The sequence below is a fragment of the Lactuca sativa genome, chromosome 6 (assembly GCF_002870075.4).
Source record: "Lactuca sativa cultivar Salinas chromosome 6, Lsat_Salinas_v11, whole genome shotgun sequence".
Classification (NCBI taxonomy): Eukaryota; Viridiplantae; Streptophyta; class Magnoliopsida; order Asterales; family Asteraceae; genus Lactuca; species Lactuca sativa.
The window spans coordinates 141,452,020-141,524,108 of NC_056628.2; the positions used below are offsets into that span (position 1 = coordinate 141,452,020).

A 72,089-nucleotide genomic window follows, 5' to 3' on the forward strand; every position below is an offset into this window, starting at 1 on the left:
TTCAAGAGTGAGAAGTTGTTGGAAGAGTTGTTGTTGTTGGAGGAGGAACCAGAAGCATCGTCAGGAGTTGACATCTGAAATAGAAGAAGGAAAAGTTTTAGTTAGATAAGAGTATTCCTCAATATAAAACCCAAATGAAATATTAAGGCTAGGATCCAACTAGATATTTCATAACTTAGAAAAGGGATGTTGTAATCTAATTGTGAAATAAATAAAGGTAGTAAATGACGATTTACCAATTTCACCACGAAAAATGGAATTTAAACGAATTAGGTTTTTAATCCAATTCCTAGATCTTTTAAGATTCATTGAACTATTTAATGGCATGTTTAATCTTGATTATGCTCTTCCATTTGTGACTGGGATACCGAGGATCACAAACAAGATATGAATAACCATGAAAATTAGCTTGGTACTCTTGATTTCATTTATCATCTAATCAATATGTAGGTTAGACAAACGCGCTCCATTAATCAATGATAATTTACAAGACACCCATTGTCGCCCTTTATTAGTCCTATTAGTGTGTCGGTTAACCGCACACACTCCACTAACAACTTATATAAAGTGCAATGTGCAATTTCATGGATTAGCATCAAATTCACATTTTTCCTAAAGTAACTAAGATTGAGAATTTTATAAAAACATTTAGTTACTTTATTAATTTCATTATACTTATTAATGACAATTATTTGTCCTATCAAACTCGTTCGACTAACGATCCTCCACCAATCAAGGAAACAGTGGGTGAGAGTGGACATACATTCAACTACCATTTTATAGGTAGTTTCCTTATACCCCTTTATAGATCGGCTTCGTGAATGAGGCGTACTAGCGGTTCGACTAACTTCTCTTATACATATAGTAAATATTAAACATTTAATTTTACATATAGTATAAGGTGTATTTTAAACTTTTCAAAATACTAGGGTTTTAAAATCTGGAAGTAGCTAATTTCTCGATCGGTCCCTCGTACAATCTTCTCCCATATGTAGCATTGGTAGCTCAGTAGAGTTCTCGGTTAATTTTTGCTCCACGACGATTGTATACCCCATACTTATTTGTGTGTCATGTTTCATGACTTCTTTTCATAATACTCCACCCCATTCTTGCATTTTTGCCCATCATCAATTTCTTAGCTGAAAATTTCTTGCAACAAAAATAAGAATCATCAAAAGCACTTTTTTTTCAAAATAAAACTAAAACCAAAAATTAAAAATAAAAACTAAAATGAAAAGAAAATGCAAACTAATTTAAAATTCGGTTTGACTCCTGATAAGCGCTTCTTTTTGTGCGAGTCTTGAGTTGGACTCCCAACTTAATAAATTATTAATCTGCTCCTTGTCAATCCATCCATCGCTTTCAATATTCTTTTGGACCGATTCGTAAGATTTGACTATTTGCGTGAATCCTTAAAATCTAAGTATTTTTTTACAAAGGTCGGAACCGGTTGGACACTCATCAGAAATGGATCGCACATCATAATTTCCAAAGTTGGCATCGTCACCCCATGCTTCTAAACACAAACCGGAAAAACTGGAGGCCACATCATGGAAATGGTCAAGCCACGGCGTGGTTCCTGCATTTCAGCTTGTTTTTGTTCTTCGTCCCGGTGTTCCGCTAACAACCTCTCCAAGTCCTCCAAATCTTTTTCTGGATCGAATAGATCATCAAGTGCCTACAACTCACGCTCAAGAATAGCATCAAGAGTATCCATTTAAACATAAAAATAAAATTTAAAAAAGAAAAACTAAATAATAAACAAAATTTAATCAACAAATAAAAAATCCAAACTAAACGCAAACCTTTCTTTGGCAACGGCACAAACAACTTGATCTATTTTTTTATATGCACTAGTTATTTATTTACAAAGTTCTATCTAATATCAACTAGTCTTAGCCACAAATATACAGTGTACCTAGTCGTGAAGTAATATAGTTTAAGGTAAGAAAGAGTGTCGAACTCAAGGAATGGGAGTGGTTTAGATCAAATAATTCAAATGTTAATTAAATTAATAACAGAAAAGTAAAGATGAGGTTTGTGTAATCTAAATTAAACTAGTTTTAACGCTCTATTAATCAAACGAAGTAAATAATTAAATTAAAACAAAAGATAAGAAGTACTTCCACTAGAATATGAATCCCCCAAGTTTCTATGTTTGATTTATTAGAAGTGCAATGGATTAATGAGTTGATTACCAAATTGTAATATTACTATTTATCATGTTTCGAATCCTAGTGTTTACCAATTTATGAACTACTATGTAATGGTCAAGCACAGGTTGAACACTAAATTGATTTTAGGGATTATTTGGACTATGAATGATAAGATCTTATGATTACCTCTCTATGATCAAGACAAGCAGTATAAGCACATAATATGGATAACTAATGCTCTCTAATATAGTCAGAGTTACTAATTAATATAACATAACCTTGGGATTTGTTTGATCACTAGATCTAACTATTCAATGATCATAAATAGCTAAATATCAAGTTCATGCACTTGGAATGATCATCTAACTACACATAACTTGCAAATAAGAGATAAAATCAGAACTTTAACACATTAGGTTGATGATCTATCAAACACAAGTAAAAACAAAACTCAATTTATTCATAAATAACAAAATCAAAGCATATCAACAAGGGTTCATCAATATCTAGTGAAAGTAAGTTTTTACAACATATTCAGTAAACTAAAGCAGAAAAAACATCACCAAAATATTGCAAAACACTATCATCAAGAAAACCCAAAGTGAAATCTCGATGTATTAGTGCTTGAAATTTCAAATCCTTGCTCAAATCAACTCTCTAGCTTCAAAATCAACCCTTAGAGGTTTCTAAACTTCCAAATGAAGTAAAAGTCGCACAAATAGCCCCCCAAAGGTTGCACTCCAATTAGGGTTGAAAATCCCGTGTTTTTAAAAAAATTTCAGCTCCAAAGAGTGGCCAACAACTTGCCACGCCATGGGAGATTGAAATTTTGCGACCATGGAAGTTTTTGATTTACCACGTCATGGAAACGCTTTGCCACAGTGTAGGTAATGGGAATAAGACTTTTCTAAAAACACAAAAGTCATCCAAAATATTGTCTAGTTTTCAGATCATTTTGAATTTCGTCAATCGAAGTTACGAGTCATGAGATATGGTAAAAAACACTGACAAGGGGTCAAATTGCCAACAACATTCTTTTTGTATCTTTTGTGTCTTTTCCGGCTTCGTTCTTTTCCTTTTGCATCCCAACTCCCATTTTAACTATAATTAAACTTTTTCAAGCATATAAAGTATCATATATCTAAAATGTAACACTCCATTTAAAATAAAATAAAATAAGTAAATAAATAGTAAGCCCTAAAAGCCCGAGATGAAATTTATATTTATATTTTATTTTAGCCCTAAATCCATAATAATTTATCAATGTTAGCCACAAGGAGTTCAATGTTATAATTTATGGAAATTGGGGATTACTTTATAATATTTGGACTTGTAATGTAAAGATTTTTAGAGAGGAGGGGGTTGTTTTGTAACTTTGGACCTAAGCTGAAATAAATCTAGGAGGGAGGGACTAAAGCGTTTAAATGGAAATATTGTTTGAAAAGTCACGAAACTTAAGAGTGTTCGGTATGGGACCAACGAGAAGCAACGTGGCTGACGTGGCATTCCGCAACGGCTGCGTAACGGGGGGAACACCGCCCCCCCTGCTCGTTGCAACTCGTTGAAGGCGCATCTCGTTGGCGTGGCGACGGGAAGAAACGGATCTTTTGAACGTTTGAGTGCAACGGTTTAAAAAAAAATTAATTATTAAAAAAAAACAATTTATTATCCTATAAATACCTCCTATTTTATTTTAAAATTTTCACACTTTCTCTTCTCCTCTCTACATACTTTCAATTATCTTCAAAAAAAATATGGATCCTTTCGACTCGTCCGATGATTCAGATGACGATATTTTCTTTAGGATGATGTATCATTATTACACTACCGACCTGCTACAACCAGACCCAGCCCCGCTACTAACAAGACGTGCGATGTTAAACAGAAATCGCGAGGAAGGACACGAACATCTATATCGCGATTACTTTGCGGATAATTGTGTATACGGGGCGAAGGACTTCAAAAGAAGATTTCGTTTGAGTAGGGATGTGTTCTTACGAATCGCCAACGCCTTGGAAAGCCGGTATCATTTCTTCACTATATTTTTATACAAAATAAATAAAAATGTACTACATGTTTCTTTAATTTTACAACATATGCAATATATTTTTAAACTGTAGTTAATTTATGTTTAGGTACGACTTTTTTCAATTAAGATATGATGCTAGAGGTAGACGCGGGTTTACAACGTTGCAGAAATGTGATGTGGCCATTCGTTTGATGGCTATGGGGGAGTCACCCGACACCATGGATGACTATATGAGAATGTTCGAAAGAACCGCAAGAGATAGTTTGTATACATTGTCAAGGTGTGTTGTTGAAACTTTTGGTGACGTGTATTTGCGGAAACCTTCGTTGCATGATTTGCAAGAATTGTATGCGGCGCATGAAGAACGCCACGGGTTTCCCGGAATGATCAGAAGCATTGATTGCACACACTGGAAATGGAAAAATTGTCCGGTAGCATGGAAAGGGCAATACGCAAGTGGTCATCACGGATCACCTTCTTTGGTGTTAGAGGCTGTCGCTTCTCAAGATTTATGGATTTGGCATGCATTTTTTGGGGTTGCGGGTTCCAACAACGACGTCAACGTTCTTGATCAGTCGCCAATATTCGACGATCTTTTGAATGGAAAAGCCATGGATGCTCCTTTCACGGTGAATGGAAACGAATACAAATATGGGTATTACCTTACAGATGGAATATATCCTCAGTATTCCACATTCGTGAAGGTATTCCGCCACCCGGTTGAAGAACGAGACAAATTTTTTAAGAGAAGACAAGAAGGAGCACGTAAGGATGTGGAACGTGCTTTTGGAGTGCTGAAGGCGAAGTGGCATATAGTCGAACATGCAGCACGACCATTGGATTTAGAAACTTTACGATATATCATGTATGCATGTATCATAATGCATAACATGGTAGTAGAAGATAAAGGGCGAAATATTGCACACTATATCCCAACGGAGCCCAGACACGTTCAGTTTCAACCAGGAACAGCAGATTATTTGCATCGCGTTGTTGACATTCAGGACGCAAATAAACACATACAACTTCGAGAGGACTTGGCAGATCATATCTTCTATGGTAACAATAACGATAACGAATAGCGTTGTATTTTTTTTTTTTGAATTTGGATGTTATTTCTTTTTTTGTTTGTTTTTGGATATTATGTGTAATTTAGTCTTTATGTTAATTTTAATTTTTAGAAATTTTTGGATATTATGTGTAATTTAGTCTTTATGTTAATTTAGTCATTTAGCTGCCACCCCTACCGTCGTTCTACCACAACCAGCCGCCACCTTGGGTGGCTGTATGCATATGTGTGTGTTGGATGGATGTTTTTTGTTTACCGGATTGCTTTGATAATGTTTTGGATTTAAAATTATTAACCACCATCATTAAAAATGGTGGTCGCCGCCATGGACCGCCACCGACCACCATTGCTCAAGGTGGCAGTGGGTGGTGCCCGACCTATTTAGCACTAAATTATCTAAACAGTTAACTTTAATCCGAGTGGCACGAGTTTGGGGTTATAAAACCTAATTAGGGTTAAGAAAACCCTAATGTCATGAAACCCTAATTTTGGAATTGATTTGGACCCGTATTAAAACAATTAATTAAACTTAAAATAATACTTAATAATTCTCTACTATTAACTTAATGCAATATTATTCTTAATGGATTAAGTCCTTAAGGGGTTAAGTGTGGAACACTAACCCTAGTTATCATTTTATGTGAAAAACCCTAGAATCTGGGAGCATTATTTGGACAATGATCGGGCGTGTATTCGGGCTGTTGATTAGATTGTTATTCGCCCGAGAATGACTAAGTCAAACCTTAATCAGTCATATCCTTAAGTGATTAAGTCCTTTATGGGTTAAGTATTATTACTTAACCCTAATCGTCATTTCATGTGAGGTGGTCACTACTGCAAGTGACTATGACCTGTGATTAGGTATTGAGTCAAGTATCTTCTCGTAGGTGACTGGAAGTGAGTTGAAACCGGTAGAGTTCTTCATTGCTACAATGGTTATCTTTGTGCTTATTGAGGTGAGTCTCGCCTCACAATACCTGTCGGTCGAATGCACCAATGTCGGCCCACTAGCTTTGGTTATATGCTAATAGAGGGATGCCCTTGGGACTGTATATAGTCATGTAGGATAGAGTGTGGACTCTTGATCTAAGTTCTTTTACCTGTTCCTTGTTTGGTTGTGGTTCTAGAGTAGGATCACCTGTCCGGGTACCTATCTCACCTATGAATATATTCGGCCATGCATTCCTTGGGTTGATGATATTTAGTATGTTGTTATGCTATAGTGATATGTTAGATCTGTGTTATGTTGTCGAGTATGCTGTAATGCTATAGTAATCTGGTAGATCTGTGTTCTGGTATCAAGTACGCTGCTATGCTATAGTAATCTGGTATATTTGTGTTCTGGTATCGAGTATGATGTTATGTTGTAGTGATATGTTAGATCTGTGTTCTGGTTTCTAGTATGTTGTTTTGCTTTAGTAATCTAGTAGATCTGTGTTCTGGTATCGAGTATGTTGCTATGATGTAGTGATTTGTTAGATCTGTGTGTGTTTTTATGATTACCCGGTACGACCCGATGCCGAGCGGGGCCCGAAGACTAGTCTCTATGCTATTTAACTCTGTGTTTATGGCATATGTTTACATGTTATATAATTATCTGCTATGTGTTTACGTTATTCGAGTGCGGGTGGGGCTCGTATCTCATTATTATTTGAGTGTGGACAAAGCCCGTATCTCATTGGTCGGGTCCCGTTATTCAAGTGTGGGTGGCGCCCGTATCTCATTATTATTTTAGTGTAGGTGGGGCCCATATCTCATTGGGCGCATCCCGTATCTCATTGGATGAGGCACGTTATTCGAGTGTAGGCGGGGCCCATATCTCATTGTTATTCGATTGTGGGCGGGGCTCGTTATGCGAATGTGGTCGGGGCCCGTATTTCATTTTAAGCGGGGCCCATTATATGTTATGTTTGGTATGCGGTATTTTGGGGGAAACTCACTAAGCTTTATGTTTATCCCGTTGTTTATTGTTCCAGGTATCATTGGAGTATATGGGAAGCTGAAGGCGGGCGGTACACACGCATCAACAGTATTGAGGATTCCACATTTTCTATAAAACTTTGATTTTGAACAAATGTAATTTGGAATAAACGGTTTTCTTAATAATGGATTTATAAATTGGAAAGTTTTCACCTTAATAAAATGAAAAAAATTTGGTTGAGAAAATGGGACGTTACATAAAAATATAACATTTTAATCGAATATATTAAGATAATGGCCTAAATTATATAGTTGAATAAGGTCATATCAAATACCACTTTCTTTATGGTCCTGTACTAATATTTCATTTCTCTTATGGTCGCTCGCTATTATCTCATTTCTCTTATGGTCTCTCTCATTTCTCTTATGGTCTCTCGCCATTATCTCTTTTCTCTTATGGTCTCTCACCATTATCTCTTATCTTACAGTCTCTAACTGTTATCTCATTTCTCTTATCTCTTTCTACCCATTCTACCTAATGTATTATGAGTACGGAAAAATACATATACAATATTTTAGGAAAAATCATTATCTCATGCAGCACAGATATCAGGAACTTATATAATAATCACATATAGTATTCAAGCAAATTAATACTTGATATCTATGTGTAAGCTGAAGGTAACTATGCACTCACGAGGCAGAGGTAGGTGATTCGAGGTTAGGGTAGCGCTTCACCTTAACACTTTTCCAAATAACCTAGATATACATAATGTTAAGTCTTAGTCTAGTTTCATCATCATGGTGACTATATAAATAATAGTCTAGATTCATCGATAATCTCAATGTCTACATCAAGATCTATCAAGTAAAGAATAACCACGTAGGATCATATCGTAGGTAGGGTCCGTTTGGTATACAAAATATACTGTTTGGAAATCTCACTTTAAACACCTCGCTAAGTCCAGCCTAGGCATCACTCCTGTAAGTAGATCATTCAGTATAATGACTTGGAATTACTTATAAATCTTATTTATATGTTTATAATAATGACTTATGACTATAAATATAAGTTACACTGAAAGCGATAGAGTGTAGCTTAACTTATAGAGATTGTAAGCGAAAACCGGGAGATTTTGCGGACAGAATTCCGAAACCAAAAGCTTCTACTTAGTGGGGCTCTCTGATGCTCCAAAGCTCAACTATAGACCCTCAAAAACTTCTAAAGTCAATCTTAGAGAAGTTGGGAGGTTTAGTGAGAAAATATGTGACAAATGAGCAAGAAAAAAAGGGCATATATAGCCTGCCAGCCAGGTGCGCCATGCACACGCGTCTAGGTGGCTCCTTTGGTCACTTTCCATGTGTTAGAATATTGGTGTTCCACCTCACTCCCTTCTAGAATGAGCCACATGTCCGCTTCTTATGGTGCTACGTGTTGCAACCTCGTGGTGTCACGTCGTCGTATCTCTCAGAGAACTCGGCCTCCAAACAATGCCATATGGCGCCCTCTCGTTCTGCCACGTCATCAGAGAGCGTCGTGCAAGAATTTCTAGATTTTTGAAAAACATAACATCTTCATACGAGCTCCGTTTTCAACGTTTTTTTATCCCCAGAATCCCCTCAGCGAGACCTACAACTTTCCTTTAGACCTCAACATCTAAGTCTTGATCTAACTAAAATTCATATTTTAGACCGGTTTAGAGTGTTACAGTTCGTGCGAAATTCATATTTCCTTCATACGAACTCCGCTCTTGACTATCTTTATACCGACACTCTCATATGGGCGTGATCTTCGATTCTCATGTAGATTGTTTAGGCTAACAATCATTCGATCTAAAATTCGATTTCTGTGTCGCACACTGCTATACCAAGTCGTACAAAATCTTCAAAAAATCATAACTTCTTCATACAAAGTCAGATTTAGACGTTCTACCTATGCACGAGTTCGCTTTCTTGTTTTCTACGACTTTTGTTCAGATTAGTTACGCTAATAAGCAACCTATCTCCAATTCACTATTTACGACATAATGTTTGAACGTGAAACTCCGGAAGGTCGTAACGTCTTCACTCGAAGTCGAATATGAGCATCCTTTATGTGTATGAAATATTCGTCACATATACTATAACTTTGGTTAAGATTATTTATCCTAAATAATCTTCTACCGAAAAGTCATTTTTATTACTTATAATACCTTAATTGACTAGACCGGATCTACGGGCATTACATGATGGGCTGAAAAGATTTTTTTGCCCATATCATATGACTAATTCTCAACTGTGAGCAACAATTTTTCAGTGTAAGAAGTTGAGATGAGGCATATATGTAAAGATTATAAATATGAATCATGAACAATATGAACACGTAGGACAAAGAGATATGAATCAATAAATATATAACAACAATCGAATTCATCAACATCTATTGAAGAACACAGATAATGCATTTTCTTCAACTTTACACTAAAAAAGACATACATAAACCTTCGGAACCTCAACGAACATCTACCTGACATCAATCTATGAATAAATTGATTTTTAGGGCAAAAGAAGCTAATTAGAAGACGAATTGTATTCATTAATTGAAAATTTGGAGAAGCCATGTTCAAACACGTTATCTGAAATGGATTTCAAGACTGTCCACACACAAATTTTGAGTCTACAGTTAGCTTTTCTTAATGACTGCTTACATAGAACCCTAAGTTTCGTTTGAGCCATAATATTTCGGGCTTAGAGTAATATGAACGTTGGGAAGGATTTAGGGGTAGCTAAGAGGATTTTGCTAATTGACTTCAGATATACCAAGTAAGAACCCTAATTTCAGATGACGAAGAAGGCAACATAATAAAATTGAATGAACGGAAATAAACCACGTGATAAACGAAAAAAAAAAATCAAACGAACGGAAAGAAGAACATGATAGAATCACAAGCATTAGGTTACTGTAGGTTACTGTCGCTGGCAGAATTCGAGAAGATGGTGCAGACGGCGGTAGTTGGCAGTCGTTGGTGTGGAGGTACTCCTCTGGTAGTGGCCGAGGTTCGTAATGATTGTAGGTTTTGTGTGTTCTTCTGCAAGCGGTGGGTTTTGGAAGAATCGACGGTAACTGTGAAGAAGTCAATAGGACCAACTGCAAATTAGTCGAAACCAAAGAGATGGAGTCGACTAAACAAAAGTCACCTGCTTCAAACCAACCAACTAAAGGGAAGATGGTTTGGCTCGGCTAAAATCTTGTAACTATTCATAAAAAACCTTACAATTAATTGTATGATAAATGAAATTATAAAAAAAAAAAATGAATATGACATAATATCGATTTTTTGTGGTAAAAAACATGCGCCCCTAAAAATAGACAAATGATTTTTATGTTGGAAAGTATATAATGGCATAAGAAAATGTCACTAAAAACTTAAAAGTGATGTAATGTCGTAAAAATGAAGTGACACTAAAATCTGAAAATGTTTCACGGCCACAACCAAAAATGTCAATAAAGATTTCTAATGTAAACTTTTTTTTTTGTCGTTATTACCAAAAAAAAGCTATTGGTGGTATTTAGTGCCATTTTTCTGTATTAAATATCATTTTTATTTGTAATGCTAATATTGATTTTTAACTCGATTACAAATCAATTTGATACGATTTTCTTATGTATAACAAAGCCTAATCTAATGTCTAGATGTCTCTTTTATCCAATTACAGTAAGATTTAGCCTTACTATAATACTTATAACTAATAACCCAAAAATTAAATCAATATTGGTACGATTTTTAGTTCCGTGTGTATATCGGTATTACTGAGTTTGGATTCGATCTAATTTCAACCAAATGAATATCCTTGATTGCAAGCCTTTAAAATAATTGCCTAACTTAACTTCAAACAGAACTTTCGGAAGTAAAAAATATATTGCACCATTAATCTGAATATTAATTTGAATTAATTTGAGAAATGAGCATAATACAACCCAACATTGAATTATATCAATAATCTTTTAGGATAATTAGAAACCATGTAAATATGACAGAACTGGGCTTTCATGGAAGATAGCCACCATGACCACCACCAGCCCCATTTCCACCACCACCACCGTATCCACCTCCATGTTCACCACCACCTCCTCCTCCTCCTCCACCACCTCCTCCCCCACCACCTCCACCACTACCATATGCACCACCGTATGCTCCTCCTGCACCGCCACCTTCTCCACCGCCACTTCCATATCCACCTGCGCCACCACCTCCTGGTCCTCCACCACCTCCTGATCCTCCACCACCACCACCTCCCTGTCCACCTCCACCACCGTACCCATGACCATTCTCCCCACCGGCTCCATACCCACCACCGCTACCACTCCCCGCACCTCCACCGTAACCTCCTGCATGCTCCCCACCAGCCCCATAGTACCCACCACTACCACCGCCACTCCCTCCACCACCTCCACCTCCATACCCGCTACCATGTTCTCCATACCCACCATACCCTGAACCACTTCCCGTACCACCACCACCTCCATAACTAGGAACATGATCATACCCACCACCACCAGCATATCCACCTCCACCACCTTGGCCCCCACCGCCACCGCCACCATATCCTCCACCATGTTCACCTCCTCCTCCATACCCACTACCACTACCACTCCCGGAACCCTGACCACCACCTCCATACGAGCCATATCCTGGCCCTACATGTCCACCTCCACCACCACCACTACCACTACCTCCTCCTCCACCACCACCGATACTCTCATAACTGAAAAGTGATCTGGTGGCTGAGCAAATGCCAATGCAAAAGAAGACAAAGAAAACATTAAGAACAACTTTCTGAGAAGCCATTTTAGGAAAGTTTGAGTAACTACAAAGATCTTGAAATGCTATTTATAGGAATTCCGAGGAAGCTAGACGTCAAAAACTATGAATGAGTATGCACATGGTGACTTGAAAGTGGGTGTATCGATCCCATATTGGGTCCAGCCTCCACCTACCTACGGCGCACTTCACCGAGAGAGCTAGCGCACCACGGATCGACATTTATATATGGACCAATTTTGCTGTCACCCACATCTTATCATCATTTTAAACCATTTTAAAATAAAACGTTACACTATTTTTAGCTAATTTACTTAATTAAAAAAAGATTATTTGATTAAAAACTTATATCTAGGGGGTTAAATAGGTGGCATTTTTTATTTTTAGTTAAAACTAAAACAACTATTCAGTAAGTTGTTTTCAAATGCTTAAAATCTCTTTGAGCTTTTTTTTATGACGAAATGATCAAAATGGAAGATTTCATATGTAACACGTATGAATTGAGGTTAGCTTTTCGACGCATAAATACCTTTCCTTCAATTATTTTAGTTTATTGACATGAGTATGTTAGGTTTATATGTTTGTATAAGGACTTTGGCAAATTGAGAAAGAGAAAGTCTCATGTGTACAATAGGTTAAAAATCTTTAAGTACATTGAAATTTAGGTTTTGTCCTTAATTGTAAACTTTGGTATATATAGATAGGGTATTTTTTGTTGGTGGTTCAAGTGGAAGGACCTAAATGTAACTAATGAGAGTTATTTCATTTTTAATTATGATAAACGAAACAATGTGCATGAGTTCATGAGGTTAATACGTATAAAGAGGGACAAAGCCGACTTTGTAATGAAGGGTTTGCATGGAGAAGAAGAAGAAGGTGATTTGGTTGTAGTACCCATTATTGGTGTTTTCGGTTTAATGTTATATTTGTGAGAATTGAGATTTCCTTGGATTGATCTTGAGGGACACTTTGGAGTTTGGAGGATATTATAGATTGAGTTTTCGTTTGTCTTAATACATGTTATTTTACATATTTGATAAATTTAATTGACAATCTTTAATAAAATAGTTTTAAATGTTTGTTTATAAAACCTTCTTTCACACTTTTCTTAATATATACTACACAATTCTCTTTTAGATGAAAAATGCATTTATGTTATGTTACCCAATAACCTAAAAGAATTGCTATAATCATAGTTGTATAATTCAATTCAATTACAATTTTTTTTGTCCAACTTCGAAGATTGATATTTAAACATAAGATCATATTAGGTAACACACCCTGTAATTTACTCGTGAATCTACAATTTATCCCAAGCACCCTGAAGCGGGACTTGAGCCTCTATTGGCTAAAGGGAAAATGACTTATTAAGGTAACTAACTATTTCAATTGTCCATATATAGGTAATGTTCTTTTTTTTGTACACATTAAGGTAACTAACTTGTTTTGTTTGTTCACATTTAGGTAATATGACCGGCTATCACCTGTTTTTGCTTATGTGGCATCCACCTGGCGTTACGTTGCACCTACGTGGCATGATGCATATATGGGAAAATGACTTATTAAGGTAACTAACTATTTCAATTGTCCATATATAGGTAATGTTCTTTTTTTTATACACATTAAGGTAACTAACTTGTTTTGTTTGTTCACATTTAGGTAATATGACCGATTATCACATGTTTTTGCTTATGTGGTATCCACCTGGCATATGACTTGAATACGTTACACCTACGTGGCATCCACCTGACATATGACTTGTTTTGTTTCTTCTTCCTCATCTTATTCTTCAAAACAACAAGATGAATTTCAAGCTGATCATCCATGTGATTGCGGCTTACCATCTCGTGTGAAGATTTCAAGAACTCCTGACAACCATGGAAGAAAATTTAGAGTTTGTCAAAACTCGATGGTAAATCAATATTGTTGAATATGTTGCAGGAGTTCTTGAAATCTTCACACGAGATGGTAAACCGCAATCGATGATCAGCTTGAAATTCATCTTGTCATTTTGAAGAATAAGATGAGGAAGAAGAAGCCATCATCGACCGATCTAGGGTTTAGAATTAGGGGTGGAATCGTATGACACAGTTATAGTGTAATCGAATGAAGACAATATATGCACCATGCCACGTAGGTGCAACGTATTCAAGTCATATGCCAGGTGGATGCCACATAAGCAAAAACATGTGATAGCCAGTCATATTACCTAAATGTGAACAAACAAAACAAGTTAGTTACCTTAATGTGTACAAAAAAAAGAACATTACCTATATATGGACAACTGAAATAGTTAGTTACCTTAATAAGTTATTTTCCCATATATGCACCATGCCACGTAGGTGCAACGTATTCAAGTCATATGCCAGGTGGATGCCACATAAGCAAAAACAGGTGATAGCCGGTCATATTACCTAAATGTGAACAAACAAAACAAGTTAGTTACCTTAATGTGTACAAAAAAAAGAACATTACCTATATATGGACAATTGAAATAGTTAGTTACCTTAATAAGTCATTTTCCCATTGGCTAAAAGACAGCTTTTCAACAATTATTTAATATCACTAGACCACATACCTTTTGATTAATTAACTTAAATAAATACATTCATACATTCACTTAATTAAAATTGTTTAAGTCTCCCATTGATCACATTAGTGGGTTATCCATGTGATAAGGACCACCACTATTACATTTTTTTGTTACATGAAACATATATTCATTCTTGATCTCTAGTATGTATGAAAGAGGTAAATTCACTCTTTACTTTACATTTACTTATTCTTGATTCCTCTTTATATGCACCCCATCATGCTTGTCTCCAACAACAAATGGGTTAAAGATAAAAAAAAAAAAAACAAATATGACAATGGTAACTTGACACATGATTTTAACTTTTTGATATTTTAGTGGATGATATTATATTTATAGGAAGACAGCTAAATACCCATTTCATTTTCATTGTGGGCACTATGCTTCCTCCCCATGTGATATACTCAAATCATTAGTTTCATCCAAAAGGATGCCAAGTCAACCCTTGTATATCACTCTTAAATGGAACCAAAACTTTTGTTAAAAGCTAACTATTATGGACACCAAGCAATAGCATATAGCTTATGTCACATACTCTCATTAGAGCTTGCACTTGGGCCAATCTGCAAACCCTAAGCCCAACCTCAATCTTCAGGTTCAGGCCCATACACAAGCCCATCTTAATCTCTACCCATAGACATCAAAGCCCAATTCTCGGTCCAAGTTCTAGGTTAGGTAATGAAAGCCACATGATACAAAAAGACAAGTGTGGCACAAATCATTTAACGTAAGTGGACAAAAATATAGTGGGAGATAAAGATGAGATTTTCCCACCACTTTACCATTGATTACACGTTAGGTATTGACAACCACATAATAAAGAAAAAGATAATTATGAACACAAAATTATTAGAAGTGGACAAAAGTTCTTAACTTAAAGCTAAGTGATAATATTATAGAGAAACTTCAAGAAAAGAAAGGTTCAAGATTGTTTGGCCTAAGTATGGAGTCTAAGAGTGTGAGCCAACCTTCTCCCAGGTTTTGCTTCTTCATTTAACCTTTCCAAACTAATTCTATAACCTTTTTAGAATGTGTTTTGGTTAGCTTTTTTATCACAAAAGTGTATTAGGAAAATGTTTATTAGCTTATGATTTTTTGAAAAAACTGTTTTTAAAAAGTGTTTGGTTAGAAAATCAATTTTTTCAAAAAAAAAAATGAAAAGCTATGATTCTAGCTTGTAGGAACCCTTCTATTTTGTCTAATCAAAAAGATTGAAAAGCTACTTTTAAATTTCCAAACACATTTTTAGTTTATTAGTTTTTTTAAAAGCTAATAAGCTATTTTGAGAAGTTAACCCAAACACCCACTTAATCAAAAGATTAATTATAAAATTAATGAATTCATGTTTTTCTAAATACTGACTAGATTAAGTGATTTACTCCCTTTCTTGTAAAGCAATGAAAACAAGCCGAATTTCAAGTGCCCAGAAGGATGGACATGCACAATCACCAAAACTGAGCCTTCTAAGATCGGTAAACCATTCGCAATATGTGGTGGCAATGGTTGCTCATGTGTCACGTATGTTCTCTTATGCTCACGCTTTACTTTCTAGGGCTAGTTTTGATGATCAAGATGAAAAGGGCATTCTTGTCTTTTTGCCCAAACAAGAAATCAAGAACAAATCCCCGTCTCCCCTTTTGGGGTAGAACAAAATATTACAACTTTTGTCTTCGGTCTGAGTTTCAATACAATGCATGTCAAACCTAATACAATCAGTATCCTGTAACTTGTCCTGTCATGTCATGTCATGTCACGTGACGTGACCTGTCTTGTCTTGTCCTGAAGCGCGATATGATGTTGCAGTGAGAAAAGTGTTAAAGAGACGGTGGAGAGTACAGAAGGAGCTAAAGTATTTTGCGAGTGTGGTGAAGGTTGGTCTTGTGTTGTAACCAAAACTGAGGGGTCTGAAGCTGGAAAGACATATTTCGAGTGTGGTGAGGGTTGCATATGTGTGATAGATGAAACAAACACTGTCAAGGTTGTATGTGCTTGAGTTGCACTATTATCTTAATAGTAGCAACATGAAGGATCAAGATCACATAAATGGTGTAATTCGCTATTAAGTTTCTTCCAAAATATCGTGTTTGTGTTCAAGTTTGTATTTAAGCTAGTATGTGTTTGTTATGTAACAAGTATGTGAAGTTTGTGTTTTTCTGTTATTTGTACACCTTATAGTGTTAAGTATATACTATATAGTAACATATATCGTGTGTAGTAAAACAGATATCAATGGAGAACTAAAATAATGTCATTGTTGTCCCTTAATTATGGAGTTGCAAATGCATAATTAGTTAATTACATCGGTAATTGGGTATATTACCACTAATCAATGAGCTTAGTTTCAAACTTTTCTGAATCTGAAATATCTTACACTGCAATCTGGATGAAGATTTATTCAGACCACATAGCAACTTCAGTTGCTTCTTCAAGAAATTGTTGAAAAGGGAGTAGAAATATAGCAGGAATAAGCACTCTCTTCTGCAAATAACACATTTTTCAAGCATCAATAGGCTAAATTACCAGAAAGAGATCAAATTCAGATTCGTTTATAAGATATGGAGAATTTATGATTGCACTGATTTCATAAAGTTATATCAAAAACAGTGAATCAGTTGGGAAGAAGTAATATGCTTACGATAAACAATGATAATTCGAGTACCAATTACAGTAATCTCGAAGCTAATACAATCGCAGTTCCTTAATGAAATTGTAAGGCCATGAATTCAGGAATTAAAATCAAACCTTCAGAGTTTTCATCTAAATTGATGAACAAAACAATGTAATCTGCTCACGGAAAGTCCGATCCTTCGGCCTCAAATCCCTCCGAACGTAACCCTTAGCCACTTCCTGACTAAACGACTCAAATCCCTCCTGTCCGCTCCTCCGCCACATATCCTCCGCAAAACTCCGGTGCGCATAATACGCCTCAGCACGTACCGCCACACGACGGCCACCGCTACCAGCATCACGAATTTCCGGAGAAACAGTAATCGGAAGCCTCTCGTAATGTCCAAGGGTAATGCCTTCAAGCACATCGAGGCGTTGAAGTCCAGCGTCCGAAACAGAGTAAAGCTCACCGCGGACACGGTGGCGACCCGTCCCAGGGAGGTTGAGGAGGAACGGTACGCCATGGGGACCACGGACGAGAGGTAGGTGGAGGTCGGTTACGTAATTGCCTATGAAAACGGCGTCGTTGCTGGAGATTAAATCCTGCATCAAGGTGTGGTTAGCGAATCCTCGTTTGAGAGTGCCGTATGAAAAGATTAGGGTTTGTTTGGGTGGATCGACGGCGTTGCCGGAGATCGTCATCTCTTTCCGGCGACTACAAAGCTGCTCAGATGGGGTGCCGGCGAATAACAATAAATGAGTGGACAAAAATTGTTTGGAGTTGCCGGATGTTGTTGTGTAGCCCAATATTTGTGAGCTTTCTAATCCAGGGTAACGTACAAGTTTTTATGCGTTGCGTACAAGTAAATGAATAAGAATTATTTAATCGAGAAACACAAATTTCAGCTTTTCAGAATGTGAAAAAGTAGATTTTCTATTTTGTTATCGTTTTCCCATACATCCAATAGTCACCCGAGTAAAATATTCGGAAACCTATAATCACGTCATCGTATGGTGTTCGCTGGTGAACATTTCATTCACATAAATAAGGGATATCACATAAATAAGGGATAATGATCTGAGAGTGTAAAGAATTTTTGATTTTTTTTATATTTAGTCACTAAGCTTTTTTTTTTGTTATCTATTTGTCATTGAAGTATTGAAACTGTTCACATTTTACCCTTATGACCGGTAACAGCCGGTCATAACGATAAAATGTGAACAGTTTCAATAGCTTAGTGACAAATAGATAACGAAAAAAAGTTTAGTGACTAAATATGAACAAAATCGAAAGTTCGTTTCCCTCTAAAAAGTTCAATGTCTAAATGTGAACAAACTTTCTCTTGTATTATATTTTAGCAAATTATTTATTTTTGTTAAATTGTAGCAACATTTGTTAATGAAGAAATCTATGAAATAAAAAAAACAAAACCCTGAAAATATATTTTAAAAAAAACAAAAAACTGAAACCGAAATAAAAAATCAATGGTTTGACATTTTCCAAAATAAAAATCAAAATTTCCAATCTGACTTTGGTTTTACAAAAAAATGAACCATTCTCACTGATGTGAATTATGACCATTGGTTTGGCATGCGGAATTTGTGACATCCCATGAATACGTAGTTACAACATTGTCTGAACTCGTAATTCATAGTAAGGGGTTAGAGTATCATCGCATGAATACGTAGTTACTGTTGGATTAGTGTCTAAGTCCATAACTATTTTGGTGTGTACTTGACCCGATTGTTCATAGTCCTTTTGGGTTGCCTTCGCCAAAAGCAACTTGATAGGATGAATTATGGAGAGAGAGAGAGAGAGAGAGAGAGGAGTAATTATGATTCATTAATATATTATAAGAATAATATATTAAAGGAGAAATCATATTGTTTAATTAATATTAGTCAATAGTTAATAAGAATTGATTTTGTGGCTAAAAGACATTAATTAAATAAAGGGGACTAGAACTGTCAATTGTGTGATAGTTGAATATTGGGCTAATGGACTCCATAGAGGATGGAGTGGACGAATTCTATGGGGAAACCCATTAGAAATCGTCCAAGGCCTCTAAGGAGGGAGTCAATGGGTTGTTTAGGGCCTAAGCAATCAAATTAGGGTTTCCTTGTTAGATAACCCTAATAGCCTCACTATTTAAGGACCCCTAGGGCACCAAAAACGTGGCCAACTAATTCCTTAGGGTTTCTACACGTTTTTGGGTGCCTACTCTCTTACCATTCTTCATCCTCTTGCTCTTGGTGTTTGTGAGCCATTAGAGGAGTGACACTTGTGACTCTGAGCTTTCTAAAGCCATTACAAAGGAGGATTTGAGATTGTTATTGCTACATAACAATCAAGGTAAGATCTAAACCCCAATCTTATGTTAATATGATTAATTGTATGCTAGATCTAGGGTTTATAGCTTTGGATATTCAATTGCATGCTCATTAGACAAACTAGATCCAAATGCTATTAGGGTTTGCATGTGCACCATAAGAATGATGTTTTGCTCTAAACCCATCAGTTACAACATCGTCTGAACTCTTAATTCATCACCTACAGGTTATGGGTCTGCTGGTGTTTCCATTAGGTTGTCTAGAATAGTCCGTGGTCGCCATCTATACTCTGGTAGATGACTACATCGCCACACTGCCGGTTAAGGTTATGGTATCTCCTTTCATCCTACATCACCTATTCATCATCATCTATTTACCTAATTATCATCACCTTTCTATCATCACCTATCTCTCATCATTTTATTTCATCACACACCAACTATTTCATCTACCCATGTTTCATCTGCAACATATTTGTAGATATAAAATAAATATACCGTTTAAATCTTTTAAAACATGTATAAAATCGTTCATCCAGCATAGACAGCAAGTATTCAAATAATATGCACACATAGCACGTAATTTATATAAAATACTTCATATCTATGTGGAAGATAAAAGTAACTATATATACCATAAAAATCCCATAAATGCTTCCTAACTTCAAACCCCAAGGTTTACTCTACTAAAGCTTCATATTCTCGGCTCTCTGGACCTAGAAGGGTCTAGATTCCTAACTTCAAACCCCAAGGTTTACTCTACTAAAGCTTCATATTCTCGGCTCTCTGGACCTAGAAGCATCCAGATCTATAACACAAACTTGCAAGAGGGGTTTGAGGCATTCAAAACCCCAAAGATGAAGTGATTCAAGCCCTAACCCCAAAATGGAATCTACACAATAGGGAAGGAAAGGGGTTCATTTTTATACCTCAGAATGAAGCTCCTTGCTTGAATAACTCAGAAGAATAACCTTCCTTGGTCCCTCTTGTTGGAACTCTTCTCCTTTCTTGCAAAATCACACCAAAAAGCTCAAGATAGTTCTTCCTCTCACTCTACACACTCAAGCTCGCTAGGGTTCTCACTTATGGGAAAGGTAGTCGCAATTGAAGGCCATAAGTGCCTTTAAATATGGCTCGGGCCCAAAGATTTAGGGTTTCTGCCAACAGCGCGGACTCGTCGAGTCGCCTCACCGACTCGTCGAGTCCATTCATTAATCTGAGTCATCAGTCGCGACCTTCCTCGCCGAGTTGAGGCGTCAACTCGTCGAGTCTCTCTTCTTAACTCAAAAGAAAAATACTTAAATTATGATACCTGGAAATCCGGATGTTACATTTTGTTTTTTTATTTCATAGATTTATTCATCAACAAATGTTGCTACAATTAAACAAAAATAAATAATTTGCTAAAACATAATACAATAGGAAGTTTGTTCACATTTAGCCATTGAACTTTTTAGAGGGAAACAAACTTTCGATTTTGTTCACATTTAGTCACTAAACTTTTTTTCGTTATCTATTTGCCACTAAACTATTGAAACTGTTCACATTTTACCCATATGACCAGTAACAGCCGGTCATAAGGGTAAAATGTGAACAGTTTCAATAGTTCAATGTCAAATAGATAACGAAAAAAAGTTTAGTGACTAAATGTGAACAAAGTCGAAAGTTCGTTACCCTTTCAAGTCATTATCCCCATAAATAATGTATGAAGAGAGTAGTTTACAATTATATTAAAAAAAAACAATTTATAAATGGTTCTATGTGGTTTTTAAAAACTTGCATTATTAGAGTATCTTTCAAAAGCATTACATCTGTGGTTTTTGTGGTTTTAAAATCAAGAACGATTAGTTTTTTTTTTCTTTTGTTAACTCTGTTAAAAATATTAGTTAAATACTTGTGAAATGATATATATGACATTCTTTATCTTTTTTCGTTTATTTAAGAAAACTGTAGGGACCATTTATGTAAATAAGAAAAAACTCAAATAAACCTCCTAAATATATGTAGGCTTTCTCCACATCCTGTCTCTCAAACATCTCGTTCCCTTTCTTCTCACCATCTACAATGGCCGTCGGAACAATACATTTTGGCCTCCTTTCCACCCTCTCATCGGTGTTATATGTCTCCACCAACTCTTTCCTTTACCAAACCCTCACCCCCTCAACCCACAAAATCTCCTTCTCATTGATTCATCAAATTCCCAAACCATAACATCACCCACCATCGAAAATTAAAATTAAAACACAATATGTATAGATTACACCATAAAAAGGTAATTGGTATCCTTTATGTGAGGGGCGGTAGTCGATGAAGACACATGGAAGTGATCTAAAGTCGATTTTTTGATGCGTGTAAGGGCGAAAAAAGGGTAACAAAAACAACCAATTTTTTTAGGAAGCCATAATTTGGTGTTCGGTTGTATAGGAGTTGGTAAGGTGATTTATAATTTTGGTTCGGAATGATGGTTTGATTGTGAAGATAGGTGGTGGTGTGAAAAGCATGTTCCCCAAAAAATTGTGGAATTGATGAGTGAGCAATAAAAGTAAGTCCCTTTTCAACAATGATATGATTTTGACATTCAACGGCTCCGTTGTGCTCGAGTGTGTGGGGACATGAAAGTCTATGGGCAATATCATAGGTGCGTAAGAAGGTAAATACATTACGGAATTCACCACCCTAATTGGTTAGAAGACATTTTATATCACAATTAAACTGGGTATGAATCATTTTTCTAAATTGAACAAAGCTAGAAAAAAAAAACTTGAGATTTGTGAGATAAAAAGTAAATGCATACAAACTTGGTGCACTCGTCAATTAAAAGAACAAAATAGTGATGACCATTCATAGAAAAACCCGGGGAAGGACCTTAAACGTATGAGTACATTAAATCAAAATATTTATGAGATGTAACATGAGAAGTAAGAAGATGAAAATGATGACTCTTGCCAAGTTGACAAGAGTCACACACGGCTAGAAGTTTATTTGAACTAAGAGGAAGTTGGAAGGAAAAGACTAAGCATTGCAAGATCGGTTCATGAGGATTTGCAAGTCGTTTGTGTCATCCATGTAAGGTAGTACGAACACCGAAAAGATCGACCTTGGGTTTTATTGAGTGAACAAGGAAGCCGATATAAACCATCTTTAACGTCTCAACGGATAAGTGTTTTTCCCTGAAAGGTCTTAACATAACAAGAGTGAGGCCAAAATTCAATAAATACTTGATTGTCATTTGTGATTTTATAAACACTAAGTAAATGTTTTGTGAGTTGAGAAACAACAAAAACATTAGACAACTTAAGATGATGTAGTGAACATGAACCCACATGAGAAATAGACAAATGTTTACCATTACCCACTTGAAGCTTGTTTGATCCTTGGTATTCATCTGCAACAGTTAAACGTTGTAGATCTGGTAAGGCATGATTAGTGGATCCAAAGTCAAAGTACCAGGAGGGGTTGACAATGGTTGAGGGTTTGTTGTAGTGGGCAAGATTAGCTTGGCGTTTTGCAGCTGGTTTTTAGGATGGGTTGAAACAATTTGTTTCGATTCGTTTCACAATTCGGGGCCATGAACCGAAGATCAAGTATCATAAGGGTTTGCGATTTGGGGGAAGAGAGGTTTAGGCCCATTTGTATGTGGGTTATGTAGCTATGTGATCTGATAGTTCAGTTTGGAACGAAGTTCGTTTTGGAGTCAAAGGGTAAAATGGGAAAGTAGTGTTCCAGACTTCTTTTATGAATTATGGATTTTATTTCGATGTGTTTTAAGTAAAAAGTAATTATATACGGTTGTAAAGCTCCTCAATACCTTTCTGTGGATATAAAGATCGTCGAAAACAAAGTTGGAACGAAAAAGTTATAATCATTTGAAGTTAGGGCGGTTTTGGGTTGAGTCGCGAACGTTGGGCGTACTAGGGCATCCCTAGTACGTTGGGTGTAAATTGAGTATGTTGGGCGTATGTAATCAGTGTCCAAACCCTACTTTCGTGGTTTGAGCCCTATTTAAGCTACTTAACTCCCCCAACCTCATTCCATTCTCAGCCTCCATCTCTCCAACACCCTCACTTGTAACCCTGACCCTAGATTGAGCCTTATGAGCAAAAATGTAACACTCGATTCCAGGTATGATTTAATTCCAAAATGTCCTCGTAATTCTCTTTGAGCAAGGCATGGTAAAGCCTCACCACAGTGTGTCGGTAGGCCTTTGGGCCACAAAATTTATTGGACCAACACGGCGTGTTTGTGTTATTACACGACGTGTTGGTGGCTGGTGGAGAAACCCTAATTTTTAGGGTGATTCACCCTATTTAAAGGCCTTAAGTCATCATGGTTGGCCTCCTTACCAGCATCCATTGCCACTAAAACCCTAAAATTGATCCCTAAGTCTATTGGTGGTGTTCTTGAGCTAGTAAGAAGTTCTTGGTGTTCATTTTTGGCCTTTGTGAAGGAAGAGGAGAGCTTGAAGTTGTCTTATTTGGTGGTAAGGTTTTAGATCCAGAATCATCTCCTCTTGTGTAATCTTTCTAAGGTATCAAGTTTGAACCTTGACTTGTGGATTTCTAGATCTCTTCATTTTGTGCTTTGTTATGCTTTTGGCCCCTTTTGGGTTGATAAGAGAGTGAAATCATTTTAAGAGCTTGTTATTCCAAATCTGAGTTTGTTTTGGACTCCTTGAGAATAAAGGTGCAAGCTTTATGAGTTAATTGGTCACATGCATGCTTTAAGTCACTTATTAAGTCCCTTGTTAGCTTAAGAGCTTCATTTAGACATGCATGAACGTAAAGATGGAAACTTTACGTGATTTTCCAACTCAAGGAAGTCAGATCTATGTTTTGGGGATACGTCTTCAAGGATTAAGTGCTTATTGGTTAAGCCCTTGCTCTATCAAGTCTTATGGTTGGGTTTTGGACCCTTTTTGGTACTCCCTATGGGTAAAGCTAGAAACTTTACCCTTCTAAATCTTATTTTGGTTTAGATCTGAGCTTTGGAACTCTTGGAGTCGAAGAAGGCAGCTTAATGTGTTAAGCTGTTGGAACTCAGGCAAACACGACGTGTTTGCAAGTCAACATGGCTTGTTGGCTGGGGTTTTCCCCAACTATTTGGATAATGGAGAAACATGGCGTGTTTGCAAGACAACAAAGTAGGGATGTCAACGGGGGCAAACGAGACGGGGAGTGCATCCCCCGCCCCCGCCCCCGAAATTTCCTTGTTCCCCCATTCCTGCCCCCGCCCTCGAAATGTTCAGCCTTCCTACCCCCGCCCCCGCCCCCGCCTCCGAATGATTTTTGGCTACCTTTTTTTTTGGCTAAAAGAAGTTGTTATTTACACTAAAAAACTATTTTTTAGGTAACAAATAATTATTTATAGTAGAATTTTACATGTTAAAAAAAATATGACATCTTAAAAACATTATACTAACAATTTAAAAACATGTTTTTTTTGATGAATTTTGGAAGCTCAAAATCATGTTATAGTTTATAATTAATATATGTAAATATTAGTGTAATTTATTAACGGGTTCCCCATTGGGGTTTCGGGACTGGATTGCCTACCTCCGCCCCGCCCTCAAAATTAAAACGAGGGTTAACCTTGCCCCGCCCCCGCCCCCAATTTTTTTTTAAAAAATTTCTCCTAAATGGGACGGGGCCCCATGGGAACGAGGTCCCACGGGACTTTTTGACATCCCTACAACAAAGCGTGTTGGGTCAACATGGACAGTTAACCTTGACCTTGACTTCTGTCTTTGACCAAGTTTGACCTAAAGGGGTTGCTGAGGTATTTTGAGTGGTATATAAGGATTGGTTACTATTTAGGTGTCGGGTTGAGCTGATATTTGGAGCCAGGATCTATTTCCACTATCACTCATATTCAGATGTGGGTTTCCTCAATGGGTTTAACGGGTCGAAGGCACCATTGTCGGCCCATGTTTATGCTATATTAGTATGCTAGTTGTCTGCGTTGACTCTTGCATGTGTTATGTGCTTATATGCTTACCGGGTGGGGCCCGATGATCATTTTGTATGTTATGTATATTTGTGATTATTGTATATGTATGTGTTTACTTGATATATGTTATATGTATGATGTGCGGGGCCCGATCTATTACCGAGCGGGGTTCAATGTCGGGCGGGGCCCGATACCGGATGGGGTCCGATGTCGGGCGCGGACCGATGACAGGCGGGGCCGATTATGTGTTATTATGTATGGTATGTGGTATTTTTGGGAACTCACTAAGCTTTGTGCTTACAGTTTTCGGTTTATGTTTTAGGTACTTCGGTTCCAAGGGGAAGTGCTCGGGTTGACAGCATCGCACACACCACATGGTTTCTGCTTTTGAGATATCACTCTGATTGTTATGATGTTGAGATACTTATTTTCAGTTGAGTTTTATGGATAATGTTTTTGGAATATTGTTTTATTTAAATTAAAAATAAAATTTTTGGATCATATTTTTGGGACGTTTCAAGTTGGTATCAGATCCTTGGTTTAAGGGATTTGGGCACACTTTCGGGTGTGTCTAAACTTAAACTGAGGATTTAGTAAAGTTTTTCAAAAAGAAATATATTTTGAGAAAAGGGTTTTTCTAAAATAAGAAAGGGTGTGGTGCATGCAATTAGTCGAGCTCAAGTAAGTTTTCCTAAAATACTCATACACGTTATTTGATATGCTTTGATCTGTGAATTTATGAATCGCATGCTAGTTAAGGCTAAGGATATGCTTAGTTTTTTCATGATAGGATGCTAGGAGAGTTGCCTTTGTATGCTCGTTGTAAGAGCTTGTAGACTTGCATAAATAATCAATTTATATCAAGTTGTTGTTAGTGTGACCCATTAGTATCATATGTTAATTAGCAATATCATTTTAATATGATTCTTGAGCATACTAGATCTTTCATGGCCTCCTTACCAGCCTCCATTGCCACAAAAACCCTAAAATAGATCCCTAAGTCCATTGGTGGTGTTCTGGAGCTAGTAAGAAGTTCTTGGTACTCCTTTTTGGCCTTTGTGAAGGAAGAGGAGAGATTGAAGTTGTCTTGCTTGGTGGGAAGGCTTTGGATCCAGAATCATCTCCTCTCGTGCAAGCTTTCTAAGGTATCAAGTTTGAACCTTGACTTGTAGATGTCTAGATCTCTTCATTTTGTGCTTTATTATGCTTTTGACCCCTTTTGGGTTGATAAGAGAGTGAAATCGTTTTTAAGGGATTGTTATTCCATATCTAAGTTTGTTTTGGACTCCTTGAGCATAAAGGTGCAAGCTTTATGAGTTAATTGGTCACATGCATACTTTAAGTCACTTATTAATTCCTTTTTTAGCTTAAGAGCTTCATTTAGACTTGCATGAACGTAAAGTTGGTAACTTTACATGGTTTTCCAACTCAATGAAGTCAGGTCTATGTCTTGGGGCTATGTCTTCAAGGATTAACTGCTTATTGGTTAAGCCCTTGCTCTATCAAGTCTTATGATACACAGATGTGGAGTCAATTGATGGTTATTCAACAAAATTGAAAATTATGTTACCTGGTTAAGCTATATAGGTCCCAGTTTCTTTGTAAATATATGCTTCCTTTTTCTCTTAATCTTACATGTAAGAAGAATAGTTTGCATTCCATCTGATACACAATTGTGGAGTATTTTATATTGTGAGAGGTGGATTACTTCTTCAAGACTTGGAACACAAAGCATAACCACTTTTGGAATTAGATGCTTGTATTGAAAAGAAAAAAGGGACATGACTAGGCCCTTGTTTCCTTTTTCCATTTTATCTGTCACCATCTTCACTCTATAAGCAGTTGGTAACATTCATATTTGTTCTGTGGTTTTTACCATTATACCCCTGGGGACTGTTTTATCTTGCTTTTACGATTTTGCCCTTGGGGACTATTTGATGTTCTTGGGTGCTACTGAGGGGTTTACATCTAAGGATAAGCACTCTTTTGTCATCAATTTCTTTGAGGTTGAAAGCATGTCCACTGTTAAGTGCTTCCCCTATCCAAAGTATTTGTGTTGGTCTCTTTGTTACCGGTTGCCTCTAATTCTTATTCCATTTGTTCTTTTTACAAAGCTTCTCATTCTTTTTATTCTCCTTATAAAAATTCAATAATTAGTTATTTTAATTCAAATTCATGTACTATGGCCTTGAATAATGACAATGGGAAAAATGTGATTGGCCAGATAAGTCGGTCATGATTTTGTGCGATATATTAAAAAAATATATCATGAAGAATGGTCGTACCACTCTAATTAAATGGCAAGACCTTCAGCCAATTTTTGAAAAAGATGCTAATACCAAGTTAAATAACTACAAAGTGTTAAAGAACAAGTATGATTGAATGCAAAAAGGTTATAATCTTTGGAAATCCTTAAAAATTGGGGAGATCAGTCTTGGTTGGAATGAGAGTACATGGCAACTAAATTGTCCAGATGAATGGCGGGACAAAAAAATTAAGGTAATAAATTTGAATATATTTTTTAACTAATGCAACTTTCTCGTTATCTTGAAAACTAACAGAAAAACATTATACTATATAGGAAAACCCGAATGTTAAGGGAATTCGAAAAAACAACCTTCTTTAGAGCTACAAGAAGCATGGGATCAAATATTTAGGGATGTGGTTGTGAGTGGTGCAGACTATGTGGCACCATCCATGGATCCAAATACTCTCAATGCTATGCCTCATGTCCTTATTGATGATGAAAATCCTACAATGGGTGATGATGTAGCAACCAATAATCATGTCCCAACTAGTGATGACACTTTTTTCTCTTCTCAAAACCTTCGACACTCTTCTCACTTGGATAACTTAGAAGAAGAAAATGTCGATTTTATTCAAATTTCATGAATTGGGTCGGCGGTGTCTTGTTACCGAACAATTCTGGGGGATCTACTCAACATCAAAAGAGTTCCAAAGAAGTTCCAAAGTTAAACCTATAGAGATGAAACGTAAAAATAGAGAATCAGCTAGATCTGTAATGTTTAAGGGATTTATGACTCAACAAAATGTCATTCAAAAATGTACTCTTGAACTATTAGAGTCAGATACATCTACTGTCAATCAAAGTCATGATTTTAGTATAAGTGCAGCTATAGGTTTGCTTATCAAATGGATGATGATGGGATAATGATAAATGGGAGTGAGTTGTGGTGCTTTGCAATGAGTTTGTTTGAAGAACCAGTAAAAAGAGAATTGTTTTTTACTCTCCCAAATGATGCAGGTAGGCTAGCCTGACTGAATTATAAGAATAACATTGGTAACTAACTTTTTTTATATAATTTCATCGATGATTTATTATTGATAGGATTTGTTTTTTTAATTTGAGTGGATTATTTCATTTGGATATTGTTATATTTCATTTTTTAATGCTACATATTGGATTTATGATGCCTTGTGTTATGATTAATTTAGAGATTATATATGATTTTTTCATATTTCATGCTTATAATAATCATCTTAAATAGGTGCTTGTGTTTGAATGGATATTGAAAGAAAGAAGAAGAGAAGGAAACATTATTATTCACAACGATTATCAGACTCATTCTCTGCAAGTGTTCTAGCTGATGCATACTTTCTCAAATATATGTATAAGGAACCTTGTATGACATCAACTCAAACAGGAGTGTCTTGGATGAATGAAATTTGAATGGTCATCCTATTTGATGCGTTAATGCATTTAGAATGCACCCAAATGTGTTCCTACAACTAGCTAAAGAACTTGAATTACAATATGGATTGGAGTCAAGTGTTAAAATGCTAGTTGTTGAAAAGTTGGGGATCTTTTTATACACCCTTGCCTTAGGTGTGTCCAATAGAGATGTTGGGGAGAGATTTCAACGACTTGGAGATACGATTAGTAGAGCTTTTCATGAAGTTCTAGAAGCAATAACTCCTAGAGGCAAAAGATTCAAAGGTTTGGCACGTGACATTATACAACCAAAAGATCCAACCTTTCAATTTATACCTTCACAAATCAAGAACAATAAAAGATACATGCCCTATTTTAAGGTATTATATTTAGATATTTCGTTTAATTTTTTAATTCAATACTACAATATTATTACTAGTTTTGAAATTGCATTTAGGATTGCATTGGATGTAGTGATGGTACATACATAGCGACATGCATCACTGAAGCTTAACAATTGTGTTACATTGGTAGAAAAGGGATACCTACTTAATGTAATGGCAACTTGTGATTTTGATATGTGTTTTACCTTTGCATCTGTTGGGTGGGAAGGATCTGCACATGACACGCGTGTGTTCCTTCATGCTATTAACACGCCATCAATGAACTTCCCCAAACCACCTGAAGGTAAATTATCATAATTATCTTCATTATTTTACTATTATTATATAAATGATGTTACAATTTCTTATTTTTCACCAATTTAACAAATAAATATTATTTGGTTGATAAAAGTTATCCAGATAGAAATGGATATATGGTTCCATATTCGAAGACAAGATACCTTTAATCTCAATTTCAAAATGAGCCTCCAACTAATATGCAAGAAGCTTTCAATAGTTCTCATTCAACACTGTGAAGTTGTTTTGAAAGATCATTCGGAATCTTGAAGCATAGATGGAAGATACTTAATGGAATGCCGAAATTTAGTGTGCAAACTCATATTGACATTATTATGGCCACATTTGCTCTGCATAACTACATTCGTTTTAGCTATGAGGAAGATATGATTTTTAATTTTGTTGCAGAACATCCTGATTGTATACCAATTGATGAACTTCGTGATGTTCGTGGTAGTGACACGAGTAGTGAAGAATTTTACGAAGGATCTAATAATATGAAGCGTGTTCGTAATGATATTGCGACTTTAATATGGAATGCTTGGCGTAGATGATTTTATTACTAGATTTTTTATGTCGTCGTATGACTTTAGGTTTTGTAATAGTACCTAGTTATCAAATATTTTCTAGTTTTAAAAAAGAACAATTTAGACAATCTTTTTTTCATTATTATGTTTCTATTTTATATTTTACAAGATGCCCTTTTATGTAATTTTACATGTATTAAACGCTTCCAGCTACTTTTGCCGAACATTTATATAACAAATAAAAGCAACAGCTACCCGTTAGTTTTGCCGAACACACCCTTAAACAGTTAAAATCCGTTAAAAATTCATAACTTTGTCATCCGACGTCCGTTTTCATCTGTCTTTATATTGTTAAGTTCTTATTAACGAGATCTCCAATTCTCGTTTAGATTGTGTCAGCTACAAATCGATCGTTCTAGAAGTCGAATTCCGGGCTACATATTGATATGTCAAATCTTAGAAAAATCATAACTTCCTCATACGAAGTCATATTTTGAAGTTCTTTTTATGCATACTCTCGGTTTAACATATACTACGACTTTCGTTTAGAACGCTAAGGTTAAAAAGTATTTTATCGCAAACTCACTTTTTACGATACATAGCGTCATGTCGGTTTTGTCATAAAACTTCGACGGGTCATAACTTATTCGTTATAAGTCGGATTTTAGCGTTCCTTATATCCCTGAAATCCTTGTTACGACTAATTCAACTCTCTTCATAGATATTCGGTCAAATCTGACTTCGCTTGAGGAAAAGGCATTTGCTAAAACTTAGCGATAATAATGTCAGGTTACGCTAAAGGAAAAGACATTTGCTAGAAGCGAAGTGCTTCCCGAATTTCGCATTGTCACTTTAACAAGTGAGTGTATATTTATTTTCATCTTACACATAGATATGAAGTATCTGGATAATTACATGCTTATGTGCTTATTATCTATGTCGTGAATATTATGTGTTAGATAAGATATTATGTGATGATGTTTAACGGATTTAATCATATAAGTATTATATACTTACAAATATGTATTGGGTAGCAACTGGTGATAAGAGATATGTGATGGTAGATATGCGATGACGAATAGGTGGTGCGAGATAAGAGATGATTAGGTGATGTCATAACCTTGACCTGCGATGTTGCGATGTAGTCATCTACCAAAGTATTGACCACTAACTAATATAAACAAGTCATGTGGAAACACCAACTGACTCATAACCTATAGGTGATGAATTACGAGTTCAGGAGATGTAGTAACTACGTATTCATGCAATGATGCTCTAACCCTTATTAGACACATACTGGGGGAGTAATCCCCAAATCAGTATTGTCTATGCAATGTAGGCAATGATCCTTAGGAAAAGTCCTTAGAAACAAATAAGGAAATGCGATGATGATAGGTAAATACGATGTAGGAGATGACCCTTAGGCTAAGTCTTTAGGGAAGATTAAATAAAGAGAATGAGGATGGATAATTGGATTAATTGTTTGACATGAAATATGTAAAGAAACAAATTAACTATATTATTGTGGGTTGAAAAACCCTATATACTCAACAGATTTTCCAACCTAAACCACTCAGTTTATTTTATCACATGTGGCTATATGAAAGATATATTATGTTGAGAGATTCAAGGATATTAGGCCACTAGTTTAATTACTGTAAGGCTTGTAATATTTCTTTATGCTTATGTTTCTATATTGACGATGACATCCCAATGATATAAATAAAAATATATTTCTTCAGAAATGCTTTGATAATACCATTATCATGTTTTCTGGGAACAAATTTCGCAATACTACTTTTCAAAAAGGATACTTTGATTTTTAAATAAACATAAACAAATCGGTCTTTTCTGACCGTGAAAATGGGGATGTCATAACTACCCTCTTTCTTTCTCTTCTGCTACTATAATCATCACCTCTCTTTTTTGCCGTTATGACCGCCAGAGCCGTCACCATGCTCGTCGGATGCAGCCAGGGCTTTAGAGTTGTTGTAAGTTGACGTTGACAAAGGCGATCGGGGGACATTAACAGAGGTTGCCGGATGATCAATTTACAAAGCCACCCCATTTTCAATTCGTACTCTCTGGTAATATCGGTTTACAACACTGTCGCCACCCACGATCATACCACCATAGATCATTCTATTTCTAGATCAAGAAACCCTAATCCACCCGTCATGAAAGATCTTGAAAACCCTTATCCACCTACCGCCGCGAGAAGACCCTAGTCGATCCTACATTTTTTTGTTGCTTGAGGCATAAACCAAGGGTTTTTAGCGCCACCTTCACCGGAGCTACGTATCTGGGTTTCAACCCCACCAGAGCTATAGATCTAGATTCCTTCTTCATCAAAAAATTGAGAGTTTTCCAGGAGGTTCAACACCAGTGGTGGCGTTCACATCTTCTAGCCGCAGGTGGCGTTCATATGTTTGTCTTTATAAAAACTTACACTTTAGACTTTTTTTTTAGTAAAACTTCATATACATCTTTTATTTATTTATTTATAGTTTTACAAATTCATCCATTTTTTTACAAATTTTCATAATTTCTTTGTACAACTTTGAGTTATGTTTTTTAAGACTAAATTGCAAAAAAAGGTCCCCATAGTTCATCGAAAATTACCATTTTGGTCCAAAAAAATTTAAACTAACACTACTCGTTTGAAATAGGTTGTTTGTTGTGGTTTTAGTCCTGAAAATTTTGTAAAAAATAATAATGACTAAATTATGCTAAAATTGTAAAAGAAGTAAACCAAATTCGTAAAAATAAATTGGTTCTATATTTGTCAATGAGAAAAGTCAAGGGACTATAATTGATTCTGGAACTTGATCGGGTCCGGTTTACTCCAGATTTGGAACATGGGTGTTTCATGGCTTTTTTGACATGTGTGTATAAAAAGGAAATTATGCCTACAAAAAAATGGAACCCTAGTCTCTTGGCTGCTGACGGGAGTCTCCGTATCGTTGAGCTAGCAGTGATTACGCGTAAATCCTAACATGTAACTAATGTAAACACTTAACTGAAAGTTACTGTTAATGAATAATGATATGTTGCAAATCGTATGGACTATATAATGTGACAAGACTATGAATGTTTTGAAACGTGACACAAATAAATTTGAAATATAACATTATAGGTATTATGTATGAACATACTTGAACCCTTGATCTCAACAATAGAGGGCAACATCGGATACCGCTGAACTAGAAGCCTTTTACGGGAAACATATGTTATTTATCTAGCATATTACTAAGTGTAATGCTTCCTCTTCACTCCAGAATTTTGGAGTACATTTGGCAATTGTTGGGGGTTTTAAAGCATCTAATAGACATATATTTTATTATTCTTTAAAATGAGTTTCGCTAATCAGTTTTTTGAGTCTTTTTTTTGTATTAAAAGGTCATGGGAGCGAATGACATTATATAATATACATAGATTAGATCATTTTATCTTTTTAATATTTAGTACAAAACACTATTATGCAGATAACTGATGATAGTGACATCAAATATTTTGTAAGTTTATTACTAGTTTGCTTGTAAATACAACGATGTTGTTTGTTCTCAATATTGTTGTTTAACGTGGGAGTAACCAAATGGTTACATATAAATCTCCTACTAAACTTAGAAATCGATTGATTTGGAAAACTAGTGTGACAAAAATTGGTTTGATGTCGGAAGTAATCAAGTATGCAATTTATTTTCTTGTTATAATGATTACAAACATGAAGTACATAACATGTGAAAGAGGTGGAAATGTGCATATTTCTCTACGGAAAGGTAATCATGTTGTTTAAAACGAGCATATGTACGAGGGTGATGAATCAACAAATAGATATCAATTTGTTGTTGTTGATTGATGATTCAAACCTATGTCCACATGGAGGAGCTGTTGGAAAATTATGAAGGTATAGCTTACCTCGGTAAGGATCATTCTAATCATAGTTATTCTATTAATGATAATTATGAATGTTATTAATTTGATGATGATAAACCAAAAACTTATTTCTAAGGAATGACTTATCCAATACCATTACCATAAACTGTTTACAAATCTACCCCAACATTACAACACACATCAAAGTATTTCAAGTGTTCAAACATAAAGAATATATTAAACTATGATTAGGAATAAAATGTATTGAAGAGATATTTGAGATTGAAACCATAAAATCTACGAAAAATAGGCATAAAGTTGTATGTTGTGCTAGAGATCGTAAATGGAAAATCAGGGGAACAATAAATGAAAGTACTAAACCTTTTCATGTTCATAAGCTAGTGGAATAACACACTTATTCAAAAACACAACTAGTTTGCAAATTCATTTGAGTGTCTTGATTGATGGTCCAATAATTTAAAGACTCGTACATTTCAAAATGCTTTGCGAGCGTTAATCATAATAGATAGTCAGGAACCATGTTCGTAATGGTTTTCAAAATGCTTACAACCATTGATCATAATAGACAGTTGAGAACCATGTCCGTAGTTGTTTTCATGGACATAAACAACCAAGTCTTACCATCGCCTTCATAGTAAGAAAAATATAAAATGGACATGTTATGAAAGACATGCAAGATGTACTAAATATCTAATCTCTAAGAAAGTTTGCATGACCAACACCATGAGATTCCAACTCAATATGCATGGTTAGATGGTGTCGGTCTATAAAATAAACAAGGTCATGCTTTCGTGGGGTGTGTTATAATACAATGATCTCAAATAGTGTTGAGTCTTCAATGTGCTATCAATAGATGAGCGGAGCCTTTAGTTTGCACTACAAAACCTTCAACCTTTATGTTTTTTAATTTGGAGAACAAAGGTTCTACATTTGCCAAAAGAAGGTTATGTGTTTGCAAACCGAAGATTATGCTGCTAATTGAAGGTTCTTCATATGGTAACTTGAAACTAACAAACAACATACAGTATAATTTCTAAAGAATTTGTTGACAATAATATTATTGATATGACTATTTAATAGAAAAGTTGAATCTCAAATGAATCCAATGAAATTATTATCAATCAAATATCATTTGAAATGAAAACATTTCTTATAAAGCCGATATTATATTCAAAACATAAACCGTTGTTATTAACCTACTATAATCTTTAATCATCCTATAAATAAAATTTGATATGCATTTTATCAACAAGAATTGGAGATGATATTCTCTCTTTTTGTTTTGAAATAATCAAATATTTTGATGTTAAAATGTTCAAAAATAATAAGAAAAAGAAAAGGAATTATAAGTCAAAGTGAAAAAGTCGGTCCGAACGAAAAGATTTGTCAAATGTGAGGGGTTTCGTTTCTTCGGAAAAAATATTGAGTGTTTTTTTGGAAAAAAATTATGTAAAACCGAAAGATTACCGGTAAACTTTGAAAAAGCTAAATCAAAAAATATAAAAAAATAAAAGTAAAATAACAAATAGAAAAAAATCAAAAAATATAAGATCTTTTATATACACTATTAACCCTTAAAACCCGAAAGAAAACTAGTGGTATAAAGGGCTAAAATGAAATTGGGCTAAAATGAAATTGGTATAAAATGGAAGGTAGTTATTTGAAAGGTCAACAGCATGTGGGAAGTGGTCATATGCGGTGTGCCGTGGTAGTTGGGGTCAAGTCCATATTGTCATTACTTTTTGACTCTTGATTTTACATTCTCTAGAAGATTTCTAAGTACAAAATATATCAACTTTTTAAAGGGTGTATTTATATTTTTATTTATTTATAATAATTATACTTTTCTTCTATAATAAATATATTTTTATTTTTTAAATGATAAAAATATACAAGTCATTTTACTTATAACAATAGTAAGTAATAAATAAGCTCAGTTATTTTTGTTGGGTATCAAGTTATGTTTTCCCTTTTAAAATCGAAAATTTAAGTTTCGTTGTAGATATATGTGAAATTAAATTTAAATTTAGGAGTAAATTAAATTTGTTGTTCAAAAAAACTTACATTGGTAAATGGTTTCAAATATATTATAATTAGGGCTAATTACTAATCTAGCTGTTTTTCTTAACCACTTATTAAAAAATAGCCAAAATATATCAATTAGCTAAAAATAGCCCTCAAAACCATAGTCAACTTAGGGTTGACTATGGTCAACGCCTTTGACTGATGTTTTATTGAGAAAACTACTGTTTTGTGTTAATGGGCTACTGTTTCATCGGCCCGTTTACTTTTTGTGGCCCATTAGCCCAAAGCATATAAAGAAATTTTTTTTTTCAGATTAGGTCATTTTGTCTATTGTTTTCTTTGTTTTGCCTTCTTTTTTCTCTCAATGGAGCACCCGAAGAACAACTAGGTTTGTCTACTTTTCATCAAAATTTTACCGTATTTGTGATTAGGAGTAGCTTTTATAAATGTGGTTAAATTTTTTTTTGAAAAAAACGAAAAAAAAAATATATAAAACCGTAGGTTTCATACGAAACCTACGGTGTACAAGTTCCCAATGCACATATTGTGCATTGTCGACTTGTACACCTACGGTTTCGTATGAACCGTACGAAAATTAAATTTTTTTTTCGTTTTTTTTAAATCAATTCAATGGATCAGAATTATGTTAATTTTGTAATCGTGTATTTAAAAAAAAACCATAGGTATTATGGAAACCTACGGTGTACAAGCATTTACTGCGCATTTTGTGCAGTAAACACTTGTACACCGTAGGTTTCCATAATGCCTACGGTTTTGTAATTTTTTTTTAAATAACTAATAAACATTTTTTTTAAAATAACTATTTTTTTTAAATAACTAATGTCACACCGTTTTTGTTAAATAACTAATGTCACACCATTTTTGGAAATAATAGTAGATAAAACCCCCAAAATAGTAGATAAAAAAATAAAAAATAAAAAAAAAATAGTATTTTTTTTAGACAAAATAATAGATAAACCCCCAAAATAGTACATAAAAAAAGTAGTTTTTTTCGCCAAAACTGTAGCCTACGGTTTGGGAAACCGTAGGTATTAAAGAGAAAACCGTAAGTTATAGATTACCTACGGTTTTGTATGTGAAAAATAATTTTTTTTTATACAAAACTCGAAACAGTAGGCGAATCTCGAAACCTACGGTTTTGTGGGCTATTTTTGGCTATCTACTAATTTTTGGCTAAAAATTACTAATTACCCCTTAATTTAGCTAGATTAGTAATTACCCCTTATAATTATCTATCCAATATAAACTATATTTTTTTAAAAATATGCTTTGTTGTTATTAAGTATAAAAAAATATAAAATGTATCAATATTATAAGTAACAAATTAAATAGCCATATAAGTAGTAAAGGTAAAATACATTGTTATTATAAGCAACCTGTCCTTTTTTATTGATCGGTTCCAAAAAAGTTGATTTGTAATATATAATAGTTGTGAGACCTATGTATTATATTGGTTAATTTAATATATATATATATATATACATATATATATATATATATATATATATATATATATATATATATATATATATATATATATATATATATATATATATAAAGGTCAAAATATTTTAAAATTTTGAATTTATAAGAAAATAAGAAAAACAATGAATTATTATGATGGAAATGTTTTTTATCTTTTAAGTTTAAACAAATAATTTAAATAAATAAAAGAAATTAATGACATTTAATTTTGGGAATTTTGAAATTAAAAGACAAGTTTATTAACAAAATTAATATTCATTTATTGCTACATTTATTACAATTATTACATTAACATATTATGTAAAATTTAATAAAATAAAAAAAGTTTATAAAATAACATGTGGAAAAAAATTAATTCAAAATAACTACAAAATGACATTTTACAAATTGAATGAGAATGAGACAAGTGACAAAAAACTTTCATTTATTAAAGAGCATATATATTTCTAAATAATTACATGCTAAATAATGTCTTTGACGATTTTCACTTGTTTGACTAAGGGGTCGTTTGATAGTTGCTAATTAGGTTAGAACTGACTGAGTTAGAAGCTAACTGGGTTAGAAGTTCTGACTGAATTAACTTCTGATTGAAACTTGTTGTTTGATTTTGCATCTGACTGACTGTGTAAAATGACTATATTACCCTCAAACAACATTTTTTTTTATAAAAATTCCTTTATGATTTACCATTTAATTTATAACATTACATTTTTATAAAAACATTCAAAATTTTGAAAAATATCCATATTACCCATTGATGGAAAACTTTATATTGCACAAAAAATAGCAATGAATATTATTATTCTTGATTCTAGAAAATATGCATTTTCCATTTCCCCCTTTTTTTTCCAAAATGTTGATTAAAGATGCTTAAATCTTGATGACATTAGGCAGAAAATGCAAGTTTTTTTCTCACAAAAACTTTGATCAAAGATTTGTAGTGTAATCCTCATAGACCACTTATGTATTTCACTATTTATGCACTTTTATGCAATTGATCATTTAGACTGAATCTAAAGAAAATAACCAACCTCATAGACCACTTATGCAATTGACCATTTATGTAATTTTATATAAACTCCATATTCAAGAAAGCTTGAAACCAACCCAATAACTTTTTGGTAGAAAAAGAGATTCCATCTATGTTTACAACACTAGTGTTTTCATAATAATAATCACAAATCAACAATTATTCAGATGTATATTACTATTACACCTTTCTCACTACATTCAATAGGGAACAAAATTCCCATATCCACTTCCCGTTTTACGCATACACCCTTTTCTCATGTTCAATTACTTCCCTGCAATTCACATTCACTCCAAAAGCATTCATAATCACCAATGATTTCATAAGAACATAAACATGATTAGTTCAAAAACGTTTTTAAAGAACATCTTACGTGGGAAACAATGAAGGTGATCGATCAGAAAAACGAAATACAGGAGAAAGAGCATGCCGCACCTAAGTTGGAGGAAGGGTGGTCAGAGGCTGCGTGATCGGAGGAAACCGACATAGGAAGAGGAAGGAGGCTATGAAGGAATACGACGGATGCTATGAAATCACTTTCTTCTTTCGATCTGTGCTTTTTTGTAGAGGATTGTTTAGGGCATAACGAGAATTGATTATTTTGGAGTCGATGTCCCAGTCCTTCACTCTAGAATAAGGGACTGATTCAACATATTTCTTTGGACCGAGTCTAAGGTTTGGACCGATTCCAACCTTTTAGAAGATGTGTCAAACATTCCAATTGAGTTTTTTGGTCCCAGTCCACTCTTTGGACCCAATTAGAAGGGAAATCAAACAGACCCTAATTTGGTCATTTTATGTTATATTATTTGATTATTTTGGTTTGCTAAAGATAAAACTTAATCAAAAGTATTATTTATAAATAATCGATTATATATATATATATATATATATATATATATATATATATATATATATATATATATATATATTACTAGGGGTGAAATTGGTACGATATCAATTCATTTTTCCTTAAATCGTGTACCGTACCAATTATAATTGGTATAAAAATTTGTTATCGGTGCCCTACCGAGTATACTTGGTACCAATATATTTGGCTACCAACAAGTTTGGTTGGTACAAATTGGTAATGGTATATACCGACTTCTTTTAATAGTCTATTGTAAGATTTTAAAATAAGCAAATACATTGGGTAATTTAGACGTTTAGTAAAGAAATTTGTTATGCAGTTCTTTTAATTTACAAAAGAATTCTATTGAAAGTAACACTAAAGTAATGTTTTAATTTTGTGATTTAGCGTGGTAATAACTGTTAACTAATGCGACCAAATAACTTATATAATATTCTTAAAAATGTAAAAACTAAACACAATTAAGAATTGAAATTTACGATTTCGTATATATATATATATATATATATATATATATATATATATATATATATATATATATATATATATATATTACCTTATAAAGCATCTTTGGTCAAATGCTGAATTTTAAGTCGTCCAAAACTTATTGCATTATTTACAATCACTTTATGAATCGGTTGAGAAGATAGATCATATCCGGTAAATGATAGAAAAAGTCAAGAAAGCTTAGGTTGAATACGCAACCGTGTGCAATTTTTTTGGAAAATATATCGGCTTTTGACCTGGCTTTCTCATTTGAATTCACCGGTCGCCGCTACAAAATTCATACGCATTCACAACAGTCCCATGTCTCCCACCCAAATTTGTTTCGTGTTAACCCCAACGACAAAACTCGACAGCCACCGCCAACCACCACTCTTGCATTGCTGCTAAACCGACCGCTTTCATCCCCTCATCGTCTGGTAAACCCACCACCATCATCATGGCGTTATACCACTCATTACCACCGTCGGAGCACCGTTACACCGAAGTTTCTTCTCTCTGAAAACCCTAGACCCTTCACCACTCTCTGTATAAAACCATCATACGCACACAATTTCTTGGTAAAAGATCGAGGGAGATGAATCCATCTAAAAATGCTGATGTTTTGCTTTTTCAATCCAACGATGACTGCTGATTTATGGCTTATTTGAGAAATGTAATGATGTTTGAGTTTTAGGTCTTTTATTGCTTATAATTAGACCCAATTTAACATGTTCATAGTGTTTCTCCTCCTGCTTCTTATCTCAGATCCGTTGTCTACATGTCATGTAGGGTTCTTGGGATGCTGGTAAGAATCTATCTTCTTGAAACTCTTTCTCTCTATTTTTTTCTCTTTATCATGATTATATGGTGATTTATGCTTCCTTTTATTTTGTTTTTGTTGGATTAGTGTCTAAGTCCATAACTATTTTGGTATGTACTTGACTTGATGGTGCATGGTCCTTTTGGGTTGCCTTCACCAAAGCAACTTGATAGGATGAATAATGGAGAGAAAGGATTAAATATGATTTATTAATATATTATGAGAATAATATATTAAAGGAGAAATCATATTGTTTAATTAATATTAGTCAAGAATTAATAAGAATTAAGTTTGTGACTAAAAGAGATTAATTAAACTTAAGGGACTAGAATTGTAATTATAAGATAATTGCAATTGGGCTATGGATTGCCTTATATTATAAGGTTGGACGAATTCTATGGGGAAACCCATTGGAAATCGTCCAAGGCCTTTAAGGAAAGGAGTCCATGGGTTGCTTAGGGCTTAAGCATCCAAATTAGGGTTTCCTTCTTAGATAACCCTAATAGTCTCACTATTTAAAGAGCCCTTATGCCCCAAAAACGTGGACAAGCTTCCTTCTAGGGTTTCCACACGTTTTAGGCAGCCTCCTTCTCTCCTCTTCTTCATCCTCTTGCTATTGGTGTTTGTGAACCATTAGAGGAGTGACATTTGTGACTCTAAGCTTTCTAAAGTCATTACAAGAAGGAATTGTGATTGTTATTGCTACATAACAATCAAGGTAATATCTTAAACCCATTCTTATGTTAATATGATTTCTTGTATGCTAGAACTAGGGTTTATAGTCTTGGATATCTTGCATGTACAATAGAGAAACCTAGATCCAAGCATTAAGGTTTGTATGAGCACATAGGATGTTCTTATAGCCAAAACCCATCAGTGGTATCAGAGCATTTGATTGGTTTCTATTGTATTGATGCATTATGTACTTGAAAATCGAAATTTGGCTTACTGTTCGACCTGAATCGGTGAGTCACTACTTGGACTCGGCGAGTCAGCCCTACTCGGCGAGTTCCAGAGTGTGACTCAGCGAGTCGGAGCGTCAGACAGAGGAAACTTCGGATTTTGTTGCTGTTTTGCTTAAGGATTATTACCATATTCGTTTTAAACCTATAAAATATGAATTTTATTGTTTCTTAATGAATATCCTTGCCAAAACACAAGATAATTACCATTTGATTAGATAATAACTTCCTTATATGATAAATATTTGATTATTTGTATTAATTGGGTAACTTATTTTGCAAAAAATTGAAATTAGGTCAAATATAGATAATGATGAAATTAATTGTTTAATTTATATTATTTGTTATTTGATCTTTGTGTTATGAAAAGTTTCAATTTTTCCCCTTTAGGTTTTATAGTTTAAATTTAAACTAAAAAGTTTAGTTTTGAAATTTAAATAGTTGAAACCCTAATGTTTTGAAAAAGGTTTCAAAACTTGCCCTCAAGTTTTGGAATTTAAATTTTGATTAAAAGTTTAATTTTGATGTATATTTAAATTCTAAACCTAAATGTTTTGAAATGTTTCAAAACTTGCCCTCAAGTTTTGGAATTTAAAAGTTGATTAAAAGGTTTAATTAGGAATGTTAAATTCTAAAACCCTAGTATTGTTTTGAAAAGTTCAAATCACACCCTTATGGTTTTATTAATTAATTAAGGTGTATAATTAAAAGAGGTTTAATAAATCCATAAAATTTTAGGTTTACAATTTAATTGAATTAAAAGTATAATTGTTAAATTTGACCTCCTAGTATTTTAAAAGTGTAAAATACACCATATACTATATATAACATTAAAAGTCTAACATTATATATATGTATGAGTAAAAGTCAGTCTTACCGTTAGTAGGCCTCATTCACGAAGCTGGTCTATAAGGGGTGTTTAAGGAAATTGCCTATAAAATGGCGATTGAATGGGTATCCACTCTTACCCACCGCACTCTTGACTAGTGGAGGGTCGTTAGCCGAACGGGTAGGATAGGACAAAAACCTTCCATTATAAGTATAATGAAGTATAAAAGTAACTAAATGTTTTACAAATTCCCAATCTTAGTTACTTAGGCAAAGTGAATTGATGTAATTCCATTAAATTACACTTTGTACTCTTGCGAAGACGTTAGTGGAGTGTGTGTGGTTTACCGGCACACTAAATGGTTCTAAGCAAAGGTAGCAAAGGGTGACTCAATGTTTGACATAGTTCGGTGGAGCGTGTGTGGTTTACCGGCACATCGAATAGGTGACTGTAAGATGTGAGGGCACCATGTAAGTTTGCATGGTTATTCACACCCGCTTTGTGATCCTTGGCATCCCAGTCACAAACAAGAGGGCATATCGAGATTTAAACAAGCCATTGAAATGTTCAATGAATCTCAAAGGATATAGGAGTTTTCATAGATTTAAAACTTAAATTTCTTTTTCGTTTTTCATGGTGGAAATTAGTGAATCGTCATTCACTTACCTTCAAATATTCTGCAACTAGATTACGACATCCCTTTTCTAGGTTGTAGCATATTGTGTTGGGTCCTAGCCTTAGTATCTCATTTGTGTGATTTACTAAGGACTCAATCAATCAACTAACTTGAATTCATTTTCTCCCGTTTTGTAGATGTCAAAGTACGACAACTATGGTCTTCCCAAATCCCGTGGAACAAGCATTCCGCATGAAGATGATATTCCACGATTCGATCGAGGAACAAGAGATCATGCTTCACTTCCTCCTCCTCCTCCTGTTGTTCTCCCTAACCCACAAGTTCGAAGACTTGAAAAGTTCAAACTCACTCAAGCCCTTTTGGCAAGTAAACATGAAGAGGGAAAGTCGGTGTGTGCACACGTCTTAGGGATGAAGTCACACATTGATAGGTTAAGAATGTTGGGATCCGTTGTCTGTGAGGAGATGGCTGTTGGTTGGGTTCTTCAGTCACTTCCTAACTCATATAGTGAGTTCGTAAGAGAGTACTATATGATGAACTGCGACGTGACCCTTATAGATCTCACCTATATGCTTATTGCCGTTGAATCAACAATGGTTTGGCGCAATAGAAAAGCAAAGTTGATTGGTGAATCTGCCTTCAAGACCTCTATGGATATAGACAATGGCAATGGAAGACATGCTATGATCAAAAATTTTGATCATAAGAGAAAGGCAATGTCTGAAGTAGTTCCATGTCCTATTCCAAAAGAGTCAATTTGCTTTTATTGCCAAGAGAAGGGGCATTGGAGACGAAGCTGCCCTATTTACCTAAGAGATCTAAGAGATGGGAGAGTCAATACGTATGGCTCTGCTTTAGGTAAAATCCATTGACTAACTCTTTTAAGTTTCTATTCTAGATTCTTAATACATAATGTGATAAGATTACAATTGATGTTTTGTAGGATCGAAGAAAAGAGAGGAAGCTTAAGGGAAGAAGTGAGCGGAATCTAACCGTAAAGAAATGGATTTCGATCGCATTACTTGAAGATTAGATTCTTGAGCTACTACTTAGAGTTAGAATAAGATTGCTAAGAAATATGTATAAGCATAGTTTTTTTAATGAATTGCATTGTAAGGACAAATTTTTCCGCAATAAAATAAATTTTGATTTTATATTATTTATTTATCCTTGCAATGGCGTGTATGAAAAATTGATGTTTGAATGTTTCTAATATTAGCAATAATGGATTTGATTCTTAATTATGTTGTTTGTGGAAATGTCGAGAATTTACCAAATAGGGAGAGTTTCTCATCGCCCAAGTTTCAATTGGACAGAAACTTGGAATCATGCAACATGGTTGGACGATGAATGATAAATTTCATATTTGGAAATTAGACTAATTCATTGACAAAGTGTCAAGTGAAGGACTAGGAGATCGAGTACACAAAGTTGCGTGTTGATCAAGTCCACCATAAGAGTAATAAAGATATTCGTCATGATTTACTAAAGGTTTAGTAAATATGATTATACTTATAAGATTAAGTGTAATTCTGAATTGATTAAAAAAGTTTGAATCAATAGCAGAACGAATAAGAAGAATCAAGTAGGCAGAAAGATAAAAGTTTCTCCATTATAAGAAGAAGGGAGAGTACCTTTTATGTTTTATGATAGGTTATAATGATTAAGAACCATATCTCAATTGATCCTCTAAGTGAGTCTTAGTACAATTGTATGTCTAAGAAGAGGAATCAAGAATTGAAGAAATGGTTAAATCAAGATGTCAATCATACTTCGTTCCAAAACAAGTCTTAGAGTTAAGATTGTGACATTGAGTGAAAAGTATTAAGAAGGTTTATAGAATTCATCAAATGTGGAAAGTTGTGATGTCTTGGATAAGACAAAGACCAACTAGGACCAATTTATGAAGTGTTTTGATAAAAACTACACTAACTCTTGAATATTTGTTTGTCAAGAAATGTTTATTGACAAGAGAATCTTATATGTCAAGGAGTCAGTGGGAGTCTTAATGGTCTTGAAAGGTTTCAAGAACAAATCAAAATAAACCTTATCGATCATCACTAGCACACGAGTTGAGGTTTACAATCTATCGTGTTGACACTATTTTGTTTCTGTGCCATTCCAATCGAATTAATTATGCATATAGGTTCTATGAGTTCGCATTTGAATGCATAAAAGGCAAGGACCTTGATCAATGAAAAGTACATTGATAGGAAACGGTGAGATGCTTAACTATTTGGAAGACATGGTGGGCAGCTGTGCTGCCATAAGACAAGAAATCAAGATTAAGAAAGTTCGGTCCATATAAGTTTGAATATGTCGTAAACTTTGGTTTTGACAAATTCACATGGATAGGAACACATACACCATTAAAATCTAAGTGTCATAAGATTCCCTCCTTCATGAAAATGACTGTGAGGAAATGCTTTCACTAAGAGAGATTTTAAAAGGATAGTGATTGTGAAAATTGTATTCTCAAATTCGATTATGGTTACGGTATCCCTTTCCATAATTTGAATTTTGAGATTTGGCAATTAGTCTAAATTGTTTAGACACACATATGAGCTATCTAAGGGAAAGGTGTATAAGCTTAGATAAAGTATTATCAAAGCATTAGGTATTAGAAACATGAACTCAAGAAATTCAATAAGTATTGTTTTTCTGGAAGTTAAGCTGGTTTCTGAATACATGTCAAAGCTAGTGGGAGCATAAGTGTTATGTTGATAATAATCATCATGATAGTGGGAGCATAAATGTTATGATAGTATGATTATTATGGAAAGTATTGCAAGTTAGCAATATTAATTATAGAAAACAAGAGTTATACTTTGCAAAGTCGCAATAGTTGATCAGTTGTTTTGCTATAATTAAGGGAGAGGATATTATGCTTCATTTCAAATCTAAAGGCTTAGGTTGTGGAATGTTAATAATTTAGTGAAGGATACATAGTGTGTTCTCAAATTTCGATTATGACTACGACATTCCTCTTCATAGTTTGAATTTTGGAAACGTAGCACATAAAATATTATGGCAGAAGATTGATAAAGTATCAAATCTTTATGAAAGACATTATGCATCGTGTCCCATACGCTTCGGGTATAGGATCGATTGCAAATGCTTTAATATTTGACCATTCTAAAATTTTCCAAATGTCTAGCGCATTTAGAGGGAAAAAGGACAAGAATCGGTTTTGACTAAGATAATTAAACAACTATCAAAGGACAATCCAAAGTTCGCCGAGGATTGGTCGCTTGTGAATAGTTGGAAGTATAATATTGGATGGACCATATTGACATTATTATGAATAGAAAAGATTCTATGAGTTGTCATATGGAAAATATGGAAACGTTTCCATATTGGGAATTGAATATTGAAAAACTATGTCTAGATTAGAAACTTTTATGCAAAAGGATGTTTAAAGGAATGTACTTTGAGTGAGAAACATCATATCTAAGGAATTGTCTTGTAACAATCTCCAATAGAGGACTTTGTAATTTCATTGGCAATAGTCATTGTGACTTTTGTGCTATCACATTACGAAAGGATCATTGCATAAAATGTTAGAATCTAACATATTCCATAAGTGGCAAGAATTTGATATTCTTTCACTTGTGAAAAGGATCGGGAGTTGTGAAATGAGTATGATTGGAAATGTGTTCATTTGATCTATTTCACAAAGTAAGAGCCATAGGTAAACATTGTGTGCATGCTAAGAGCATGGGACAAGTGTAATAATTCAAGTAAGAAGTTGATTAACCGAAACAACAAATAATGAGTAATCGATATGGTGATAAATAAAAGGTGTTTTATTTATACTCAAAGGTTTGAGGCCATATGAGATTAGTATTATTCTTGTGTTTCACTTTGCATGTTTTGACTTCCTGAGTAATTTAATTGGTTTAGAACAGTCAAATTATTCGAACGGGCCACAGTCGTTCATATGTTGGAAGTAGGTATGAATGAAGACTGTCATGAATTGGTGTGTGGATTGTCTAAAGAGCATTAGACATAAGCAAATGTTTGCTGCAACGTTCATGAGTGCTTATGAATATGATTTGAGCATTGGATTAAACCCACGCTCACTTGGATCATTTCATGAATTGTATCACGAGTGATTGGTGAGAAGATAACATCTTATATTCTTGAAACCGAGATGTGTGAGTTGTATCTTGCAAATCGGTTGCACATTGATAATATGTAAACGCACCAGTAACTTGGTGTCATAAAACATATTGTTGTGTGTGATTCGGTGAGTGAATGCAAGCGAGCATTGAATCAAAGTTTATCCGTTCCTTTTATCCAAAGTAGGATAAAAGCGATATCTTTGGGCCCCTCGATGATTTAGTGATGACAAATGTAAATGCTCGGCCGGGCTAGGGCTAATTTGATTTGTTCAATTAGTCAGTCGTCATAAATTGGAAGTCGAGAAATAGTATAGAGAGAATGATTAGAAATCATGTCTCATACGATATCTAGAATGGAGGAATATATGATCCCTTATCTAAAGGACACGCGTATCTGATAGGATCAGAGTTGACAACGGCTTTAGAAAGCTACGATTGCAGATCAGGATCTGAAGTCATATACATAATAGTTATTAGACTTATCCAAGTGGGAGACTGTTGGATTAGTGTCTAAGTCCATAACTATTTTGGTATGTACTTGACCCGATGGTGCATGGTCCTTTTGGGTTGCCTTCACCAAAGCAACTTGATAGGATGAATAATGGAGAGAAAGGATTAAATATGATTTATTAATATATTATGAGAATAATATATTAATGCAGAAATCATATTGTTTAATTAATATTAGTCAAGAATTAATAAGAATTAAGTTTGTGACTAAAAGAGATTAATTAAACTTAAGGGACTAGAATTCTAATTATAAGATAATTGCAATTGGGCTATGGATTGCCTTATATTATAAGGTTGGACGAATTCTATGGGGGAAACCCATTGGAAATCGTCCAAGGCCTTTAAGGAAAGGAGTCCATGGGTTGCTTAGGGCTTAAGCATCCAAATTAGGGTTTCCTTGTTAGATAACCCTAATAGCCTCACTATTTAAAGAGCCCTTATGCCCTAAAAACGTGGACAAGCTTCCTTCTAGGGTTTCCACACGTTTTGGGCAGCCTCCTTCTCTCCTCTTCTTCATCCTCTTGCTATTGGTGTTTGTGAACCATTAGAGGAGTGACATTTGTGACTCTAAGCTTTCTAAAGTCATCACAAGAAGGACTTGTGATTGTTATTGCTACATAACAATCAAGGTAATATCTTAAACCCATTCTTATGTTAATATGATTACTTTTATGCTAGAACTAGGGTTTATAGTCTTGGATATCTTGCATGTACAATAGAGAAACCTAGATCCAAGCATTAGGGTTTGTATGAGCACATAGGATGTTCTTATAGCCAAAACCCATCAGTTTTAACTGAAAGATCACCGTTTATCCATTCCACCACCAGAAGATTATGACTTCTATAAGGGTTAAAAGAGAGAACGATCAAACTATTGGTGTTAATCCAAACAAGTCAAAGTCATGTGTTTTATTGAAGCGTATTTTAGTCTTTTAGTATTTTGTTAGGAGTATGACTAAGTATATGGCCATGTTGGCTCTAGAGATTTAGAGGGCAGTAGGTGCAGTAACTTTAGGATAAGTAGTTGAATTTATCTTGTTTAATATCCTTGTAGTCGATGAGTTAATTGAATGGGAATAAACACAGAAAAATTGCCCAGTATATTCTCACTTTTTACTCAGTTTTTGCTGTGTGAAATAGGGCCTGAACCAACACAAACAGGTGTAGACGTGTTTTCTGCTTTCGACCCCATTGCTGCTCCATATTTGAGCTACTAATAACTTCAGTACTTTCTTATCCTTCTCTCTCTCTCTCTCTCTCTCTCTCTCTCATTAAGAAGATGTCGGTAAAACTCGATCTGAACTGTCTAGGACTTTTACATCACCACCAAATTTAAACCACAAGGACTTTGTTGTGTTTTCTTTTACATCCAAACACAAAGAAACAAAAACAGATGTCTCCTTCTTATTTTCTTCTTTGTTGGTTCGATGAAGGTTGTGGTTTCGGTTCATATTGTAGACACAATCAACAATAAATCATACATGCTAACTCATATACCATTTTGTTTTATTTCTACAACATATTGTAATCATTTTTGTTTTTTGTTTTTGTTCAGATCTTGGGGTTGTGAAGCAGAACATTAAAAAGATGAGGGAAATGGTGAGTTTGAGTTTGTTATTATTTTTTAAAACAGATCTACATATCTTTAGTTGTACATGATTTTGAATATTGAACTTCAATGTTTTTTTTTTTTTTTTTTCAAATTTATAATAGTGCTATAGTTATATTTGACATACAATTTTTATAATTGTAGGATTATTTTGTTGTTGCTGCTAATGAGTATGAGGAGAAACCTAGAAGTGAGCCATGTTTGCTGTTAATGGTATGTCCAATTCTCAAATTATTTATGTTTTGTGTTTTTAACTTGAATTTGTCCATGTTTTCAAGTTAAATATCTGCAGTATCTTTAGATTTTGTAGGTGATTTTTTTCTAATTCCGGACAAGTTTGAGGTAAATTTCAATATATGGAGTTGTGCAGAATTAGGATGGCCTTGATGGCTTGATGTGATTGCGGATAAATTGTTTCAGGGTTGTACAAGTCCCATGGCTCTTTCTATTACACCATTGTTTGATGTTATGCTTAGTCAAATTGGGTAAATGTTTTCGAGTGCTGTGCTATGATAAGAAGAAATGTCTATTTGCATTACATTGATCTTATATATTTTGATTATTGTGTTTTGTTTGATATTATTAAGACTTACTGTCTTGAAAATCTACTCAAACTACATTGCTATTTCTTATATTTAAGCCATCTTTTTTTATATAGATCTTAACTAATTTTTCTATTTTAGTGAAGGTTTGAAAATTTGGATTGAAGATTGAATATGGTTGATTCACAATGCAGGGGGTTGCTAGAGAATATACACATACATAGAAAGGTGGGTTGAGGAGAAAATACATCTGACAAGGTATTAGCTAACTTAAGCCACTATATATTATTTATAATTCCGAAGTGTTAAAATTGGAGGAATGTGAATGAAAAAATCTCGGAAATCAAAACTCAAAATTACTTCCAAAAGTATGGTAAACATATATCATCTTCCAGGTTCCTATTAATACTCATTATTTTTTTAGTTTCAAACATGTAATAATATCTTGATTTTGTGATTTACTTGGTTTTATTTCGAAATCCCAATTGTTCCAAAGGGCCAAGCATCTTTTCCATAATTCTTCTACAAACTTAGACCATCCAGCATTTCAATTTCAAAATTTGTTAGTTTGCTTGGATGTTCATGTTCCTGTTCCTGTTTAGTATTTGTGTTGTTTCTTATGGTATTTTCTCATCAATCTCACTTTGTATTGTGTAAAAATTTGGATGTAAGAAATGACAAATTGCAAAATTAAAATGAAAAACATATGAAAAAATGGGTAACAGGTGGATACTGCAAGAAAATGTAAAATTTCAAATTTAACAAACGATTAATAAAGTTTCAAAATTAGAAATCGTTTTTCATAACTTATTTATCAAAATGGCTTAAACAATAAGATTGAATTTAAAATTTACGATAACATTTCTACATAATTTATATCGAATGATTAAATTTACAATGTAAACAAGTGTTGTGAAGACTAAAATTAAACAAATATCTATTTATTTAAGTAAAATCAAAATTAGTTTGAAATTACGACTTTAAATTTAACCGACTTAATAACTATGAAGTCTTAACTTAATATATTAAATTTTATAAAGAAAATACAAATAAATTAAGTATATTTTTTTGTTGTAAATTTCGAAAACAAGTTAAATACTTCATTAATTTTAAATTTACAAATAAAACAACTAAGATTTTTTTTTCTTTGAAAAAACGTAGTTTCATTGCTATTAAAAATCAATTATTTAATATTGTATATCTCTAAATATTTAACAAATTTATAACAAAATATAGGTTAATTATCATAAATTAAATATTAACTAGTGGAGAAACCCTGCTACGCAGGGTTTCGATTAAGACCAGAATTCCCCAAAAGTCTCTCAACCGAAATGCCCCTGGTCACTTTCATAATGATTTGAATACTTTAAATAAAAAACCAACTAACATTACATGCCAACAGGTCATCCTTAATTAAAACAGAAAGAATGCCACATCATCACCATCATGGACCAAAGTTCCCCAAAAGCCTCTCAACAGCAGAGCATGAACATTGCCTGAAGTAGCACTAAAAACCCTAATATTCTCTTGCACATCAAAGAACCCCATCTCCTGAAGTTGACACAGTTGAGTTGCATAAAGTTGCTCCGGTGCCACTACAAATTAAAAACAATAATCATCGTCAACATCATAAATAAAAGTTCAAGGGTAAACACGTAAATTTACAAAAGAACTTGACTTACCATCAGGGACATTTAGGACTCCTATGCCACCAGCTCCAAGTCCACCAAACATACTCATCAACATGTCTAATCCCATATTGTTTTGTCATCCTGCAGATTAAAAACTTGAAATAACACTAAAATGGCATATGATTTATAAAAATTATTAACAATGGAAGTGTCTAGTTAGCACCTGCAGAAGCACCTGAGTAGGATTCCTGAAACAGAAAACTTAATGGGTTGAGCATGTAAAACTGACGAATATTGTGAAATTTGTTTTTTGAAATGTAAGGTTAAAATGGTCATTTGGTCTCTCATCCAGACCATCTATTCAGTCTAGAAAAGAAACAGGCCTCATGTATAGTTGTATACAATACTTTATTCAAACAGACAATATAATCCATTCAAATACTTTACCAATGATAGATATATTCAAGTGATTCTTTTTTACTTAATACATAAATGCCAACTTAAATAGATCATTTTGGCACTTAAATCAAATCAGTTACAGTAAAAAAAATGCATTTCCACTTACAAAGTTGGTTGTTGTTGATTAAGTCGGGGTAGAAGCTGTTGTGAAGACATCATTTGCTGTATAAAATAAATCAACTTATCATCAAACTCAAATTTCCAAAAGTCAAAGTTACAGACCAAAATTACTCCACAATTTGTATACCTGCATCATTTGAGGTGAAGTTAACTGACGAAGCACTTCTGGATTCTGCGCCATCTCCCTCAAATGAGGGTTAAAATCGAACATAGTGCTAAGTTGAGGGTTTTGACTCACAATCTACAAATTCACATCACCAATACCATTAAAAGAATTTATAAAAACTCCAATACCTAAACTATAGTGTATATCATGTTTAACATACCAGCTCCATATATTGGGGATTTGAAAGCAAGATTTGCATCATCAGAGAAACAGTTGGATTCTGCAACATCTAGCTAATGTCCGGCATGCCACCTGTCCTGTCTGCCCCTGGTAAACCAAGACAACCTAACGCAGATACATTTGGTGCCCTTGTTGGCTGAAAACCACCTAATCATTTTCAACATACAAAGATATAAGATAATTGTTATAAAAAAAAGTCTTGAATGTGAAGTTTATAATGTCTTTTATACCAGAAGGGGCACTCCAAGGGTTAGGAATTAGGTTAGAATTAAGAGCTGCAGAGTTTGGAGTTGTTTCAGGATTTATCGCACATACAACATCTGAAGGGCTGACTTCAGTTTCTAAGACCTGAAAATGTGTGATTTCAAATTGAATAAAATATGACTACAAATGGAAATCACTTGGCGGAATCAGATAAATAGCAAATCGAAATCAAACACATAACAAATGGAAACCACATAAATCGAAATCAAAGCCATTTTGGGACTTGAGAGGGGTTCAGTGGCGTACTGATTTCGGGGTTTTGCCCTCAGAAGAAGAAGAGACCACAACACCTCCATGCGACTCTACCTTCAATGCCTCCATTCGATTTTCATGTTTCCCTTGTCTTTCCCGTATCTATTGCATACCACACAGCAGAAACAACATCGAACCCCCAACCATCGCACCACCGTCGTTCGCTCGACCTTCAATGCCTACATTTGATTTTCATGTTTCCCTTTTCTCTCCCGTATCTCTTGCATACCACACAGCAGAAACAACATCGAACCCCAGAAACAACATCGAACCCCCAACCACACCGTCGTTCGACCAGCCTCGCCTTGCAATTCAGGTATGTTTTGAAGTTTGATTTCATCTATCTGCTAATCAGGTTCGTTGCTGATGTTGCAGACTATAAGAAGCGGTAGAAGGAAGAAACTTCGTCGATTAACCTAATGGTGTGGCGATAAAATCACAGGGAAACCGGGACTGTTCGAACACGAAGGCGGTGGGGAAGATATGCAATAAGAAAGGCGGTGGGGAAGGATCTGAGAAGCCACAAATATGAATCTGATTGGAGAATAAAGCGGTGAAGCCAATTAAATACAACACGTATACAAAACAATATATGAAATGACATAAAATAACCCTTAAAAAAATGGAAAATAGCTGCAATACCAAAGGATCATTTCTGCCAAAAGTAACCCATGTTAACTGTAGCTAAGCAACGAGAAATTTAATATATTGTATAATGATATAGATTTCATCTAAAGAGATAAAATCCTTTTTAATTTGCTTAAAATTTAAAAATAAAAACCTACAATATTTTAAAAATAATACACCACTAAAATACGAAACATGAATATTTTAGACTTAATTCGATGTTTATTAAGTGAAGGACATGATACCTAAAATTAAAGAAATGATAAAATTATTGAATTGAGATTGAAGTGATATGACAAAATTAAATATAAGATAAGATTTGACTATTTCTATGTTTATAATATTCAAATTTGAATTCATAAATTTTCTTAATTATAACTCTTATATTGATTTACTATTTTCCTTTTTATCGACCAAAGAACTAATCGCCTTTAAAATGGATTTATGGTCAAACAATGAATTTTAAGTCGTACAAACTCATAATGCAATATGTACAAAATTTTTATGCATTAACCGCATTTATAGAAAATTAAGGAAGTAAATTGGTCAAAGTTGACTCCTTATTCCTTCATTTTTAGCAAATTGAATCGACCTATCAGATTACCAGATAAACTCTATATAATATCCTAGCATTTGTTGTTGAACTCATGTTGTCGCCCTCGCTTAAAAGAAAAACTCAATCCATGTCGTTGCCCTCTCCTACATTATCCTTAGCTCTGCATTGCCCGTCACTTGGCGCGGGCAAACGATTAGTATATATATATATATATATATATATATATATATATATATATATATATATATATATATATATATATATATATATGAATTGGTTGGTACGGTATTACCATGATATTTAAACTTTTGTACCATTACCGTACCGAGATTGTTCAATTGGTATGATACTACAAACCAAACATGTTGGCTATCAAATATATTGGCTACCAACTTTCTTGGTTCGGTTGGTAGCATGTTGGTTAGTTTTCCGTGATACAATTTTGACAGCTATATCTATTACTGTTTTTATACTTGGTCAACTGGGCTTTCCACTATCGTACACACATTTATTTTCAAATGCAATTTGACCCCGTTAAGGGTTAAAAGACAAAATTACACAAATGGTTCTTGTAATTTACAAAATAGACCAAAAAAGATCCGTATAGAAGCTATGTTATACTAGTGGTACTGATCTTTGAAATTCTTGCACCTTAGGTCCTTATGGCTCACTGTTAAAAGTAGTAAGGGTCAAATACATATGAGATTGCCAATATACAATTTCATAACTTTTAGTTTATTTTAAATATCAATTATAAAAAAACAAAAATACCTCCACCTTGTCTCTCATGAAAGGAGGGAAAATAGATATCATAGGCCTTCTTAGATGACACTAAGAAGAATAAAAGAGTTCATGAATTAGTGGGATTTCTAATGGTGCCATGTTGTTGTTATTGTCTTTGCTCTTGGACTTTTGGTGTTTGGATTGCGTTGTTTCTTAATGGAGGATCAATAAGTAGTTTTGAATGATCTATCAATATGTCTTTTCACAATGACATGTTTAGTGAGCCTCTCGTTTATAATGCGCTTAAACATGTCTCAATATCCATTGAGATGGACTTTTTTTAATCTAAGAACCCCATTCCCATTTTCATTTTAGAATAATTTTGATAGGGCTTTGTTTAAGAACACCATTTACATCTTATTCTATTTTCTGAGATTAATCTAATGGTTTTCTTTAAGTTTAGGATCTTTATTTATAACTCATTTGCATCTACTTAAGAACCTTAGTAGGCTAGTAGGTTGCATTATGTGGTATCTCTATCATTTTTAGTAGATTTGATTGCTTCTAAGTGGTTTGTTACTCGGATTTTGTTTTGTCTCGTCTGTACATAAAACAAACTTTCAAATTCGGACATTGCTTAATGGTAGTGCAATATCATATTTGAATCCGTTTAATGATCTTGGTTCTCTCTAACTCAAAAGTATGGAGTGGAAGATGTATTTTTTTTGGTTTTTAGTAACAATTTATTGTTTTAGGTATTACAAGTAATCAATGGTCTAATAGTCAAAGATAATATTTTGGTGATTGCAATGGAAGAGATGGAGTGATGGAAGTCAGAGATCGACGACAAAGTAGTGAAATGGTCCGACGAGAGCTTTAGACGGACTAAGGTACCTTGTGGTGTAGAAGACCATGTTCATACAACTAATAAGAGGCGTACGCGCACACATACAAACATGTGTGTTTGTGTGTGTGTGAGAGAGAGAGAGATGTGAGACATTTTTATTATATATCATCCAAAAAGGTTTATAAAAAGTAAGTGTGTGTGTGTGTGTGTGAGAGAGGGACAGATATTTAGGAGACCATTTTGTTTTTCTTCTGTTTTTGTTTTTATTTAAATTATATATCATCTAAAAAAGTTAAGAAAAAGTATATTGGTAATCTTATATAGACTTAATAATTACTTTTTAAATACATTTAGCCATAAGATTTCTAGCTTCACTTTATTATTGTTATCACACTCTATTTATATAGTGTAAAATAGAGTAAATGTTTCAATCCAACTTTATTTTACACTCCAACTTTATTTTCCTATACACCCTATTTTTATAGTGTAGATTAGAATTTAGAGTGAGACTGGAGATAAACCATTATTAACTCTATTTTACACTCTAAAAAAAGAGTGCAAAAATAAAGTGTGGTTGGAGGTGCTCTTATGTTGCAAAATTTTCAAATCTCAATGACCATTAGTGTAACAAAACTCCCATAAGGACCATTTATGGTTGCTTTTGTAAATCACAAAGACCAATTATCTAACTTTTTCTAGATAAAAAGTAAAGTTAATCATAAAAAATTAAGGCAATTTATTAAACTAACGGTTATGTTACGACCCCCAACTATTTTTCGACAAATGAGAAACTAGTCCAACACGCCATTCGGGAGTCTTGACCCATTCTGAAACTTGTTCCTCTACGGATTGTAGACTCTCTTTTATATCGATTTCATCGAGTGGGATTACAAGAGTCTCGTCAGATAGACACTTCTTTAGATTAGACACGTGGAAAGTGGGGTGTATATTGTTGAGTTCTATGGGAGTTGAAGTTTGTAAGCCACCGTGCTGATTCTATCAAGAATATTGAATGGCCCGATGTACCTTAGATTTAGTTTCCAATGTTTTCCAAAATGTATCATTCCTTTCCAGGATAAGACCTTTAACAGAACGTGGTCACCAACCTGGAACTCCAAGGACTTTCGTTGTTTATCCACATAACTCTTTTGTCGGTCCCTAGATGCTTTTTGTCATTCACGGATCTGCACAATCTTTTCCATAGTTTCTCATATGATCTCAAGGTTGGTGAGAGTGATGTAAGGAACTTGCCTCTTTGCTAGTTGTGTGTTACTCACTTCAGCTCAACACATAGTTAATCTGAACTTGCGTCTGTATAGTGCTTCAAACTAAGTGGATTTGATGTCGTCGGGGTGGTTGCTGTTATAAGGGAACTCAACTAGTGGTAGGTGAGCATCTCATGTTTTGCCAAAGTTTATCATGTAGGCACTAAGCTTACCTTCTAATGCTTGAATGTTTCGCTCATTATGACTGTTTGGTTAGGGATGGTAAGCTGTACTCTAGGCGGTTTGGGTTTCTAGCGACTTCTGTAACGACTATCAAAAAAATTCAAGGCGAATCGATTGTCTCTTATCCAAGATGATAGATAGTGGCACATTGTGCAGTCTCACAAGCTCCTTATGATACGTCCCTGTCAAGTTTTCCATTCTCTCCGTGGCTTTGGTTGGTATGAAGTGTGTGAGTTTGGTATATTTGTCTACGATCGATCAAGTGCTAGCGTGTCCACCCTAGTCCTTCCATAATCATTTCGTATATAAAATCCGTCTAAAATCAAGCTTGAAGGACAGTCGAATAATCAATTCTTCTCTAAGCCCACAACCGAATAAAGAACAGGAGTTAAAGCGGAATCATATTTCCTAAGTCTGTAGAATCTTAATTATATATAACTCTAACGTATACACTTAGTAATCTTAGATTTCCAGTATAGGTTCTTAGTTTCAATGTGAGTGAAGTGGTTAATTTGGGGTGAGATAGTATTTACAACCACTTTTTCCCTAGCTACTTTGTTTAAGTCGAATTTAATCTTGACTTATCATACGGGTGGTATTCACGGAAGGTCTTTTGGGAAACATACCAGAGAGATTACGGGCTTCTGGAACATCCTTGATATCTCTTGTTTCTTTTTTCCCATCCTCAACGTGGGCTAGGAAGACGAGGTGCCTCTCAAGTGGGTACCTCTAAGCTTTGAAGCGAGAGATGATTCGGAGGTTTGTGTCGGGTTTGTCGTCATAGATTTCATGTGTTTTCGTTATTTGGTAAGTTGAATTGAATGGCCTTTTTGCAACACCTGATATTGGTATGGTGAGGACTTAACCAAATGTGCTGGTGGTCACCTCGACGTTTCCTATTGTAACCGACATTAGGCCGATTTGGAAAAATTGGTTGTGTTTAGTGTTTAGAGAGTGTCCAATGTATTTGTCTTGTGTTGTTTCATTTTATCATTTGCTATTTCTACTGTGAATGTTTCGTTGAGTGATTGTGGCTTTTATCTGAATATGCTTTTGAATTCGTGACTCACAAAACTCCTCTTTGTACCACTATTGTAAAGTATGCATGTATATGAGTTATTTAGTGAGGAACATACTGGTAATCCCTGCGGGGTCCCTAGTTGCTTCCTCATGTTCTGTTGTTGAAATTTTTCCGATGTTTCTAACATTTTTTTTATTATTTGGACACTCCTTTTTGAAATGCCCTGTCTCCCCACATATGTAGCAAGCTTGGCTTACTCTGGAATTGGTGGCTTGAGTATTTTGTTGGGCTGGTGTCTTACAAAAACGAGAGGCGTACCCCTTCTTATCGTAATTATTGCAACGCAGCACCCGGAAGGCTCCATAGTGATGAAAGTTGCACTTGTTGCATTTTGGAAGGTTTCTAGCATATGGTTTTGTCAGCACTGAGGCATTAGGGATAGTGGTGGTACGGATTGCCACAGTTTGTTGCCTTTTGGCAGGTCCTTGAGTCGAACGACTCTTTTTCTTGTTCCAGAACTTTCGTTTCTTGGGTAGTACTTCTTCATTTTGATGGGAGCTCTTAGGTTTGTAATTTGGGGAGTCCTTACAGGAGCACACTCGTTGGTATCCTTGGTTGTGACCTTGATTGGGACTATGGTTACCATTCTCGTTTCCGTTCGTGTTGTTAGCGCTAAGCTGTGTCATGACGCCTGTCACGACGGCTGATACAACAACTTGGAATGTGGCGAGGTCCATTTGTAGAACGGGTGTTGCGCCAGTATGTTGGTTACTTCCTCATGATGGCATGATTCCTACTATATGGTATGAAACAAGTTCGTAAGTGTCTATGGTCATTGCTTGTTGTATACATAATTTACATGTTTTGTTGCACGATTCCCAATACTCTGTCTAACATCACCGTAGTGTACTTTTGGTGGTAGGTATTGTACAAATGTTAAGTTACCATACTAGAACATAGGTGTCAAAACATTAAGTTTATTTGGGTTACATCAGTCTTTGGGCAGGGCGTATCCTAGAAAGAGTGAGGTGAAAGGGTCTTATGCCTACTCTTGATGGGTAAGGTTTATTTTAGATCTTTCCTATGCCTTTCTTTACCTTATAATTCATTTCTCGGTACTCTTTAGGATTCTCATCTGGATCCTCCTCATTCTATCTGTTGACTACGATGGCAGGGTAGTAGGGTAGTCATGGTGAAATCCAGTCATGTCGTCTGTGCGAGAATAGGGGTATAGGAAATACATGAAAGGCTTAAGGGTATGATTCTGTAATATTCTAAAAATAAACCTATAATATTTTATACTTGATGTTTGATTCTAAAGTTTCTTGGTATATAGGGTCGGTAAGTTTTAGACTCGTTGTTCCCCACGATCATTCCCAAACACATGTTAGTCATATCTAGCATAAATATAGTCGATCAAGCTATATTTATCCCAATATGATTACATAACTATCTAGGCTTAACCGCAATGTTCAACTTATCTAAATACTTATTATATTGTTCTTATTGTGATATTGTTTCTAGTATGTATGTATGTATATTTTTTTTAAAATACTAGTATATTTTAAAAGTATAATTCTTAGTCAGAGTGTTTTAGTCCCATTGTATTTATATTTGTATATCTTTCATGGTTTGATATCTTTAGTTCACTATAAACAATAATCTGATACCAATCTGTCACACCCCTGAACCGGTAGAACAGCGGAAACGTCCGGGGGCGGGTGACGTCATGTACAATATCATAACAATTGAATAATAGAGATCAAAGCATCACAAACATTGTATTGATAATTTAATATTTACATTGAGTTCGAATCATTGTATGTTTGACTCCAAAATAACATAAGACAAAATATAAGACTTGACACTGTAATGCTCCATCTTCTCAAAACTTGAGTGAGTATTTGTCTACCGATTTCTTGAGAATACAAGTGTTTTTGAAAAAAGTTTCAACAATTAAGTTGGTGAGTTCATAAGCATTTTGTATGAGAAACATCTGTCATTGTTCCTTGAAAATGGTCGTGTGTTCTTCCAGAAAATCCAATATTTTCTTTTAAATATAATGTAGTCTTAACAACCCTAACACTGAAAATGTATAAGTGTTTCTGTACTTTGAAATAGTATAATGTAGTTTTAATCTTTTTAAAACCATTTGTATGCATGTTTCCAGAATGTAAGCTGTATTGTACTGGAAAATCGTATAATGTAGTTTTATTGTTAAATAAAGCAGTTGAAGATATGTTCGTATTCGTAAACCAAACGTATTGTTAATACCCAATTGTGAGTTATTATAACCATGCTAATGACCTAGATGGCCTGTACGACGTTCTTCAGGCGTCGAAATAGGTACGATATTTGTCATCCCAGACCTGCCGGTCTAACTATAGCTAAAAGTTTAGGTGCGGGATTGTCAGTCCTGTATAGATCTATACACAAATATCACACCCTCTTAAAGGAGATCTTGGTTATAATACAAGAATTTTGTTGGTACTTAGGTAAGTACTTGAAGACGTGTCTCACAAATGTTGTATTGACTATTTACGTGTAGTATAATGAAAAGCCATTTTGTAATGTGAAAGTATTATCCTTCCATAGTAGTCACGTAGTTCAAAATAATTATGTCTTTAAATAGTTATTTTTGTTGTATCTCGAAATGGTAAAACAGTATGTGTGTGTCATTAACTATACCAATTATAGTTTATAAAAATGTTCCGTTGTACCAGGGAATCCTTTGTACGAACATTATCATTTTTACTATGATAATAAAATGAATGAAATAATTATATATGTATTTTTATATAATTATACCTTTTTTGTTTAATATGTTACAGAAGGATTAAAGTTCTTATAAACTACTTTTATATAGTTTAATTATTGAAAATCCATTTGTACCTGTTTCATATATATATATATATATATATATATATATATATATATATATATATATATATATATATATAGATCCGGTAAGAAATTTTTTTTGGTAGAAAGATAAGAAGTTTTTTTTTCTACATACTTTTCTGACGAACAAAAGAAATGAATCACTAGATGAATAAAAAATAACATGATTCACCAAAAAAATCTCCAAAAAACACACCGATGATTCATTTATACAATGATTTCGTTGTTATTCACTAAAATTGTCATAAAAGTGAATTTTTTCTTAATTTACTTAAAAATGAATCATGAAGATGTTTTTTTGGGAATTTTTTTCTTGTGAATCATCTTAGCTTTGAATCATCTAATGATTCATTTTGTATGTTCGCTAAAAAAATATGTAGAAAAAAAACTTCTTACCTTCCTACCAAAATTTCCTTCTTATTTGATCTTGACTCTCTCTCTCTCTCTCTCTCTATATATATATATATATATATATATATATATATATATATATATATATATATAGTAAGAAAAACATAGTGTATTTGTACGAAAAAGTTGTATGTATACGTTCCTGAATTTGGTAATAAAGATATCTCCTGTCTTTTAGAATTCTCACATAAAATATAAGAACGCATATATATATAACGATTTGTATTTTTACACAAAATTTTCTTGTGTTTTACTTGTATTCCCCCCTAAAACATAGAAAAATCGTAGAAAATGTAGGTGTATGAACTCACTTCGTGTGTGTTCTTGGCTGGATAATGAAGTGGGTGACGATGTTCTTTGAGTGAGAACACGTGAAATTAGCCGTATCCTATTTTTTTTAAACACATAATACATGTGAAAATTAGATAACTAATAATTTAAAGTGTTAAATAACACTAGTTTATGTAAGGAATACTTACAATAATTCTAGGAATTAGCTTGAAGATTGGTTTCCTGGGAATTGTTCTTATGATCTTACTGGGCAAATATATGAAGATTTGAAGATGTGCTTATGAATTTGGAGAGAAAAGTGACGAGAATTTGAGACGTAATATGAGAAATGGGAATTAATTTCGGTTATATATATATATATATGTATATATATATATATATATATATATATATATATATATAGAGAGAGAGAGAGAGAGAGAGAGAGATGAAGGTGATGTTATATTTGCATTGGTATGTGTATTTTATCTCATAAGATAGTGTGCCATAGGATTAGGTTTGTGAATTCGGTCCTAGTTCCAACCGAGAACCCCATCTTACCACCGAAATCAATGTGATTTCGGTCCAATTGGTGATCTTGGTCTCATGTTCTAGGTCCCATATGTGTCTTCAGTCTTGACTGATTTCGGCCAAGGTTTCTCGACCTAAAAGGTTCTCAGCCTAAGGGAGATTTCAGTTTAGGTGCCACTCACTAATGGGTGATTTTGGTTTTTGATTTATTTAAGATTTTAGGTTTTCGATCCTAAAACCAAGAATCCTAAAGGCAAAGTGTAAAGTGTTTTGTTTTAGTAATTGATTTTGTTTGAATTGGTTGACTTTGGTTTGACTTTTATTGACCCGAAATAACCGGTTGTTACACTTGATATCCAACTTTCCAACCTTGAGGATTCCGACATCATGTTGTTTACCATTTATAATTATTTTTAAAATATCATTTGAAATTGTTTTTATGAAACTAAACTTTTTCTTATTAGGGGAAAATTAAGTTAAGAACAATTATATAGTCAATTGAAGACTATATTTACAAAAGCTTATGAACTTATTAATCCCATCAAAATAAACAAAAATAAACTTGAGAATTTGACATAAAATCTAAGAGGATTTATATACATTCAAGGTAATTTAAATTATTTGTAACTTATCTTTTTTTATGTTTCTTATTTGTTAATATCATGATACATGAATTTGAAATATATGAATTTTGGAATTGCTAATTAGCGATGTATTTGATATTCGAAAACTCAATGTGATCCCTCAGACCATTGCATGGTTGAAGCTTAAAGAGTTATAAAAGATTAAATGTGAGATGGTTGTTGATGTTTATTGAGATGGTTATTTATTTAAAATTGCAAATTCTACAATACAATAATATTCTACCCAACTAACCGATACAATCTCCCCCAAGAGTTTTGCACTTACACTTGTGAAGGTAACAGACGTACCACAACAGTCTGACGAGGGAGGGAACTATAAGGTTTTTGTATGTTCTTAGAGAGGTTAACCATTGGTGAATCATTTAAGATTGCAACAACCAATAGACCAACAAATATCATAGGCAATTTGTATGTATAGCATGGGTACACGTCGTAATTAACTGTCCATTTAGACATTATATTATATTTTTAAAGGTTATGAATAATTGTTTTTACTTTTTGGTTTTTTGGTTGATGTTAAAAATATGACTTGCTTTTATTTATGATCATACACTCAAATTTGTTTAGCAAAACATAAAACCATAAAAACGACATTCATTCTTGTTATTAGCAGAAATGATCATTAATAGAAATGAGCACAAAAATATAAAAGTATAAAATCATCTATCTCATTTTTTTTGAATTGAAATTATGGATAATTGTATAAGAAGTTCTCTTTCTCTTTATCAGCTCATGCTTTCATACCATCCATTTATCATAAAATTTCCAAAACTCATCATCGATAATATCATGGTCACATTAAAATTTCTTAATCCAACGCTCAACGACTTGAATTTCTTTCTTCGTGTCTACTATCCATTTTTTATTATCTTTAATGACTTGTCGCGTATTCTGCATTTGTTGTCCGAGTAACTTAGATTCTGATTTTAGTTTTTTGTAGTTCGATTTTATGGCTTCTACCATCTTCCTTGTACATTTATAGATTCCCCAAGACTTTATATCATTGTTGGAGTTTAAGGACAACTAACATTGTGAATGAATTTGGACCATTCAGAAGACATTTTAGAGAATGGATTAATGGCTTTTGTTGTGGAATATGTTATGATGACTTATGGTGTGAATAATGTTTGGATCTAATATGGTTTATATAGATTATAAATATGTAGGTATGTGAGAAATCTAATTAACTGGAGTCGTATGAAATCATAAATAGATAGGTACGTGTTCATGCGGTAATAAAGTGGTCGGTGAGCGGTAAAGTGGTATGTAGTAGTTTGGTAGTTCAATTATTATACTGTTAGGTAGACGATGTCAGATAACATTAAAATAATACATTTTAAAAATACAACTGCATTTACAAAGGAGGTGACCTAGGCTTGATCACTATCCAAAGTAAGTTTGGCTAACACTAAGTTTGGCATGGAAATCACTATCCAAAGGAGGTGACCTAGGCTTGATCTGTGCTGGCTTTAATTAAGGGGTGTGGGCAGGAGAAGGCTTGCAAAATTGGTTGCGAAAACAAATTTTCCGTATCCAAATCTTTCATCAAAGTTGAACCTTATCTGGGGAAACCGTAATTAACGAGAATAACCTGAATGCATGTCATTATATATTATTATCTAATTGATGTGTTTGCTATGTGAAGTAAATTTATATGTAGCTAATCAAACTAAGTAAATGTTATGTTGCTCATCAAATATAAAAGATATGATATTAGAAGATGCAATATTGGGGATCTGAGTTCAAATGAATTTAAAAGGCATATTTTCACATATTCTCACTATGTTAAAGGGAACTCCTAGAATATTTAGATATTTTGATGATAAATGTGTAGTTACATATTTTGATCATCTTAGTCAGAATCAAAGAGATAATGTTTCTGATCAGTTAGAATATACTCAAGTTCCAGGTAACTTGATCTATTTGATGAACTATACCAAGGAAAATATTGTAATACATATAGTTTATGTCGTCTCATTCAGTATTTAAGTAATCCATGAAGAGATCATTATTTTATACTAGTAGGAAATACATGAAATATACATTTAACTATGAATTGTATTATACAAAGTATCCTTATGTTTTTGAAGGATGTAATGATTTATATTAGACATATAGTATTTTAGATGGTAAATTCACAAGTATATATGTGCTTACCTTTGGAGGTGTCTAGCTTGGACTACCTATGACCCCTAGGGTATCCACTCAACGACCATCCGAAACTATCACTACCCTAACCATTCATAGTTATACAAGTGTTGTGATCCGTCCATAGTCTTTCATACATATGTTGTGATCTAACCATAATCTTTTATACATATGGTGTGATCTAACCATGATCTTTCATGCAAAAGTCACAAAGAAAGTCTAGCATAACATGACACCAAGTGTCCTACACTGCACATACATATTAAGGAATTATCATAGTGAGCTATCATGCTTGTACTCTAATAGTACGTATTTCCTATCAGAGAATGATATACAATGTCACACGTGGTATGGTGAAAATACTCAGTTGATCAAAGAGTGATGAGAATTGTTATCGAGATTTGAGAAAACAAAGTTAGATTTGAGTGATTGAAGATTAAGAACACGAAGTGTAAATATTAATCAGATCTCATATTGATAAAGACTGATTACAAAATAAGCAGAAAAGAGATATCTGTTACGGAAAAAGTCCCTCTCTACTTCTAACCTCAGTCCCTATTTATAGGGAACATGAGTGTACAAACAATATAATAAGTCTAGACATTATCACTTCGCAAAACAGATGACTTAGTAAAATAACATAAAATGCGAAACTATACAATACACTATATTCGACTTTTACAATTTTACATCTACATTCTCCCCCTTTGTAAACAGTCGACGCTATTCATCCCATAAGCTTTTGAACAGCAGAGTGGATTGTCCTTCTCACTTCTCCATACCAGGAGATCACCTTCTTGAGATCTTTCTTGTCTCCTTCATTATTCTTCTTGCAATTATTCATACGGACAATAAAGTGCGTATATTGCGAAGAATTATATCTTTTAATCTCTGAGACTTTGAACAAAAATTTTTTGGGTTTCCCTTTTGTGTCTCTTCCTGAAAACACCATGCCGAACGGTTTTAGGCATATTTCTCCAACTACATATTTCGACAAAGCTGATTGGGATAAAGTTTCTTCCCAAGGAACATTTACTTCTCTTCCCACCACATTAGCCAATTCGTCATCTGTAAGGGCCAAACAGTCGAAGTAGTTGTCAATGAATGTTTTCACATGTGCAAATCCAACCTTGAACACTTCTGTCTCAGAGCCTTTGAGATTATTTTCTTCCATATGCTTCAAGATCAGAGCCACTTGAATTAAATCATTGCAGTTCATCAATGGAAAATCAGCTACCGTGAAGTCATACTGCTTGTTGTCTGCTCTGATAACAAAATAACGAAAATTTTGAAGCATATCTTCAAACAATACGTCTTTCTTGATTGTTAGCACCTTTTTGATCTTCAATAAAGACCAAACTTCATCTGGATTCTTCCCCAAGACAACATGAAATCTGATTTTCATGTGAGTATAATCATCAGGATTATCAAACTTCTCACTTATCTTGTACTGAGCAGTAATGAATAGCATTTCATTTATCGGAAAATCTAGCTGACAATTATCTGAGTTTGCAATATCATAACTCCTCTTTGGCTTCTTCTCAAATTCATACATCTCCCTTCCTACAACTTTTGACTCTATTTTTTCATAAGAGTAAAGCTTCGCAGGATCTCCTTTGTTCATTGTGGGAGGATCACTTGCCCTCTGCCTCATAATGCTCTGTACTTGCCTCATTCTTTCCAATTCAGCTTCAGCCTCAGCTTTCTTCTCCTCCTTTGATTTTTCATAGAAAATCCCTTTTCCTTTTCCCACCGTATCTGTTTGAGGTTTTTGAACTTGAACCTCCTTCTTTTTCTTCAATAACGATTCCTTTGGCAATCGTTTTTGTGGTTACTGTGGTTGAGGAAATTGGCTTCGTAAGTATGGGAAGAGTAGTGATAAGTTGAGTAGATATAACTTTCCCAACTGTCTTCGCATCTTCTTCTTTACTTGATCTTTTCTCTCCCCCTTGCACCCCTGTGAAAGCAGGTGCGGCACTCCTTGGTAGTAAAGAAGTAAAATTTGCGAGTGAAGCAAGAGCTTTCTGAATTGCTTGTTCTAAAGTATTAATCTTTAGAGACAAGAACTCAAGAGTGAGAATTTGTGTTGTTGAAGATTGCGAAACCATCACTTTGAGCTCAGTCACCAACTTGGTTAGCTGATCAAGCTTTTCCTTTGTTTCTACAGTATAAGCTTCACGAACAGGAATATCAACAAACTTTTGTACTCGTGAAGAAACCTCCACAATCTGTTTTTGAACTTCAGCATTTTGTGCATGAATATCCTGAAGCTCCTTCGCAAGTTCAGATTTCAACTCTTGAATCTTATAGTTGACATCTTCGCGAACTTTCTTCACATCTTGTACAAAAAGAACATGACGTTCTTTTGCAACAGCTTTCAAATCCTTGACTGCTGAAGAAAAATTGCTCCCTTGTGCTTGAATTCGAAGTTCATTATTTTTTTCGGATTGATCAACCTTCTCCATAATCCGCTTCTCAGCCCCTTTGATCATTACATCAACCTCCATAGTAGAAATAGAGGACATCCTGCCAGAATCAACTTGTGACTGAATAATAGCATTTAATTTTTGATTCAGGATTTTAAATTGTTTTCCTATCATAAGCATATGATCAGGAATATTCTCCTCCTCTGAATCAAAATGAATATCTTCAATGATCCCTCCAAAGGCACCGCCTTCAGCTTCAGTATCAGATAAAGATTGCAAAGGTTGAGGATTTTCGGGTGATTGAGAAGGAAAAAGAGTTGTAAATGGGTTTTGAAGAACATGATAAAAAATTGATGAAGTGGTGGATAAAGTTGTAACAAGAATTGAAACAACTGGTAATGAAGTAGGTAAGGAGATTGGGATTGTGGTTGCAACACTCAGGATAGGTGCCCCCGTATCAGATACGTTGACAGTCGTATCAGAAATAGGTACCTCCTCAGAAACTGATTTGGTAGGGACTATTTTGAGTGGTTTGGTGAGTGGTAAGGTGGTAGTAGTTTGCGAAGTATGAATGATCGGTAATGAAACATTTACCATAGATGTCATTGGTGGAGTTTCTGGTACAATTACTTCATCAGATGACTCATTACGAATCACCATCTTCCTTCTTTTGACAAGTGTACGTTGCATGTTTTTGGCAACATCTTCAGCTTTTTGTCTTTTCTTGCCTGGAGAAACCGGAGCTGGAATACTGCGAATAGTGACACCTTTACTACTCACCTCAGCCTTGCGAATTTTCTTCAATACCCCAGACTTGGAAGGTATTATTTCTTTCTTTGATTTTGATGAAGTTTCTTCAATCTGAATATCTTCATCTTGAACTTTTTGTGGAGAACCTTTCGCATCCTTCTTTATAATATTCTTCTTCTTTGACGGAGCAGCAACATCCAGTAATACTCCAGTTTGCTCTGATGGATCAACAGTTCTCAAATATCTCACCAAAACTTTGTGAGTTTGAGACACTTTGCGAAGCATCACATTTGGAATGCGAGCCACATGAGTAAAGATGGCTTCATCATCTTCTACTGTCTTTGGAAACTGATAGAAAGAAAATTCTGCAACTTTAGCATCCTCCATTACTGGAATTGATTCTTTTTCATAGACCTTTTCTAGAATCAAGCTCGAATATCTTGCACACGAGATCCCCTTTTCCAAATTTGTGTTTTCAAGACTTTTAACAAATTCCTTCCATAACTGGGTTGCATAATCTACGTTTATATCATAGTATATGCCCATTACCATGGCATATACTTCCATTCTTCCTCTATCCAGTCCAATGGATCTTCCTGTAAGACATCTTAGAAAAATTCCAAATAAGAAATTCCAGATACACGGCAACCCAGACTTTCTAAAGTCACTGATTTTCTCAAGCTCCGGTTGATGACCCATCTCGTTGAACATGTGAATGATTTGCGCGTTGACAGGTTTGACAAATGGAGGGTTGTTTGGAATCTGCAAGATTTCAACAAACATCTTCTTGGACAGTTTAACCCGTTTGTTGTTGGTTAAATTGAAGGTTATCACATCCGCTGTGTGATTGTATGATGCCGTTGAAGCTGCCAAGGATAACCATATCATTGGAACAGAGAAGGAACTGAACATGGCAGTTGACAGAGGTGATCGTTTCAGGGCAACGATAAGCATCTTCAATTCTTCAGGATACGAAGATACATTTGGATCAACTTGATAGTTGGTGCTTTGGATTTTCATTAGGGATTGAGAAAGAACTTCATCAGTGTTGGATTGAGTGGCTGCCATTTGTAGGGTTTGAAAAAAAATGAAGTTTTAAGCAAGGTTGAAACTTTGAAGGTTTGTGAGAGTTTTGTTTGCGTAACCGTATATGGTGTTCTTGATCCCCCTTTTATAGTTTACTCAAAGTGATTTGAAATTGAAGCGGGATGCATTTAATGTTATCCTATGTGGCACCTTGAAAATCGGATCATGACTGCAAAAGATAACCATGCTTCAAAAAGTAATTGTCACATCTCCTTGAAAACCGGATAGAATACCAACCATTTTGAGTATATAGCCTGTCAAGTTTCCCGTTATAGAATCTAAACAGTTAAAACCCTTCGCATGGAGTCAAGGCTCTTTCACTTTTGGGATATAAAGTGAAGTCATATGCCAGATTTGTGAAATCATCAGTCTGAGTTGGTTTTACTCAAAACCTCAAGGATTTCGTGTGTGCATTGTGTCAACAAAATAAGATGAGAAACAAAAAAATATTTGGAATGTTGTGATGTCAAAAATTTAATTTGACATGAATGCAGTAAAACCCCAGGCAAAGGTTGCTTCGTTAATTATCAAGATAGATAATCAACAGCTTGTGTAGTTTCCCGTGAATTACAATCGAATACTTGTAGAGAAGTATCAAAGGGCTTCTTTTTAAAAGACATTGTGGATTGGTTTGAAATTTCATTACATATCAGCCTTAACATAAGGTGAGAAATTGTAAATGAAATTACTTGTTTGACGAGTGTAGTCAGTGACAAGTTGGCTTGTGAAAATATTTATCATGACAAGGATTTGCGAATGAAACTTACACTGAAATCATATTCAAAAGAAATTTTGTTCTGGATCTTGTTGGGTAACAAACATTCTTGGTTGTGAATATTTGGTCAAGACCACACATGCGAATTGAATATGATTTGAAGTTTCGAAATTTTTGATACTGAAACAAAGGTTTCGTAAAAATCTGGAACAAAGTTCCCCGTCAATTCCTTAAGGTTTATGATTTTTGGGTTTCACTTCCATCACGAACTCATGATGTTAGATCATAAACACAGACTTGTGATTTGTCTAGGTTTTGATTGGTTTGATCAAAGACCTCAAGGACAAATCCCTTCAAAAATTTGGAGTGTAAGAATGGTTTGGTATATAAAGATTGGATAAGAATCGAAGTGTACCTCTGTGATTATGGACAAAACAGAAAACTCTTAACTCATTTGAGAAGAGTAAGGTAGCTCTGTTGACTTATGCGAATATAAGCCTTTTTGGGAAGAAATTTTCATGTGATAATTTCATTAAGGCTTTCTTTTCACACATAGAGTCATGTTGAGGCTTTTGGTCTACATACAACAGCATGCTTCTAGGGACATCCTAACTATTTTTAAAAAAAAATTGATACCTTCCCGTAGAAACACATAAGTATGACCTCTTCGCATTTTAGCCCCGTTTTAAATTCTCAGCACACAAGGTTTAAAGAACAATGAAAACAACAATATTTTTGTGATTTTTGAATTTTTCAAAATTAAAAACATAAGAAAATAAAATCTTTTTGGATTTTTAATTTTTCAAAATTAAGAACAGAACAAAATAAAATCTTTTTGGATTTTTAATTTTTCAAAAATAAGAACATAACAAAATAAAATCTTTTTGGATTTTTGATTTTTCAAAAGAAAAAAAAATTAGTCGTAAACCTTACCTTAGTTGTTATGATCTCAGATGCGAAAATATGTGGATGCGAAGCCATGCGAAGCCTCTGAATGAACAGTAACCTCTGGACAAATTTGACTCATAACTGCCGAACAAGACTTTTAGGCATGAGTTGTTGAAATTGAATTCGCATTAATCATCCCCAAACCTGCTAAAATTCTAACAAATGATTTTTCATCAAGAGGTTTTGTAAAAATATCAGCAAGTTGTTCAGTTGTTTTAACAAAATGAATTTCAATATTCCCATCTTCCACATGATCTTTGATAAAATGATATCGAAGAGCAATGTGTTTTGTCTTTGAATGTTGTACTGGATTATGACAAATGCGAATTGCACTTTGCGAATCACAATACAAAGGAATCTTTTTCATGTTTATTGCATAGTCACGAAGTTGACTCTGAATCCAAATAATTTGCGAAGTGCAAGCAGCATCAGCTATGTATTCTGCCTTAGCGGTTGATATAGCTACACAAGTCTGTTTCTTTGATTGCCAACTCACCAACTTCCCATCCAATAGTTGACATCCACCACTCGTACTTTTCCTATCCAAAGTACATCCTCCTAGATCAGAATCTGAAAAAGCTTGAATGAAAAACCCCGTTTTCGCAGGATACCAAAGTCCTAAAGAAACGGTTCCCTTTAGATAGCGAAAAATATTTTTCACTGTAGTCAGATGAGGTTCTCTGGGATTAGCTTGATATCTAGCACAATTGCAAAACCGAAAACATAATATCAGGTCTACTTGCAGTTAAGTACAATAAAGACCCTATCATGCTTTGATAAAGTGT

The 72,089-nt window shown here is 34.3% G+C and overlaps 5 protein-coding genes and 1 pseudogene across 5 annotated transcripts; 4 read left to right on the forward strand and 2 right to left on the reverse strand.

The window, feature by feature from the left end:
- The first annotated feature begins 4,030 nt into the window (after positions 1-4,030).
- Positions 4,031-5,267, forward strand: LOC111918139 (protein ALP1-like). The gene is made up of 2 exons (XM_023913802.2): positions 4,031-4,179; positions 4,292-5,267. Exons 1-2 carry the CDS (start codon positions 4,031-4,033, stop codon positions 5,265-5,267), a joined length of 1,125 nt encoding a protein of 374 aa, XP_023769570.1.
- A 5,815-nt stretch (positions 5,268-11,082) lies between these two features.
- LOC111918140 (glycine-rich cell wall structural protein 1.8-like) lies at positions 11,083-12,140 on the reverse strand. The gene has a single exon (XM_052764736.1). The coding sequence runs from the start codon at positions 12,001-12,003 to the stop codon at positions 11,203-11,205; it is 801 nt and encodes a 266-aa protein (XP_052620696.1). The 5' UTR covers positions 12,004-12,140; the 3' UTR covers positions 11,083-11,202.
- Positions 12,141-15,389: 3,249 nt separating this feature from the next.
- On the forward strand, positions 15,390-16,834 carry LOC111918106 (uncharacterized). Its single transcript, XM_023913771.3, has 3 exons — positions 15,390-15,547; positions 15,965-16,087; positions 16,373-16,834. The coding sequence occupies exons 1-3, from the start codon at positions 15,513-15,515 to the stop codon at positions 16,560-16,562; spliced, it is 348 nt and encodes a 115-aa protein (XP_023769539.1). The 5' UTR covers positions 15,390-15,512; the 3' UTR covers positions 16,563-16,834.
- Positions 16,800-18,076, reverse strand: LOC111918105 (putative gamma-glutamylcyclotransferase At3g02910). Its single transcript, XM_023913770.3, has 2 exons — positions 17,312-18,076; positions 16,800-17,047 (listed from the first exon to the last, which is right to left on the reverse strand). The coding sequence occupies exon 1, from the start codon at positions 17,876-17,878 to the stop codon at positions 17,327-17,329; it is 552 nt and encodes a 183-aa protein (XP_023769538.1). The 5' UTR covers positions 17,879-18,076; the 3' UTR covers positions 16,800-17,047; positions 17,312-17,326.
- Positions 18,077-27,374: 9,298 nt separating this feature from the next.
- On the forward strand, positions 27,375-28,863 carry LOC122194858 (uncharacterized; annotated as a pseudogene).
- Positions 28,864-29,178: 315 nt separating this feature from the next.
- Positions 29,179-50,953, forward strand: LOC122194859 (uncharacterized). Its single transcript, XM_042896140.1, has 6 exons — positions 29,179-29,505; positions 29,617-29,812; positions 30,214-30,351; positions 49,585-49,628; positions 49,783-49,851; positions 50,906-50,953. The coding sequence occupies exons 1-6, from the start codon at positions 29,179-29,181 to the stop codon at positions 50,951-50,953; spliced, it is 822 nt and encodes a 273-aa protein (XP_042752074.1).
- Positions 50,954-72,089: the final 21,136 nt, after the last annotated feature.

Bases quoted from the DNA above. Each gene is read 5' to 3' on its own strand.
- LOC111918139 (XM_023913802.2), top strand. From the start codon at position 4,031: ATGTTAAACAGAAATCGCGAGGAAGGACACGAACATCTATATCGCGAT. The intron at 4,180-4,291 runs GTATCATTTCTT...ATTTATGTTTAG, and splicing joins GCCAACGCCTTGGAAAGCCG to GTACGACTTTTTTCAATTAA.
- LOC111918140 (XM_052764736.1), bottom strand. From the start codon at position 12,003: ATGGCTTCTCAGAAAGTTGTTCTTAATGTTTTCTTTGTCTTCTTTTGC.
- LOC111918106 (XM_023913771.3), top strand. From the start codon at position 15,513: ATGGAGTCTAAGAGTGTGAGCCAACCTTCTCCCAG. The intron at 15,548-15,964 runs GTTTTGCTTCTT...TTTCTTGTAAAG, and splicing joins GTGAGCCAACCTTCTCCCAG to CAATGAAAACAAGCCGAATT. The intron at 16,088-16,372 runs GTATGTTCTCTT...ATGATGTTGCAG, and splicing joins AATGGTTGCTCATGTGTCAC to TGAGAAAAGTGTTAAAGAGA.
- LOC111918105 (XM_023913770.3), bottom strand. From the start codon at position 17,878: ATGACGATCTCCGGCAACGCCGTCGATCCACCCAAACAAACCCTAATC.
- LOC122194859 (XM_042896140.1), top strand. From the start codon at position 29,179: ATGCACCCAAATGTGTTCCTACAACTAGCTAAAGAACTTGAATTACAA. The intron at 29,506-29,616 runs GTATTATATTTA...GTACATACATAG, and splicing joins GATACATGCCCTATTTTAAG to CGACATGCATCACTGAAGCT. The intron at 29,813-30,213 runs GTAAATTATCAT...ATTTTGTTGCAG, and splicing joins CTTCCCCAAACCACCTGAAG to AACATCCTGATTGTATACCA.